Source organism: Pinus tabuliformis, chromosome J, assembly GCF_031772625.1.
Source record: "Pinus tabuliformis cultivar Carrire ecotype Pingquan chromosome J, CPIR1, whole genome shotgun sequence".
In the NCBI taxonomy this organism is placed as follows: domain Eukaryota; kingdom Viridiplantae; phylum Streptophyta; class Pinopsida; order Pinales; family Pinaceae; genus Pinus; species Pinus tabuliformis.
Window position 1 is genome coordinate 41,582,463 of NC_142295.1, and position 72,089 is coordinate 41,654,551.

At 36.4% G+C, this 72,089-nt stretch overlaps 1 protein-coding gene and 2 pseudogenes across 3 annotated transcripts; all 3 read right to left on the reverse strand.

Annotated features, from left to right (window-relative positions):
- Positions 1 to 6,556: 6,556 nt before the first annotated feature.
- On the reverse strand, positions 6,557 to 15,083 carry LOC149225380 (bark storage protein A-like; annotated as a pseudogene).
- A 1,347-nt stretch (positions 15,084 to 16,430) lies between these two features.
- LOC149225381 (glutathione S-transferase L3-like) lies at positions 16,431 to 27,661 on the reverse strand. 2 transcript variants are annotated; one of them, XM_089377074.1, is made up of 6 exons: positions 26,729 to 27,660; positions 26,561 to 26,626; positions 26,385 to 26,445; positions 26,174 to 26,257; positions 25,134 to 25,288; positions 16,431 to 18,944 (listed from the first exon to the last, which is right to left on the reverse strand). In XM_089377074.1, the coding sequence occupies exons 1-5, from the start codon at positions 26,737 to 26,739 to the stop codon at positions 25,136 to 25,138; spliced, it is 375 nt and encodes a 124-aa protein (XP_089233200.1). In that variant the 5' UTR covers positions 26,740 to 27,660; the 3' UTR covers positions 16,431 to 18,944; positions 25,134 to 25,135. The 2 variants fall into 2 exon arrangements, with proteins under 2 accessions (XP_089233200.1, XP_089233201.1); XM_089377075.1 differs by lacking the exon at positions 16,431 to 18,944 and having other exon boundaries at positions 25,066 to 25,288; positions 26,729 to 26,816; positions 27,128 to 27,661.
- A 13,826-nt stretch (positions 27,662 to 41,487) lies between these two features.
- LOC149225382 (bark storage protein A-like) lies at positions 41,488 to 47,398 on the reverse strand (annotated as a pseudogene). Its single transcript, XR_016246958.1, has 7 exons — positions 47,035 to 47,398; positions 46,880 to 46,947; positions 45,341 to 45,490; positions 44,947 to 45,146; positions 42,177 to 42,225; positions 41,903 to 42,079; positions 41,488 to 41,785 (listed from the first exon to the last, which is right to left on the reverse strand). The product of XR_016246958.1 is annotated as a bark storage protein A-like (transcript).
- Between the last annotated feature and the right edge of the window lie 24,691 nt (positions 47,399 to 72,089).

The following is a 72,089-nucleotide window of genomic DNA, read 5'->3' on the forward strand; positions in this document are numbered from 1 at the left end:
TTGGGAGACTCCTTAGTGTCCTAGATCAGCAAGAAACAAGCCTCCATTTCTTTATCAACTCCTAAAGCAGGGTATATTTCAGCTGTCACTTGTTACTTGCAAATTATATGGATGAAGCAAATCTTGAAGGAAATAAAATTAGAGTTGATTGATCCTATTCCAATCATGTGTGATAATACTAGTGCCATTGGGATCTCTAATAATCATGTCATGCATTCAAACACTAAGCACATCCCTATCAATTTCCATTTCTTAAGAGAACTGGTTGCAGCCAATGTTATTCGACTTAAATATGTGGCCACTATAGACCAACTTGCAGATATCTTTACTAAGCCATTGACTAGAGAACCTTTGAATATCTTAGCAGCAGATAGGAGTTGTGACTCTTCCTACCAAATGACTCAATTTTGGTGTGCATTGGAAGCTACCCAACATGTGGGATAAATGGAAGAGTAGGCTACAATGGTTTAGGGGGCTATTCGAGGGAATCCTTTGATATTGATGCCAAAGGGGGAGAATATTATTGGAGAAATTGAGAATAACAACAATAAATAAGACCATGCCTGGTTTCAGGGGGAGCTTATGTTTTTTCCATCAATGCCAAAGGGGGAGATTGTTGGCTAATTGACATTGTCTTATTATGGCATTCGGTTATATGCTGGTATTGATGTCAACCAGACTAGCATTGAGGAAGAGATATTTGCAGCCATGTTTCAAGTAACAAACGGGTTCAAAGCCTACATCAGACCTTCTCCACTGGAAAGTGGTTTGAAAGATATCTCCAATGGTATGTGGAAGTCCAGAAATGTCCAACGGGATCAAAATTTATTGATAGTCGAAATAAAGGAGCTTGGAGTCCTTTAAAGCAGGTCAAATATCAAGAGCTGAACTTCAGAAGGCCGAATATTGAAAATAGGGAGTAGCAAAATATCAAAGCCGAATTTTGGAGGTTTGGAATCTTAAGAGCCTAGAGATTTTGGAACCTGAAATATTGGAGCAGGCCAGATATTGGAGTTTGGAGTCCCTTATAGTTCTTTTAAGAAAAAATTCTTATCCAATATTAGAGGTTGGAGCACATCGAGACCCGATATCAGAACCTTGGAGTAGAGGGTATATCAGAATATCAAAAGTTCGAGGCCATCTAAACCTTTGAACCTCATAAGTCCTTATAAGTTGCAATTATGTGAAAGTGTCAAGGTTTGTGAAGGAGAAGAAATACAAAGGAAATCGTTAAAAAACCAAGGAACGATGGGCCTTTTCGCTCTCCTCTATTTGGACACATGGCAACAGGTGATTGGCTATGATGAGATGACATGGCAGATGACATCGACATAACATAGTTATATGGTGAACACATGGTGGTTTGATTCGGCATTTTCATTGGCCTAATGGGGAAAAATCCAGATGACATGTGTCACCACTAAGGAGGTTCCACATGTAGTGATGATGACATCATGATGTCATCTCGAAAGTTGGCATATCATTGTTTTCATAGCTCCTATCTAATTTTTTTATAAGAAAAGTTATGATCCAATAAAGGAGCTTCAATGTGGACTGGTTCTTGGATGCGGGAGACCCAAGGACCAGGGGCGCAGAGCAAGGTTAACACCTAAGTGTTATGTGATGCGACATGGGAAGCATTTTAGAGGTCAGAATTTCAAAACTCCTCCATAATTAAAATTTGAGAAAAGTTACGAAATGAGGAGCTTCTAATGTATTGGCGCTTGGTAGAGAAGCTAAAGGAAGCAAGAGTAGAAAAGAAAATACACAGGGGGAAAGACCCTTGGTAGGAGCCCGAAGATCTTAACACCTAAGTGTTATGCCCCCGGTCATAACACCCAGTCCTATGAGGAAATGTGATAAAGGGTGAATCATAAGGAGATAAACGCGAATTGGGATTTTACAATTTCGTAAGGGATTTTTAATAAAAGTTATGATATGCAAGGGGTTTGATATAACACTACAGTGCTATATGAGGCTTTCGGTCATAGCTCTCATTCCCATGGTGGAAGAACAAGAGGATCTAAGCATGTAGGGGCTAAAGGCATCAGAATGGTGTGATTTCGTAATGTTAGTTTTATATAAGTTGTGATGTTTTATAGCTCCGATACTGTAGTACATAAAGTTAAAGGATGAATGGGTCAATAACCAGAGAGTAAATGCAATCCAAAGGAGTTGGTTAATGGAGTTAATGGCATCTACAGAGATCACTAGGTCAAGGCAACGAGGACAACAATTCTTAGAGTAGAATTGTTGGGCTTGTTCCGATGTTGGAAAAAAGCCATCTCTAATCTCCCGTGCATGCATTATAAACTTAAATAAGGAACAAATAATCCATGTTGCGGCACAATCAAGCTCTGTGAATCATTAACAAGCACGAGGAATATATTTAGAGTGCGTAGGTGGATTGAGATTAAATTCTCAACATGGAGGATCACACAGAGAGTTGGCGAGGTGCTCAGGAGCTCAACCTCATGTTTAATACAATGGTAGAATTCCAACATCAAACGTAACAACATCATGGATAATCCATATAGAGGTACACTCGGGCAGTGTGGAAGCATGCAATAGAGTTTTCATTGTGCAGAGTGAAACAGAGGATCAAAACAAGTGATTTCCATTGAGAAAAGTGGGCGAAGAGAGTAGTGTTGCATGTCCTGAAGAGTGTAGAGTAGAGTGTGTGAGCGCCGCGCAACTGGCCCAAGTGTTGAACTGGAGAAGAGTGTTGCAGAGAGCCTGTGGAATAGAAGGAAAAGTGTAGAGGATAGGGTGTTGTTGTGTGAGGCCAAGAGAGCTTGTGGAACAGTAGAGAGCCGAGAGTAGAAGTTTATTCTGCAGTAAACCAGATTGATATTTTTTTGTATTTGTATTTGCCTCTTTTTTCAGTTTGAAAATTGTATAAAAGGTAGAACAATGGCTAGAGAAGGTGGTGGCCTACATTCATAAGAGGTTGGTGCCTCTTGGTAAGTAGGTGCTTGCTATCCTAAGGGTTTTGATGCCTCCTATAAGTGGGTTCTCACAAAAAAACTGATGTAATTAAGTAGGTGTTTAATTTACATCACAACAATAAACAAATTGGTGGTTTTCTCCCTTTGGGTTTCCATGTAAAAATGTTGGTGTCAATATGTGTATGCTTCTCATGTGATGGATTGCATGTACATGTGAATGTCTTATCTTACTGTTCATTTGTGTTATGTATGAATTCTCTCATAAGTAACAGAAAATAAAGGAATGAACTAAAGACATATTCATAAAATGTTTTAAGAACCTCACTATTACTGATTCACCACCTTCCCTCCCCCTCCCCCTTAGTAATTCCTTGTTTCAACAAGCCTTTTGTCTAGTGACATGGCTATAATGAAGGGCGTCTTGAGCTAGTCTGCTAGCCTCATGAATCTGTCTATTAGATAAAAACCAAAAATTTTCAGAGATATGACGAAAAAGAATATGCCTAAAGCAAAACGCAATTACTTTTTAGATGATCTTATAGATGAAATTTAAAAGGGAGATGGGTTGAAAATGATCAAAGGAGGCAAGATTATCTAATTTCGAAATAATAGCATAGAAAGTGGAGTTAAAGGGGGGAAACATCTGACCCGATGAGTGAGAATATTCAATAACAAAAAGAAGATCATCTCTTCTATTATCCATGCATTTGACGTATAATTTAATAAGTAGCACGAGAATATTCAATAATAGAAAGAAGATGATCTCTTATGAGACCCATGCATTTGATGTAGAATTTAACAAGTAGCCCATTAGGTTCAGCTTTATCCTTTTGAAAATTGTGAAGAACATTTTCTATTTTTTTCTTAGAGATCTCTTCCATAAGCATAAAATTAAAAAAAAAATTAAAAACTACTATATAATAAATTTATATTAAATTATATTATTATTAGTTATAAAAAAAATTAATATAAACATTAAACGTATATACATTTAATAAGAAGAAAAACATTGAACCCAGTACCATGGAGATTCTTAATCTATAAATAGTATTGGTTATTCTATTATGGGTCAATACCATGGCTTATCAATCACACATGCCAAAAAAGCCATAACCCTCTTCATATGACATTTGTTAATATGACACATTTTTTTAATTACTTAAATTAATGAAAAAAGACAAAAAAAACATAATTACTTTGGAGAAAAATCTCAATCTTTAACTTTTTTTATTCTAAAATATTCTATACATATTAAATTCCTACCATTCATCTAATAATTATTATTAATTAAATTAAAATTTTAAATTTATATTTAAATATATAGTAAAAATTCATTTTAAAAAAGAGCGAAACACCATTTAAAACGTCATTTTGAAATATTTTTACAATTGCAAAGCTATTCATGGCAATTACACCATTTTGACATATTTTTACAATTGGCAAGCAAGCTATATATATTGCAATTATTCCATGGGTAAAGTGTGTAAACATAGACATTAATTCAAAGTTGGAAAAATTTAGTGAAATGACCAACATTCATTTATTGATAAGACACCATTCAATATTTTGACAAACTATCCATTATATTTATTCAATGTGTAAACCATGTAAATATAGAAAATGTTGAAGCTATCCCTGACAATTATTTCAATGTGTAAACCTGTAAGATAGACAAAGTTGGAAAAATTTAGATAAAACCAACGTAGATCCATCTTAAATTCTGATCTATCAAGCGCCGAGAGGGATCAAATCTCTTGAGGTGCAAACCTCTCTTTTGAGTGCAAAACTTGAGGAAAGGTTTCCACCTCGAGAGATTTAATCCCTCTCGGCACTTGATAGATCCAGAGTTAATATGGATCTAGGTTAGTTTCAGTCCTGTGGGGCCAAAAAAAATCTAATGATTAGATGATTTATTTGATCAATAATATGTAAAATCATCTAATATTAAATATAATCATTTTAAATATGCTAAATATGTGTAAGATTAATCTAGTTATTTTAATTTTAAATTTTCTTAGTTACCTCAGTTTGTTGAGATGATAAATATTGTGAATAACTTTAATGATAAAAAATGATGAAATAAAAATTTTGAATGTAAAGTGACAATGTGTGTTGAATGGTAGAAAATGTGAACAATAAGAATATAGTAAATTACAAATAGTCATTTAATCTCAAACTATTTTCTTCTATTATTCTTATTGTCACCTTTGTTACTTTTGTCTTCTTTTCATATCGATTATATGAAAATGACAGGTTAAATCGTAAACCATTTAAATCTTTAGCTCGAGATATTGTAGTAAACATCATACCGTGTCTCTCTTTCTCTCCAATATTAATAGGTTGAATTATTGTAGCACAAAAATCAATGTACATTGTCAAAAAAAAATTATGCTTACACTGAACAATAACTTTAAAATTAATGTACCATCATACATCTAATTACATTAAATCAGAAATCCATATCTACACTAAAATCAATGCATCTAATGCAAGAAATCAAATAATATTAGAAAACAACATTTACGCTAAAAATCAACATTTACACTCAAATCAATGCATCTGGTGCAAGTAAAAAAATAGGTTTATAAACCAACATCTACATTGAAATCAATGCATCTAGTGCAAGTAAGAAAATAGGATTATAAACCAACATCTACATTGAAATCAATGCATCTAGTGCAAGTAAGCAAATAGGATTATAAACCAACATCTACACTAAAATCAATGCATCTAGTGCAAGCAATCAAATAGATTAGAAATCACCATCTACAGTGAAATCAATGCATTTAGTGAAAGCAATAAAATAGGATTAGAAATCATCTACATTGAAATCAATGCATCTAGTGCAAGCAACCACATATTATTAGAAATCAACATCTACATTGAAATCAATGCAACTAGTGCAAAAAATATTCTTCCCTCTCCCCCCTCCATATATATATATATATATATATATATATATCCCTCCGTCTCTCTATCTCAACCCCCCAAACACACATGCTCTCTCACTCCATATCTATCAATCTCTCTCTCCATCTCTCTCTTCTTCTCTCTCTTCACTTTCCATCTATATCTCTATCTCCTTTTGTCTCTCTATATCACCCCCAAAACATATACTCTCTTTCTCCAATCTATCTATCTTTCCCTCCCTCCTCCTCTCCATACTTCTCTCTCTCTTCCCCTTATCTCCCTCTCCCTCCCTCATTCTATCTTTCCTCTTGTTATCCTCTCTCCTCTCTCCATCTTTCTTATCACTCCCCCTCTCTCTCCACCATTCTCTCCATCTCTCCTTCTTTGTCTCTTTATCTTACCCCCAAACATACACACTCTCTCTCCATCTCTCCCTTATCACACCCTCTCAAAACTAAAAATATTAAAAATCATTATGCTTAATGATACACTGGAAATCATTTTAATTAATGCTAAAACGTTCAAGGCTCCATCTCTGCAAGTCTAACAAAACAGTAAATTCCATTGGATATCCAATCTGCAATTTATATCAAACAAAACATGGGAGTATCTAACCTACGAGCGAAATCTGTCTGTCAAGATAATTTCTCTCATAAAACCCTTTTTTAACAGATCATTTTAACCAATCATCACGATCATATAGAAAAAAAAAAATTATAACACGAGCTTTCATGTAAGTTCCCCTCTATTTATCATTTACTTTTTGCATAGAGACTAGTACTAAGCAGCAGCTGTTTAGTACACTTCTATAAAGCAGTTCGATACATTGAAACTACTAAACCCTATATTAAGAGGAGCTACAACCATGTAGGGTAGATATTTAAGCCCTATATTAAGAGAGGCTATGCCTTAGAGGGCGGAGAAAATGACTGATCTATTTAGATATGATTAACAGAGATTAATCATAATCATAGTAGATTAATAAATTGGGTAACGACTTTCATTGCGTTTTCAGCTGCTAAGTTAGTGAATATCACAGCTTCATTTTCTTCGGTGGACCCTCCTGCCAAATCAGACAGAGCTCTCATAATGATGAGTGGCTTCCTTTGGCTCTGGAAAACCTGCAAACATACAAACAAAAATCCCCAAAATATAAAGAGAAAACACTACAAAATAACATTTATATGATCAGATTAATGTCACCTTTCAAAAACGTAAAATCGAATTACTGGTATTACCAGTGCTATCCCTGCACTCTCCATATCCACGGGAGTTACATTGAATTTGGTGTGAATGAAGTTCCTGTAAGCGGCATTATCCACGTAAATGTTCGCACTGCATCCTCTCTCCACTCTCACAATCCTCGGCTTATGAGAAAGACAAGTGGAGTTCACGCACGCCTCTAGACTCACATTCGATTCAATCCAATGCTCTAATTAATCATTAATATACACGATAATGAACAGTGCATTGTCTTCATCTATTTATTCCATTAAACGACGATTGTTATACCTTTTCGATTTGCTCTGCAAGTTTATAGTAGGAGTCAGAGACATTGATCCAAAATGCATGTTCTCGGACTTCTGGGGTTCCGTTCACAGGAAAGATCTCGTCTCGCTGGTACCACAAGTTATTCAACAGATTGTCGGCGTCCTCCCCCTCCAGACTATTGTATGTGGAGAATTTTTGATAGCCAAGCTCATGAGAATAGTCACCATTTTCCTCTAGGGGAGTTCATCCTTCGCTCCTTTTTCATATCTCTGAATAATGAGCCATAGCATTGCAAATACATTTTATAGTATGTACTGAAAGGAAGGAATGATGGTATAAGATAGGAAATACATATTAATGGGATTGTAGGTTTTCAAATGTTTTCGAAACATTTTCAAAAATATTTCAAACTCTGAATAATGTTGGAATATTAATTCCAACTGCAGGCAACATGGACGCGGACGTGGACAGCGACGGCAGCCAGTCAGTTGCCGACTCAGCCAGCACGCAGCAACAAAACCGCTTCAGTAAAACCACCTGACACTCATCGGACCGCCTTTTGCTGTGAGGCAGTTTCCGTACGCTCTCCTCCGACGCAATCAATTTTGGACGCGTGGTCCTCTGTACGTTCGCAAAACCTGCCATATCGGAACGTAACCTTCGGCAATCAAAGGGCTTCCGATATTCTTGTCCACCGTCCGATTGTCTTCAACGATCTCCGCCGTCCATTCAATCAAAGTTGCATTCGAGCCTGCATTAAACAACATTGCGTGGAGTAAAATCAAACGTTTCAGTTTGACCGTCGGTTCTGTCAACAAGGCCGACTAAATTAATTAACCGCCATGCTGAGAATTAAATGGGTTCGTAAGTTGTTGGTAGAACTTTAGGTTTTTAATTACACGGAAGCATGGGCACAAAAATGTATTATTTTTTTATGTTATTTGTTTTGTGCGTTGACCATTTTTTTATAAATGTATTACAATGAAAAGAACGCACATAGAAAATGGAACAGGGGAAGCACATATGAATTGTGTAAAAATATGTGAAAGTTTTTTTTATTAATGTGTGCAATGCAATATGCACAGAAGTGCAGTGAGGAATTGTTACGCACAGCAGTGCTAATTGCAGAGGCGGCAGCAGAAAAATGAGAGGAGATGCACAACAGTGCATAAGAAGTTGAGGGCGTTGTTTATTGCAAATGTATGGGCAATGAAACGCACAGCAAGTGCGGATAAAAGAAAACCAGAACAGAGCAATGAAATGAGTGAGGGGGAGCACAACAGTGTGATGAAAATGAAACCAGAGCTAAGGTTAATTTTTCCAGAGAAGTGAGAATGAAAAAAATGTGTTTTTACACAGCAGTAAAAGTGCAATCATGAAGAGCAAGAGAGGTGCAGCAGCGCGACAGTGAAGGAGATTTTTTTTTGTAATGAAATGTAAGGAATTACATTTACAACAGTAAATGTAAGTAAATATTTTTTATTACAGCAGTATATGTAAAACTCTGTTTTTACAGCAGTTAATGTAAAAGGGATTTTTACACACCAGCAGTGTAAAATCTCAAGAAGAAAACAGATTAAATTCTTGTTGGTTGAAATGTATTTTTGGTGAATCCCTCTGTTAAAGAGGAAGGTGCTTTTCAACACGGTCTCCTGGTGAATCCCTCTGTCAAGAGGAAGGTGCTCTTCAGCACAGTCTCAGGTGAATCCCTCTGTTAAGAGGAAGACTCTTTTGATTGTTTGTGGAACTGCATCTGAAGCAGTGTTGGTGAATCCCTCTATGTGAGGAAGATGTTTTTGTAACAGCAGTTGGAGAATCCCTCTGTGTGAGGAAGATGTTTTTGTAAAAGCAGTGTTGGTGAATCCCTCTTGTGAGGAAGACCCATTTTGTAACAACAGGTGTTTCTTTTTATGAATACAAGTTTTTATGTGTGTGGGTGAAACTCTGTGTTTTGGAAAAATATTTTTTTTGTTCCGCTGTGTTCAAGATCCTGTGGCAGAAACAGAGCATTGTCTCTGTGTGCAGTTTATTTTTTTTTGGGATTTTACCAGAAAAATCCCCAACAGTGGAATCAGAGAATTGTTCTGCTCTGTTGAATTTTGTTCGGAATCATTAGAAATTCCCATCATGGTATCAAAGCTAGTCCAGGCTCTTTGATGATGACAGAGCTAGTCCAGGCTCCTTGAAGACGTCAAAGAAGCTGAAGGAAGGTTTCTGGCTGCAGCAGCTTCTCCAGCAGAGTGAAGACTCAGTCAAGGTATTTCTCAAAGATTTTTTTCTGTGTTCCTGTTGAAGAAACAATTAGTTATTTTAGATACACAGACAGTTGTTTTAAAAACACAGTCAGGTATTTGAAGCATAGTTAAGAATGGTGAGGTCAAAGAAGAAAGTCACCAATCCTGCTAAAAATGTTTCTCCCTCTATTACTAAAATAGAAAAAAATCCATTTGAAAACATTCTATTTGAGGCTCCAAGGTTCGATGGGAACTTTGATATATGGGAAATAAAAATGAGGACTTTCTTACAGTCTGAAGGGATTGAAATTTTGGAATCAGTGATTGATGATAGCAAGATGGATAGAGAATCCAAGGAGTACAATGCAAAGGCAGCAAAGACTATCTTGGATGGACTGTCTGATTCTGTAAAGAAGAATCTAGGAAAATATTCATCAGCAAAGGAGATATGGGACAGACTTCATGACCTTCATGCAAAGGGAGCATTGACCATGATCATCAGTCAAGAAGAAAATTCTAAACCCATCATAGAAGCTGAAAGTGAGAAGGTTGACCTCATCAAACTTCAAGTAAAAGAAAGGGATGAAGAGCTCGCCAAGCTTAAGAAGGAACTTGATCAAAGCAAAAGGAAGCATCATGAAGAAGTCATATCAATGAAAAATAAGTTGAATAAAGCAAAGAAGCAGGGAGATGCCTTGTCAAGACAACTTGAACAAAGGCACAAGAGAGTGAAAAAACTTGTAGACAAGATTGGACAATACAAGGTAGAGGTCTCCTCCCTTAAGTCTGAACTATAAGAAGCCAGGAAGCAGGCACAAGGAGCTGAAAAGAAAATGGAGAGCAGTCAAGCAGAAATCTCCAAAATGAAGTCAGATATTATCTCCCTTAAAATAGTAGTAGCTGAAGCTACTCATAGCAAAGAAGAAACTGAGGAACAACTTGCAAAGAAAAATAATGAGTGTGAAAGATTGGAAGAAGAGATAGTCCTCCTCAGGAAAAAGGTTGAAGGGATGAAAAAAATCATGAAGAGCTCTCAAGCCTTGGATGACATGCTCAGCTATCATAGATGTCGATTTGATAAATCAGGACTTGGGTATGTAGGTGAACCCTCAAACAAGAATGAAAATGCTTTAAGCAAACGAGATGTGAAGAAGGCAGAAAGAAATTGTGATGCTCCTAGTTCCAGCAAAGGCAAGGAGAAAAATCAAGGCTACAATAGAAGAAATCCTACTCCAAGTAGAAAACCAGCTCCAAGAAGAAATGTAGCTGATGTCAAAGAGGTAAGAGGCAATGGTTATCATCAAAGGATCTCAAGGCAGCAAGGCTTCAGAAGTACATCAAGGAAACCTCCATCTCCCAGGTACCAAAGTTCATTTTTTGGTTATTGTTATTCTTGCTCAAACTTTGGTCATATGGCAAAAGACTGTAGAGCATTTCATAGAGATAGATGTTGTAGTCTCCGACAATCTCCAAGAAACAATTTTGCAAGAAGAAATCATGAATTCTTATTCATGAACAATGTTGAATGCTTCAAGTGTCATAACATTGGGCATATGGCACGTGACTGTAACTTAATATGGGCCTTTACACAAGCTAGACCCATGCAAAAGAAGAAAGTTACACAAGTATGGAGAAGGAAGGAAATACAGTCTGAAAGTCCCTTGAGCTCTCCAGCTGATCTAAGTTTCTTTTGAGAAAACTTTGCTGAAAGAAGATGATGCATACAGTTAAGGGGAGCCTGTAATTTTTTATCATAATTGCTGAACTCTATTAACAGTCATTCTTTGATGAAGATTTTCTTATAGGGGAGAGATATGAAATTAAATCTGCCATAAAAGCAGAGAAGAAAAGGTTGCAGAATAGCTTGGAAATGCAAAGATTGGAAATATTGCCAGAGGCAGAAAGAAAGAGGATATTACATGATTGGAGTGCTTGAGCAAAGCAGTGAAAGCAATGAAGGGAACACTAATATGAATAGGCAGAAAAGCTTTGAATTTTTATGAAGTGTTTGGGTATGTTTGAACGCCCAGCAGTTGAAATTAAGGGGGAGTGTTGGAATATTAATTCCAACTGCAAGCAACATGGACACGGACGTGGACAGTGATGGTAGCCAGTCAATTGCCAACTCAGCCAGCACGCAGCAACAAAACCGCTTCAGTAAAACCACCTGACACTCATCGGACCGCCTTTTGCTGTGAGGCAGTTTCCGTACGCTCTCCTCCGACACAATCAATTTTGGACGCGTGGTCCTCTGTACGTTCACAAAACCTGCCATATCGGAACGTAACCTTCGGCAATCAAAGGGCTTCCGATATTCTTGTCCACCGTCCGATTGTCTTCAATGATCTCCGCCGTCCATTCAATCAAAGCTGCATTCGAGCCTGCATTAAACAACATTGCGTGGAGTAAAATCAAACGTTTCAGTTTGACCGTCGGTTCTGTCAACAAGGCTGACTAAATTAATTAACCGCCATGCTGAGAATTAAATGGGTTCGTAAGTTGTTGGTAGAACTTTAGGTTTTTAATTACACGGAAGCATGGGCACAAAAATGTATTATTTTTTTATGTTATTTGTTTTGTGCGTTGACCATTTTTTTATAAATGTATTACAATGAAAAGAACGCACATTGTAGTGCGTAGAAAATGGAACAGGGGAAGCACATATGAATTGTGTAAAAATATGTGAAAGTTTTTTTTATTAATGTGTGCAATGCAATATGCACAGAAGTGCAGTGAGGAATTGTTACGCACAGCAGTGCTAATTGCAGAGGCGGCAACAGAAAAATGAGAGGAGATGCACAACAGTGCATAAGAAGTTGAGGGCGTTGTTTATTGCAAATGTATGGGCAATGAAACACACAGCAAGTGCAGATAAAAGAAAACCAGAACAGAGCAATGAAATGAGTGAGGGGGAGCACAACAATGTGATGAAAATGAAACCAGAGCTAAGGTTAATTTTTCCAGAGAAGTGAGAATGAAAAAAATGTGTTTTTACACAACAGTAAAAGTGCAATCATGAAGAGCAAGAGAGGTGCAGCAGCGCGACAGTGAAGGAGATTTTTTTTGTAATGAAATGTAAGGAATTACATTTACAGCAGTAAATGTAAGTAAATATTTTTTATTACAACAGTATATGTAAAACTCTGTTTTTACAACAGTTAATGTAAAAGGGATTTTTACACACCAGCAGTGTAAAATCTCAGGAAGAAAACATAGTAAATTCTTGTTGGTTGAAATGTATTTTTGGTGAATCCCTCTGTTAAAGAGGAAGGTGCTTTTCAGCACAGTCTCCTGGTGAAACCCTCTATCAAGAGGAAGGTGCTCTTCAGCATAGTCTCAGGTGAATCCCTCTGTTAAGAGGAAGACTCTTTTGATTGTTTGTGGAACTGCATTTGAAGCAGTGTTGGTGAATCCCTCTATGTGAGGAAGATGTTTTTGTAACAACAGTTGGAGAATCCCTCTGTGTGAGGAAGATGTTTTTGTAAAAGCAGTGTTGGTGAATCCCTCTTGTGAGGAAGACCCATTTTGTAACAGCAGGTGTTTCTTTTTATGAATACAAGTTTTTATATGTGTGGGTGAAACTCTGTGTTCTGGAAACATATTTTTTTTTGTTCTGCTGTGTTCAAGATCCTGTGGCAGAAACAGAGCATTGTCTCTGTGTGCAGTTTATTTGTTTTTGGGGTTTTACCAGAAAAATCCCAACAGTGGAATCAGAGCATTGTTCTGCTCTGTTCAATTTTGTTCGGAATCATCAGAAATTCCCATCAAATAAAGGATGGCAGTAGGAAGTTGTGGTACCTGCCAACTCCATAGGCCTGTATGTGCCCATTGACGTGGAATGGTAACATCACCGATGTGAAAATCAGAGTTTGCATTTCTAGCTATTCCATAGTGTATAACTCCGCTCACTCGAAAGAAAGAAAGAAGCAACTCAGTGGTTATTCCTGCGTTGATTTGTAATGCACCCATACAATACCATAAACTGTAGAAATTTGCAGGGTAAGTTTCTCAGACAGAACACCAAAGGACACCGCTCACAAACACATAACAGATCAATACACCATTGTTGTTGACGTGGTTAAAACCAAGTTATACTTAACTATTTCCTATGTGTTGGAATATCCTAACATAAACTACTCATCTCATATTTGCAAAGAGAGAAAAGTGTACTCTGTGTTAAAGAATAATCTCTGCTATTAACGGAAGGAAGTTATGAAATATTATGAAGTATAGTTATGAGTTTCAATGATTTTTAAAAAGTTAAATTTAGCAATGGTAAATCATGTATTTGTGATTAATAATTAATAATGTAAATTATGTAATTTCAATCAATTGAATGAATGTGATTTACTGATCAGCTATTCATATCTAAATGTGTATTAAGTGTGTTTCCTTATTCTCTATCTCATTCTTAATATAAAAAAATCTTAATATATAAAACCCAGAAGTGAATATAAAACTAAATGTGAATGGATCATCAACACTGGATGAAGTTTATTTTTTCCTATGTGGTTCACTAATAGTTGACCCCAATATTTATATCAGGCAGATCCACCTGAAGAGATCCTAGAAATAAGTGACCCCAATATTTATACTAAGCAGATACCTGAAGGGAACCCAGAAGTGAATACAAAACTAAATGTGAATGGATCATCAACACTAAATGAAGTTCATTTTTTTCCTATGTGGTTCACTAATAGTTGACCCCAATATTTATATCAGGCAGATCCACCCGAAGAGATCCTAGAAATAAGTGACCCCAATATTTATACGAAGCAGATACCTGAAGGGATGGCTTCTTGCTGAGAACTTAACTTAGAAATTCTCAACTATAAAACTTGACCCTAGAGTGTAAGAAAAATGAACCCATGCCATCTAGATAGCAAAAATAATTTAATAACTAACTAGACTCTAGACTGATCTGTCTATTGACCGAACCCTCCAAACTTGCACTAAATGAAATTCATATTATAATAAAGGTAATATTAAAGAAAGATATCAAGATTACCATCCCCAATCCTGTCATCAACACAATGACACTGTGATTCATGACAGTACCCATGTGAAATCTCCTCCCTGCAGTGAACGAAGTAGATTAGATATAAACAGAGCTGAACAGACGAACAAAATCTACAGGGAAATATGTAATAAATATCGACAAACCAGAAATATCGATGTAAGGCCTGTGGCTGTCAGCTATAAAAGTAGGTTGGAGAAGGGGGGATCCATTTCGTAAACGTTGGGAATAACTAAGCCCAGATGCACCCGAGATTGGTTGATCTTTTGAACACGGCGGAGAAGCTTAGGGGAGGCGTATGCATCGGATAGAGGGGTAATTATGACCAACATTAGAACGGGGAAAACCATGACAGTGTAGCTATGTGGAGACATCGCTATGCTTGAAGCTGTGCACTGCAACTGTGGTTCTGAATGAGAATGAGATTCACGTTCATCAGTTTTTATAGGCGAGCGATGAGCACCTGGTTGGTTGGGCATATACCGCAACGTTTAATATATTGTATTTTCCAAGGAGGACAAGAGCCTTAGCGGCTCAGGGCTATGATAGAGGTGTTTTGTCCACCTTATCATAAACAAACACCTATATCTATGTGTTTAATTTTGGTCAAGTAAATATTAATAGTTATGTATTAAGTTAATGGGTGATTTAATGTTTTTCATTTTCTCTATTGTTTATTAGGTAAAAATAAATTAATATTTAATAAATAAATAAATAATTCAATACTTTTGTCCATAGGTTTTGGATTAAGGGTGAATGGGTGCACTGTTAATGCACTCCTTGTAATAGGTCACAGTTTCAAATCCCCCATAAATACTTAAATTAGTCTTAACTAGAAAATAAACTAGCATTTGCACCAGATGTTGCAAAGAAAACGCTGTAAGGCATAAAGTGCAGAAATCCATTATCCATGTAGTGTGTGCATTATTCAACAAGGTGGATCTCTCTAAATTCGTTGCAAACATTTATGTTGTTGCATTTCTAATTTATTTAGAATCTACTACCACCTCCTCTTCTTGGAATATTAAATTTCTTATCACCCCATGATGACAATCCCTCTAATTATTGGCATCTCAGTTTTTTCCACTTTAGTGGGTTTACCTTCAACCTAAAGAAACATGAATTTGAGTCACTCAATTAAAAAGAAATTGCTAAATTGCTATTTATCAGGTTTTGAGTAAAAACAATTAATAACTCATATTTACAACCCTTTAAATATTTATAACCTTTTAAGTCTTGTATTTATAACTCATATTTATAACCCTGTAAAATGAAACTGACTATCTATATTTTTATTAATAATAAAAAGAATCTTCTTTATAAAACCGACACTCACATGCTACTCCTATATATTTATGTTATATCTAATATTCAGTGTCCATCAATTGAATGACAAGATGAAAGCTGAACTTAATTGCACCTTTAAAACGTGACTTAAAAGTTTAATTGGTAATTATTTATTTAGTAATTTGTACATTGTTAATTGCAATTTCTCTTGAAAACCAATGTTTATATCAAAATTTTAAAAATTAACACTCACTTCTCCCGTAGTCCGGTGTTTCTTTATTTGATCGTGGTACTCAAGATTGCCTTTCTCCAAAGTATCCAATGTGAAGATGATATCTTATGTGTTTCCGTGTTTCTTTATTTAATCATGGTACTCAAGATTGCCTTTCTCCAAAGTATCCAATGTGAAGATGATACCTTATATGTCTAAATAATATATACATATTTGGTTATCAATAAGACATACATATATATATATATAGAGAGAGAGAGAGAGAGAAAGAGATTTTGTAACTTAAGGTTTTATATTAATCAAAGACCATATTTACATGGGTTTATAAGGATTTCTAGAGTGACCATGGAGGATACAACCTCTCATCGTTTGCTCCCTGAAAATATACCTTCAAGGTTCCTTAGGTGGATAGCAGAGCTACTATACTTGACATTGGCAGTGTCCAGTAGCTTTTCTAGCCCAAAACCTGCTATGTATGGCTCCATGTCAAAGCCTAGAAGGATGTTGCTTGGCTTAATATTTCCATGAACAAACTTCCTTTCATGTAAATAAGCCAGGCCTCTGGCTACTCCCTTTGCAATTTTAAATGATAAGTCTGTGTTTACAAAACATAATCTACTGCAAGGATGCTAAGCTGGAAATGGCTATCTACCTTTCAGCGAGCATTGTTGACCCTTCCTCAAAGATTTCCTGGACAATGTCTATATTTTGCTGCTTTTCAACTGACTTAGACGATGAATCAGTAGATTTCCTTCTGAAAAGAATTCTTAAATTTGCCTTCCTTCTTAACTGGAGCTGGTGGTGCGGATTTCTTAGGTGGGATCAAATCCACTACAATGCATGTAGTGTCGTCCCTAAGTCCTCTTATCCTCAAAGCCTCCTACAGTTAAAACGGTTAGGCTATGATAGAATATAAACTTAAAGATGGTGACATTGGTCGCTTATCCTTGTCAACAGTGTTTGTACCTTAACAATTTGTTTTGCAGCAAGTTATGCTGGCAAGCCTCGGCAGCAATTTGCAGCCTTCTCAGAGCTCAATGCATCCCAAACACCATCAGTTGCAATGATAAGCCTTCCTCCAGCATTTGATAGCTATTGAAACAAAAAATTACCAGTCTAAATCAAACAGACACATTGTGACCAGGTATTTTTTTCCTCCAGTAAATGGATAAAATCCATCCCCTGCCACTGCAACAATAATACACCATATATCACCTTCCCATTAAAACTGAGAATGAGCTGCAAGTAAACTGTGAGAATGTGGATGCCTCATAAGCATGGAGTTAAGTTTGATCCCTGAGCTTTGCTACAATTCTCAACTGTAGAAATATTGAAATTCTTAAGAAGACTTTGGCCATTTCATAAGCAGCTGAGTTGACAGCAGAGTTTGTCTGTTGCTGAGTCCCAATCATAGAGATGTCTATATGAGTTATGTCAATGTCTAAGTAGAGTTGTTGAATATGGAATGTGGGTGTAAGTCCTCATCTCTGTCCAACTTATGTCAAAGCAAGGATGCTACATAGGAAGAAAGAATTGGTTAATCGGTTGTGGATGATGGCATTTTTTCTAGAAAATGCAATACCTTCATCATTGATGGTCTCTTTTGAGGGGAAGCAGAAGCACAATTCAATGCAATCCCCACAGACACTGAGATTTCTTCCCTTCCTTCAACATCTGGTCGAAGAGTAGGATCTATGATGTGCAAAAGGCGATACTTGTCATCTACAAAGTTTTGACCCTATGCTGCAAAATCCTTATCTGAAGGCCAGCATGCACAGAAATGCCCTCAATAGGTGTGATGTCAGTTTGACAGACAAGAAGCTGCCTTTACTTTTATAATTTCGAAAAACAATGTGATAGAATGAATAAAATATCATAAAATATCATAGACTGAAATGAACAAAATTATAATAAAATATAATATAATAGACTGAAATGAATAAAATTAAAATAAAATATTGAACAAAGAAAGTAGTAATCTTTCCATACAAGTAAAATTTAGTAGCTAATATTGCAGAGGGAAATCCCATCATATTACAGAATTAAATCCCATCCTATTACAAGTAAAACTGAGAAATTTCATATACCACAATACAAGTAAAACTGAAACCAATCTTGTAGAGTGAAATCCCATCATATTACAGAATGAAATCTCATTCTATAGGATTTACTAGGGTCATTACAGAGAAAATAAACATAAGTGGAGAGCTGATTCACAAGGCATGACATGGACTCTGTAGAGTGAATCCCCTAATCTTGTAGAGTGAATCCCATCATATTACAGAATGAAATAGCATTCTAAAGGATTTACCAGAAACATTACAAAGATCGCTATCACAATGGAGAGCTGCTTCACAAGGCAGGACATGGATTCTACTTACAGGATGTAAGCCCTTCATTCACCACAGAAACTCTTGTTGTTGAAGATGAGAAGCAGCACAAAAGTTAGTCATTCCACATCTACTTCAAACTTACAACAATATTAACATCCTGCAAATATTCTCATCTATGAGGAGCTTTGGGGGCCTATAGATTACAAGAGAATAGCAGAAATTCTTCACCAAACATGTTAGTAGCGTACTGATCATCTTGGTTGTTGGAGACAGAACTGGTGTTGAAGCTCTCTTTCCTCACAAACCCGGCAGGGGCTTTCTTGTCATAATTCTGAGTAGAGAAAGGTTGGGTAACCGAGCTGTATGGCACGTATGGCCACAGTTGTGCATGCTTCCCAGTGCGTTTCACTTTCTTCAGTACATTGTTCAGCTTCACATATCCCATGACTGTCACTTTCTGCATCTTTCTATTTATATACACCATTTGAACTCCTGCACAAAATGTCCCACAGAAGAGAAACAAAAGTTATTACAATCATCAAAACCCCAGCTTATATTAACGTAGAAAAGAAAATGATGGGCCACTTTGGCCTGTGGCTTAGAGGTAGATCTCGGTAGTAACAGGTGACAAAAGTTAGCATCTCCTTACAGAAATCAGTAACAAAGCTAATGGATTGGTAATGAGCAAACATGGATCCTGAGGTGCAACTTTTCAAAAGCCCAAAGCTAAAAAAATTGGTAAAACAGAGCAAACATGAACTCTGAGCTGAAAAACTGAAGAAACTTTAAAGAATTAATCAGCACACAAGTAGTGAACGCTGAAAGCATTTGCAAGGCAGTGTATCATTCTTCCACTTTGATCCGCATTTCCACCATATGTGTCAGTTCTCCTTGTGGTTTAAATAACCAAGCAATGCCTCTTAGTTTTCCAGTATTGAACAACAAATTTCAATGACAGTTTCACCAGAGGCGAGGGAAAGATTTTAGTTAAGTAGTTTTTAAATACTAGGTTTCCCTAAGCTAGATACATTTGAAGAAACATCTTTGTTAAGCCATGGAGAATTAGTATGTAGATTTGCTTTTCAACTGAAAATACTTAGGGATCCATATGCACACAATAAAGATATCATAACCTACAGCTATAATTTACTGTATGTGCTTTTGTGAAGATGGACATTGCAGTTCATAAGATACTTTTGTTTGGAATTAAATAATCAAATAGCCATTTGGAAGATGGAAACAAGTATAAGAGTTTGACACAAGCTACATTGAGGATTTGAACAAGTATCTTTGAGATGGGTTGCTCTTCATTTGAAATTAGGTTTTATATCATAAACCACTTGTGAATTTGCTTAGCAACTTGGAAGGCTACTCAACATAGTTATTAAAGAAATTAAATTAATAAGATCTTCCACAAATGTTTTACATCATAAACCACTTGTGAATCTACTTAGCAACTTGGAAGGCTACTCAACATAGTTTTTAAAGAAATTAAAGTAATAACATCTCCCCATGACCTCTGTAACAACGACTATGGAAATATAGTGTCTCACCCCTATGCATGAGTGAAATTGGTCTGAAATTTGTTGCACATAATATGCCTATATAGAAGGTTCACATAAAGAAAGACAATATGGAAGGTTCCTTGTGGCTGCTAGACTCAATGTCTGTGATATTATAACCTTTCTTGATCACTGATATACCTAGTCTTTATTTTCATTTTTACAAAATTGAAAAACACAAAATCCCAATACCACACATAATTCTCACAAATTTAAATTTAATTCCTTTTGACAAAATTTAATAACATGGAAAACCCAAAACCACACAAAATTTTCACAACTTAAAACTCTAGCAACTTTGAACAATTCTCTTACAAAAAACCAATATTACACTAAATTCTCACAACTTAAATTCTAGCAATTTGAATTCTCGAAACTTAAAATTTAAGAACTTTAAATAGGTACTTGCTACTTTGTAGCTACCCTTGTTTAATAATAGCAGAGGACTCTATGAAAAAAGTGGTAGATAACCCTTTCTCACTAAATATTTTTCTTGGATGAAAGATTAAAAGTGTGTTTGAATTTTTTTTTATATGATAAAAAGGATTAAGTAATTTTTCCATTAGTCTATGACACGTAGTTGATATTTAGAGAAATTAGAAGAGAATGACTTAAGAATTTTATGCAGACCTTTAGAAAGTGAATACAAGTTGTATTTCTCAAGTGCACCATCTATATAAGGTGGTTAAATAGTGTGCAAGACAAGTTTGATTCCAAGCATCAAATGAAAAGGGAAGGAAATATTTAAGTATCACTCAACCTTCTTATATTTATGAACACACTATTTGACCACAAAAAGGTAATAAGAAAATATTTATTGAAATATTAGTGAGACAATCATATCAGCTGAAAAAAAGATAGTTCTGTGATGAGACTTATCCTACCAAAAAACATTGAATGAAAAGGAAAGGAAACATTTAAGTATCACTCACCCTTTTTATATTTAAGAAGACACCATTTTGACAATATATATATATATATATATATATATGAAAAATAAATTATTAAAATATTAGTGAGACAACCATATCACCTGAAAAAAATTCATAATTTCGTGGTGAGACTTATCCTATCAAAAAGCAATTATAGGATTAATACATCACATTAAAGTGATAACATTGACATTAAATTATATTTTGAAATGAAGATCTAAAAAAGATTTAAGAAACAAATGTAATGTTAATGAAAAGTATTGGCCACATAATCTAATAGTTTGGACAAGCCATCCTTAGATAGTGAAAGGTAAGGCATGGTTATATAGTGTAAATACGAGAGATTGATTATTGTTAAAATGGAGCTGCACACTATTTCCCAGTTGATGTGTGTAAGTTTGGAACTATGATCCTTTATTAATTAGTAATGCACTTGCAAAATAGACTTCAAACCTATGTTTATTTAACAATAAAAATTTATTGGGACAAAATATGATACACGACTTCTCCAAAATGCTTAAGATGTGCTCTTTAGAAAAACTTTACAGCTGAATTTTAAAAGGTCAGATTGTGAAGTGAAAGGATTTAATGTGCATGTCAAAACATTATTGCCAAAGTTATCAGAACCACACAGGTCAAGAACCAAAATTTCCAAAATCACAAAATAAACTGTACTTACCAAAAAAGTAGATTAAAACATTGGGCAACCGAAAAATACATAAATTCCCATGGATCAGCGTCATCCAGTAAAGTTGGAAAACACAGCTCCAAACCAGTTTAGGGGCAAAATTGGTCTGAATCAGAACTGAACAGTTTTCATAACTATGGTTCATGCAAGCTGGTAAGTGACGTACATCAGACGGTCATCGATTAAAGCTTGGTGGATTGGACCATCGAATTTCAGAAAGAGATAAAACGAGAATGACTGGAGCCGGTGGAGTCACCAGGAAGATTCTGGCCTTGAAAAGTATGGCAGTTTGGACAATGCAGCGCTAACCATGTGCACAACTATCTCAACGAGCTTGCAGACCAAGTAATAAGGATCACAAGACATAAGGACGAAGATGCTGAACAAGCATATGAGATAGTACACCAAAAAGTGAGTCAGTAGGAAGGATTTGCACCTTTTTTTCAATATCTTATTACAATATGCCAATGTGTAACCTTACAAGAAATATTGTAGTTTAAGACCCAAGTTCTTTTGAAGAAGCTGGATTATATGGGAAATTGTGCATTGACCCAATTTTTTCAATATAGGGAAACTTTAGCAAGAAACATGGTAATTTGAGCAAGGTAATGCATCTTAAAATATATCTATAAATCCCAGCCTAGTGTGCTATACCCAGTGATGGTTTAATACGGAGAGAAACATACTATATCCAGTGAATTAGAATCCATCGTAGAAACCTCATAAAACTCATCCTCAAATTCACAAGAAAAGAAAGACTAGTGAATAGTTGAAGAAAATCAAGAAAGGTATCCCAATTCCAATTTCAGGAAACTCTTAAAACACTCACAACTTAATGCTATGGAAAAAGATCTTAGAGTAAGGTGGCTGCTTTTCACTTCTAGCCCTAAGAATGAGAAAATGGTGAAAATTATTGATGGTCATCCTACTAACTAATAACCATCAAACTCTACCTTGCCATTGGGCTTACTTTGGTATCAGACATGGAAGCTCCTCAAAAAAGAGAGACGAATCCAAATTCGTGACCCCAACCATGCATCCTGCTTTCTATGTCCTCTATTGAGCCCCCGAGAGCAAGTCAGTATTTCCATACTCTTAATTTTCAGATTTGATAAGTTCAAAAGCTTGCCATCAAATATCTAATTCCACATCATCTAATGAAAAAGAAGTCAGTCCTTACAAAGTGAATAAAACGAAATTGGCACAAAGTGCTCAAGCAATTAAGGACCAGGAAATCATTAAAATAGCAAAGAACAAGAAAAACACAACAGGGTTATTGTGGCCTTAGCAATGTTCACATGTCAAGAAAATCAAATCATGACATAACTAGTCAGTGTCATTGGAAGATGTTTACACCATGATTGATAAGGATGATTCAATATTCATTCAGGTTATGAAAGAGACGTCATTAAATTGGAGAAAGATCACTTGCAAAACCGTGGGAAAAAGTTTAGGTCCTTCAAAATTGTTCTCGAGATACTCAAGTAAATCGGGCAAAGCTACAGAGGAAGAAGAAACAGAGAGCAATTGTCAGGACTCAAAACCGATTGATCAGTTCTCTGTTACAAGTATCAAATCGGCACAGGTAACTTAGATCTCTAAAGGAAATCTTCTCTGGCAGTAAATATTAAACACAACCGTGATTGATGTGTTTGTTTGGATTAATCGGTTTTATCTTGCACTTTATATATCTTTTTTTTTTATTAATAAGAATACGAATTTATAATAGAATATAAAAACTGGTCAGATTAGTTAGGTGTAGTGGACAGTTAGAAGAGGCTTGCTTGAGATCAACTCCCCTCTCTGCCTACCTGTCATCTTGTAAGCCACACGATTATATGTTAGACGTTGATTCTTGATTCAAAAGGGTTGCCCAAACGGTTTGGGCGTTTCATTTGGCATCGAATAGTTTCATCCGGGCAGCTGGGTTTGTGCCTAATTGTTCATCATTTTGTGCTGTTATTGCCGCCTATGGAAGATTGGGTTCCAGAAAGTACTTCAAAGTTCAAACTGTAGATGGTTTTAAAAACTTAAAAAGAGAACCTATCCAAATAGGAGATCAGATGATCAAGACATGGCAGTTTAAAAGCCATACCAAAAGCATGTTTCTACTACGGCCGTGACTATTATTTCAAAATTTTGGCTGTTTTTCATAAGAAAATTCTAGGTTTGAATTACCCATTGGAAGTCCATATTCTTAGCTTCGTATTGAATCTTGATAATATCATATGTTTTATTTGGGATGTATAATGAAAGAAGTTACTGATAATTTCAAATTGGATGAGCACATTTTTAATTTCAGGACATGAAATTTTTTATATATTGCATATCTCATAACTTTTGATAGACTATCGAAATTGAAGGCAATCCAACACGACTTGAAAGTTAAATTCTGCGACGACAATATGCTATATTATTTGTTATAATTCTGAGAGATGTTCAACGAGTTGCATTTTTTGAAGGCTGCCATTCTTTTTCAGCTTCAAGATCGCTGAGGAAATGGGAAAACCACCATAATTTCAATTTGGGGCAAGCAAATCAAGTGCCGTGTTTTACTGTTTCATGAAACAACTCAAATCAACTTGCATACACATTCTTAGTCTCACATTTGTATTATTAAGGGAGATTTAGTGAGTGCAACTGATCTTTTATTTTTTGTATGAAATCCTAGCTTGGAAAAAATGTTGAAAAAACGAACACATATTCAAGCAAGGCTAGGATGGAAATGTTGGAATAAAAGATGGATGCATGTGACAAGTTTATTATTTCAATTGGCATAGAAAGAGAAAATAAATGCATGGTCAGGTTTGGGACTGGCTTGTGAAGAATGATATGTAGACATCATCCAACCATGTGAACATAATTACTTTTAGCTTCTGGTTCTGGTTGAAAAAAAAATCACATTTTCAAGGAAGGCTATGATGGAAACCTTGGAAAAAATGATGGATGTATGTGACAGGTTTATTATTTCAATTGGCATAGAAAGAGAAAATAGATGCATGGTCGGATTTGGGAGTGTTTGTGAAGAATGATATGTAGACATCATCTATGTGAATATAATTACTTTTAGCTTCTAGTTCTGAATATAGTCCTCTGTATGATGAATCTCCATGTGAATAGGATTTAGAAGAGGTAACGAAGATCTCTTAACTTCTCTTTGATGGAATTCTCACCTTTTATCATAAATTTTCTGATCAGCATCATGTATTGTTTGAAAAAGAAACAAAAGTCATTGAAGGTGGTCATGGGCAAGTGGTGAAAGAGTGTTTTTAACTTTTTACCTTGAATCACCTCCATTGGTAATGTTGTCACCAGCAACACATTTGTCATTTTACACCTATGTGGATTGACAGTGTTGGTTACCCAATTCCAAATGTTTTGCTTGAGCCATACTTGGATCTTTGTGATCCTATTGATTGTTTTCAGCAGAGTAGAGTGAATATCCATTCATTAAAGTAGATTGTTTTATTAGATTACATGCATTTGGATGAGTGCATACCATCATGTCCAACCCTGAAGGGTTAGCTCAGTCAGTTGAACCATCACTTGCAAAACCGTGGGAAAAAGTTTAGGTCCTTCAAAATTGTTCTCGAGATACTCAAGTAAATCCAGACTCTCTCCTGTGGCCTTGCCATTGTGCTCAAGAGAAGGAACCTGAAAAATTGAAAATAGCGAGTTATTTGCAAGTTCCGCTCTATATCTTGCAGACATTTGGCCCTTTTGTAACATTTGACATTTGGCACTTCTATTTCTGCACATTCCTTGCTTGAAAGATTAGTGATGATCACACAAAAACACACAAGCAATAGGTCTTCCTAGCTGACTAGGAATGTTAAAAGCAATCCCAAATCTGTGTTGGTCTTTCTTATTCCGTGCCCAAATTGTAAAAGGATAAAACCGTGATGATCAAAAACTCATTGCAGCCTCTCAAGCAACAGTGAGAGGATGGCTCATAAACTTGGAGTAGCATTTGAACTCTAAGCTTCAAACCTATCAGGACACAGTGAGAAGTGTGTGGATCTTAAGCTTGGAGTTGCATCTGAACCCTAAGCAACAGTGTGTTATCTCATAAATCACTTATTAATTCAAGTTACATCTGACAACATACTAATTTGTAGCCAGCACAATGCACATATAATAAAAGATTTGGGTTTGTGGCAAGACAGACCCCAAATTTGGCAAGGTAATAACCTTATCCAGCTCATGCAATAACCCTATGATCCCCACCCCAATTTACTTGGTCATAGATCAAATCTACTGAGCCAAACAGAATACTCTATCAATTAACAAAAGGTTGCTAGACTGCTGGTTAATGTGCAAGCGTGTTCCCTTTTACCTGAGCTAAGGTAAAACGAGGACCAACCCATCTAATTTCTCTTTTGCATCTACTTGGATCAGGATAAGAAACTAATAGCAAAGTTTTTACACTACAGGCCCTAATTACATAGCAATTAAACCATGACCCAAATAGCGGATCCAACTGCCCTTGAGTAACTAAAAGTAAAATAAAATTAGATAAACATAGAAACAAGTGCCAACCTTGTTCGGAGGATAAACTTTCTCCTTGTACCATGCTGGCATGTCTTGCAAATCAATCGTAACTATCTGAATCTCACCAAGACCCTGCATTTTATTTTCAATCGTTTCAGACCCTGCATTTTCTTTTCAATCGTTTCAGTCATTGCATAATGGTATCTTATATCAGTAGAAGAACTACCCACACAAAATAGGGGATCAACATGATAAAAACCTTGATGTTCCTGGCACTCCAAACTCGCTGGGCATATGGGCATGTCACACTGATATACAATCTGCAAACCCCAGATCAATTTCAGTATTTAATCGCTAAACAGAGTATGATACTATACACATTCGAACAGAAAGTGATGATTTAGATACAGTAACGATAAAAATTTAGCTACCCACCTGGTCGTTCCATCAAACAATGGAGGAGGCTCCGATTTGGACGTGAGAGCGGGTGGAATTGCATAGCTGCAGTCAAGCAACACGATGCCACAGAAAATATTTTGGTAAATCGGGTACAAGTTTGGATATAATAAATTAAATATATAATCAAACAATGTATCGACTTACAGTGCTGCCATCTTAACCTGGTTGCAGTGTTCTGGTAATCATCATAGCCGTTTTCAAACCACCCCCTGCAGTGTTCTGAGAGACCTTACTGCATACATGATTGTTTCCTTTAGATCTCTATGCTTCCTATTACCATGGAATATTGACAAAGTTACAATAAACCCATTGAAAGACATCACTGTCAACATGAGCAAATATCCCAGCCCTGCATTCAGACCAAAAAGGGCGGATTCCATGACCCTAAATCCAAGTGCTCTAAGGTTTCTTCCAATCAGAGGAGCATTGAGGTCCAAGGCAGCTTTACCACTCAGAAAATCCCCTTGAAACGAGACCGCAGATTGACAATATAGTCATGAAATACAGAAAAAAGCAATACAGCAAGAAGGGTAAGCGAGTAACCAAGGCATGATTGAGTCTTCCAGCCGTTGAACAACAGCTCCTGCAGTAAAAAAACATTATGTGCATCATCTGGGAGGTCTGGAGTTCGAATCCGGATGAAACTCTTTTCCACAATTTCCCTGGAAATGCCCCTAACAGATCCAGGGCCTGGTCCTCCATATTGAAATAGATACAAAGCAGATCATTCCGATACGGTATATTCTTCTCCATCCAAGACTGCCCCCTCCAGCATGTATACAGAAACGCTCAAATGCAAGCTTGAAATCAGAAATATACGCCTTGATTTTCATCTTCAGAGGTTTTCTTTGCACATCAAAAACCGCTGCTGACCCATAAAATTTCGCTGTGTCGCTTGAGACCTCAGGCCGAACGACCCAATTTCGCTGTGTCGCTTGAGTACCCAATTTCGCTGTGTCGCTTGAGACCTCAGGGCGAACGACTCTGTTGCAGTGATCCGATGGCGGGAGATGATTTAATCGTCTAACAATCCATCTAACGGCCCACATCGAGACACGGTAGCATGGAGGGGAGTTCGCTTCAGAGGGAACGCCTTACGGCGTAAAAATAAAAAAATAAAAATTCAATACTTTTCGATCTTATCCATCAAATCAAATAAAACTAAAATAATATTTAACCAAAAAAAACCAATTATTCAATTTGTCCCCTTCTGATTTATCAAACAGGCATGTGTTCGATTCAATGATCTCTTGGGTTATTGTTTACCAAAAATTTACAAATGTGTTCAATTCCGGCCATTCAGTGATTTATGGAATTGCCTTTACATTTTTTGAAAACAAGCTTGTGCCAATCTTGCCATCCAATAATTTATGGGTTTATCTTTTTACAACAAATAATTAACCAATTATCACTAGTTTGTGGTCTTGGTTATATTTCATAATTAAAACATTTTAAATATTTTGTATTTAAATTCTTTTAATACTTAGCATAAAATATATATTCATTAACATAATTATATTAATTTTTTATTTATTAAAAAAATATATTAAAATTATTTATTTTTATTATTATAATAATAATTTAACCTTAAATTGAAAATTATAATTAAGTTAAATATCAGATTGTTGAGATGTTTTTTCATATACTTTTTTAAAAGATAAGAACCTCTCCATATTTAGATTTGATTTGATGGTTAAAGACATTGGAAGTGTATATATGTTACAACTTTTTGTTTAAATCTATAACATTTATAACATATTATATATATATATATATATATATATATATAATTATTAAACTTAAATTTATAATTATTTAATTTGTTTTACATATATATATATTGATCAAATTCATGTTGTTAAGTATTTCTTTTATTGGGAAATCATGGGTCAAATCTCCTCGATACTTTTAGTTTGGCCGACTTTAGGTTGAACTACCTGGACTTTCACATGGATATAGCCCTCTACCCTTAAAAAAAAAAGAAATTATATATGAAAAGTTTCAAGTAAAAATTTAAATATTAAAATTTAATTAATTTTTTTAATAAAAAATATAACATAATTTCTTAATTAAAAATTTAAAAAATATATAACAATGCAAATTATCCACTTCAAAATTTTAACCAAAACTTTCAAACAAAAATGATTTGCTCTCCACAATTTAGTTTAATTAACTAGTATAGAGGGATCAAATTTCTTTAAGTACAAATTTATTTTAGAGTGCAAAAAACAATGTATAATTTTTCATTGTTTAAATTGTACTTTTGGATGCTAAGGACATTACATAACTTAAGCTTGTAAGTACAAAAAATCTTTGATTTAGACCCAAAAAAACATATACCTAAAAAAATATTAAACCTTAAAAGACTAAGCCCACTTCAAACTTTTTAACCCCCACACACACATATATATTACAGAACATATACATTGAGTCATTTTATGAACCCATGTTAAAACAATTTTTTTGTTATTAATATATATTTTAAGTATACTTCAATATTAATTCATATTAAAATATTTTATTTAGAGAATAGTTTATTTTTGTTCTAGGATGGATATGTGTCAAGGATATGTGCCAAGTCTAAATTGAGCATTAACATACTTACACATGGCCTTCACATTGGCTAATGGTTTTTCTAAATATATTTTTATAAACAATTTTTTTCTAAATATGATAATTTAAAAAAATATAAAAAAATAATCTATCTATTTATACTTTTAAATTCATTTTAAATAACATTTTCCTCGAAAATTGTATCACTCAATTTTGAGAAAAAAAAAAAAAAAACAACAACAACAACTTATCTCTTAGTTAAACTACAGGGTTCTCTATTCTATACCTTAAATTCTTAGAATGATACATTATCAAACTTAAAATTATTTAAATTTCACCATACAAAATTAAACATATATACTTTAAATTCTTAAAATTATACATCATCAAACTTAAAATTATTTAAATTTGACAATGCACCACTAAACATACAAATCATTAAATACTTTATAATTTGATTAATTTTACAAACAAAATATATCTCCCTGACTTTACAAGAATATATACATTGAAATATATTCATATAACCTATATTGCCTGTTGATATTTCTAAATTCAATGGTTCAATGGACTCCCCCATTCCATGTATGTGTTTTTTTTTTTTTTTTCCTTCTCTGTTTATATAAATAATTTGGAGTTAAAATTAATTTTTGCTTTTGGTTTAATCTCTCACTATATACCCTCTTGATAGTTCTAAATTCAATACACTCCTCTGCCTTCTATGTATGTGTTTTTTTAAATTGTATGTTTTTTTAATATTTTGAAGTTAAAATTAAATTTTGTTTTTGGTTTACATTTAGGAGGTGTGATTAGAGGTTATCAAGATATCGAGGAAAGGAATTGAAAGTGAAAATTGATTACATTTACATTTATATGTTTAGGATTTTATGTGGTATCTACCAAAATGCAATGATCAACAATTTTGAAATTTTTTTACAATAAACAAGCAGAGACATTATTATTCAATACAGTGTAAATAAAAAGATTCACTTAAATAAAATGATCAACATTTACTTATTATATCTTCCAAACACAGAATAGTACTATCATATCTCTGCAATTCACTATCGGATCACATGTTCTAGTACTATCATATCTCTGTATTCATGCTCCTATCTCGTGGATTTATGCCCAACGCAATAAACTACTCTCATGACTAGCGGTCGGATAATATCAGCGGGTGTTTGAAGGAGTTGCGCAGTGGCCATTATTTTGTGGAATAAAGTCCGTATGCATTCGGAAAAAGACCACATTTCCTTGTCGCTGGCTAGCATTGTATTTTCAGGCACTACTTCATGATTGTGACTGGATTAATGGAGGCAGCAGTCTACACTTTTTTTTTCAGTAAGAAAAAAAGCTAAATTACTATCTTCCAAACACAGAATAGTACTATCATGTCTCTGCAATTCACTATCAGATCACATGCTCTAGTATTATCATATCTCTCCTATCTCGTGGATTTATGCCCAACGCAAAACTAGTCCTAACTATCGGTCGAATAATATCAGCGGATGTTTGAAGGAGTTGCGCAGTGGCCATATTTTGTGGAATAAAGTCCGTATGCATTCGGAAGAAGACCTGCACTCACCCACATTTCCTTGTCGCTGGCTAGCATTGTATTTTCAGGCACTACTTCATAATTGTGACTGGATTAATGGAGGCAGCAGTCTACATTTCTAATTGAATTTGTGATGGTTTTTTTTCCAGTTCGAAAAACGCTAGGTTACTATTCATTTCAAAAAGAGATAACAGTATATCATTTGGTGAATATGCTAACATATAGGTGCAGCCCTAATAGGCAACCAAGCCAATTCAGTGAGATACAAAAACTAAGCTTTATAACTCAAAACTTCATCAAAAAATATGCAGAATAATATGGAGACCAAACCAATTCAGTGAGATACAAAAACTAAGCCTTATAACTCAAAACCTCATCAAAAAATATGGAAAATAATATGGAGACCAAGCCAATTCACTGAGATACAAAAACTAAGCCTTGAAACTCAAAACCTCATCAAAAAATATGCGGAATAATACGGAGACCATTAAAGCATCCATGAAGCGTCCATGAAAGTATGCAAGACCAGAAAATCAAGAGCAACCAGAGGAGAAAAACAGGGGTATTTGATACATACCAGAATGGAAAAGAGATAAAAGAGATAAAAGAGGATTAAGTACCTGGGATTATGAAGTCCTGAATTTGGTGCATTTCATCCCCCACCATAATGCTCATCTTTTACTATTTGTTTTGTGAAGAAAGACCTTTTTTTTTTTTACAGTGAATCAGCGTCTTTGTTTTTTGTTCTGTCAATATGGCTGATAGAATAGTCCTTTAGAGATTTCTAGATAGAGTCAATTATGTTCCGCCCACCCGGAAAGATTGTGGTTTTTTATGGAGTGAATTGACTTTACATGGTCAATAATGACCTTGGAATCTCCGTGAATTTGTAAAACCTGAATGTTTAGATAGTCACAAAACATAAGGAGACCAGCTAATGCCATTGCCTCTGCGTTGTTGTTAGACACTTTCCCACAATTCCAAAAAATTCCAATATGTTGGTTCTCCATTATTATAATATAGACACCACAAGCACAAATACCATTTTGAGCAGCCACATCAAAATAAGCTCATTTTGCTAGTTCCATTCTCATTTAAATAACTCGATATGGCCATTTCAACTTGTAATTTTCATAATTGATAAAAAATTGTACCGAATTTTAAAGAAATCAGCGTGAAATATAGAATCCTTTGCAACATAAATTGTGTGTATAGCAAAATGCATTCCTATACCATCGTGCTTCGCATAAATGTTCCCCATGTACAGTGATTACATACAGTGATTTGCAGTGGAAAGGGACCTGTCTTTTTAAAGCAGAGTTGTTTTTAGTGTGATTTTTTTGAAGTTTTTTTAGTGGATTTTTCTGGTCTAATTTCTCTAAAATCGGACAAGAATTTATTGAAATCACAAATTTGATGGGTAACTTCTACAAAATATAAGTACCCTAGAGTTTTTGAGGTACCCTAGTTTTTGAGGGTATTGAATCCATCTATAAAAGCAAAAAATCAGTTTAAATAACACAAATCAAAATTTCACCTCACACTAAAAACAATTTCCTTTTTAAAAATATATATATTATGATGATTCAATTAACCCAATTATTACATAAAAACATTTAAAAAAAACCAACTCCATATAATATACCATAAATTTTTTTATTATTATGAATTACAATTATACATTAAATAAAATTCATTTATAAAAAAAATAAGAAAATTTATTAATATTTATTAGAATCAAATATACATAATATAATAAAGAAGACTAAAAACAAGGAAAGGTTATCCATGCTGGGTACCAAAACCTCAATGCTTTCTCGCTTTATGGGAATCTAAAACTTCTTTCCATTCAACCGTACAGTTTTCGTGAATTTGCCATTAAGTGCAGCTCCTCGCTGAATTAAGCGAAGCTTATGCTTCAATATACAGATCTACACATTAAATAAATATTCCACATTTTTGCATTAAAAAACCAAAACATAAAACGCTACACATTAAATATTCCAATTTTTGTAATACAAAAACAATACATAAAATGTTACAAAATAGAGTATATGTTATGGACTGCTTATGAATATGGGATTTCTTTGAGATCGTACCCATATTATCAAGAGGCTCCTTTGCTTGGTTGGAGCAAAGGTATCTAAAAGACTTTAGGTTCGCTTATCAAGAGGCTCCTTTGCTTGGTTGGAGCAAAGGTGTCTAAGAAGATTACATTTTTATATATAAATATTCAAAAAAAAATTAATACCCTAAGCTTTTATAACTTAGTGATTAAATGCTTTAAACTAAGTTTAAAAAGTATATTCTCATAAAGATGGTTAACCAAAATTTGTGGTTAAACCTATGTTTTACAATCTTCCATATCCTCTTAAAAATTGGTACTGCCTGGCCCCTTTTTAGATTGAATCTCAATTTTCACAATAACAATGTGCCTCGTTTCCTTATGTACTCTCACTACGGAAAAACGCTGTATATATTATATAATTTTGATGCAGAAAATTCTGGTACAGAAGAGTATGTTATAGTGAAAAGTAAAAGCAAAATTTTCGCTTCCGCCCTATAACATATGAAAACATGTCAACCACATGCGGAAAGAACATATACAATAGGAAAATAGAGTAGTAAACCCATAATCGGAGATGAGAAACAAAAAGTGTACCTGAGCATGTGACAATTGATAATTTGACAGGATCATGATACATACCAGGACTTTGTCGCTCCTATATACCCGGTGGTGAGAATTGTTGAACTTGATGCGAGATGGACCTCGCTGTGATGCTCAAATTCCATATTATGCATTGTGTAAACAGGATCTTCTTTGATAATACTTCAACGACTATGTTCTGGGATCGATTTACATGAGTGATGGAGTATTCCTTTGAAGGTTTCCAGATAGAGGAAATCCTATGCATCCATCCGGAAAGGTCAGCATTGTTAATGGAATGCTTGCCGATAACATGATCAATAATGATTTTTGAGTGCCCATAGATCCGAAGGCCGATAATGTTCAGGAAAGAGCAGAAAGCCAGAGGACCATATAATGCCATGGATTCAGCTTTATTGTTCGTCCCTGCACCTCCGTTCCAAAATATTTCATAGTGCTGGTCCTCCATAATATATATGACCACTCCACACGCGCAAATACCATCTTGTGCAGCACCATCGAAATGTGCCCTTGGATAAAACAGTAGAGGATTGAGACACATTTGGTTTTCCGTTCACTTGCTGGGAGATATTGGGAAGGAGAGTGAGATATAAGAAAATAATATGGTCAAATATGTGCATGAAAATTTCCTTATAATCTTGAAAAATAACCCTGTTCCTCCATTTCCAAATGAACCAGAGCACAATTAGAGAGATAGGCCTCCATATCACTTTCGGTTTATTCCACCAAACAAATGCATCTTTTATGGATGAATGAGTATTGTAATAGAACCCAAAATGTGTGGCTAGCTTCACCAAACAAATGCATCTTTTATGGATGAATGAGTATTGTAATAGAACCCAAAATGTGTGGCTAGCTTCTTCCATAGAACCTGTGTGTGGATGCATTGTAGAAAGATGTGAAAATTGTCCTCCGACTCAGAGAGGCAAATAGAGCAAATAGCAAACCCGTGCCAATTCCTCTTTTGAAGGTTTTCCCAAGTGAGATTTTTGTTGCAATATACAAGCCATGAGAATAATATAATTTTGTATGGGCATCCAGACTTCCAGAAAGTGAATGGATAAATGTTATTGGCACCTGTAAATTGTTCCTCTATAATGGAGAGGTATATATCTTTAACCAGAACATTAATCTTACCACCCTTACCCCGCCAGACTATGCCATCCTCTTCTTCTGTTCTGTAAATACCACAGAGCTTCATTTTCCAGATAATCATATTCCATTGAGATGTGGTTGTACCATTTAGGCCCAAATCATAAGCAGATTTCCAAATTGGAATAGAACCCTGCCATTCGTTAATAACCTGTGCCCAATAAAAGACACCTTTTTGTTGGAGCATGAGTAAGCGCTGATGAGGAATATGTGAAACTTCTTCTCCGCCTATGAAAGGGTCGAGACCAATAAGAATTCTATTCCCGGACTTAAATTTCCACATAAGGTTTTTGAAAAAGAAATTTTCTCATGTATTCTCACTTGTACTAAGCATCTCATCTACACACCTGTGCCTCGTTTCACTTGTACTAAGCATCTCATATGCACACCTCTTTTTTCATGGCTCGTAAGTTTCGTTATGTTAACTGTGTTACTTCATCAATTTTAAAAGAATATTATATTAGTTGAGCTGTGATCCAACAATAATTTTTTAGCATAGATTTATAATTTCCAGAAGTAATGGGATACATAAGCCAGTTGTAAGGTAATTAATTTAAAAAATTTTAATAAAAAATATTATAAATTAAATTATATAAATAATAAAAAATAAAAACAATCTTATATACAATCTCATCTACACACCTGTGCCTAGTTTCACTTGTACTAAGCATCTCATATGCATACCTCTTTTTTCATGGCTCGTAAGTTTCGTTATGTTAACTGTGTTACTTCATCAATTTTAAAAGAATATTATATTAGTTGAGCTGTGATCCAACAACAATTTTTTAGCATAGATTTATAATTTCCAGAAGTAATGGGATACATAAGCCAGTTGTAAAGTAATTAATTTAAAAAAATTTAATAAAAAATATTATAAATTAAATTATATAAACAATAAAAAATAAAAACAATCTTATTTTTAAAAATATATATATTATTATTTAGATAATAAATTAAAATTGAAAAATATAAATATTTTAAAATTTTACAATATTCAAAACAATATGATTTAATTAGTAATACTCTTTAAGTTTCTTTTAACATAAATTGATATTAAGTCACTAATTTAAAAAAAAAAAAATTTATTCGTTACAAATTATCATAACTCTTTCCTCCTTTATTAATTTAATAAATTTATAAATTTTTTTTAAATATTCAATTCACATAGTAATCTAAATTTTTTCCAGTTTACAGATGATTGAAAAACTCTCTCCTCCTTTATTAATTTAATACCTTTATGATTGTTCTTGAAATAAATTTTTCATCTCTTTTTACTCTTTATAAATATATTTAAAATAACTTATAATATTAATAATTACCACCCTTGATCAATAAGATGCAAGATAAAGTCAGAAAATGGACCATCAGATCTTTAAATATCGCTGGTAGATTAGTGCTAACAAAGGCGGTGCTCCAATCAATCCCAATTTTCATGCTATCAACACTCCCAACTCCAAAAGGAGTTTTGCAGCAATTCAGAAACATCCAAAGAGACTTTCTCTGGGGCAAGGAGGAGACAAGGAAGAAATGGGCCTTAGTCTCATGGGAAAAGATCTGTAAACCCAAGAACCAAGGGGGCCTAGGCTTGGATGATCAGGAGATTCTCAACAACGTTTTAGGGGCCAAACTATGGTGGCGTTGGGTTAAAGATCCAAAGGCTCAATGGGAAAGTATCTGGAAAGAAAAATATGCCAGCTCTTGGCAATCTACTGATCTCATAAGGATGTCTGGAAATATAAAGGGCTCATCCATCTGGAACAAGGCCTGGGAGAATAGAGGCTTAGTACAAAAAAACAGTTTTTGGGAAATCAGAGAGGGAGATCTAGCACTATTCTGGGAGGATAAATGGCAACAAGAACCAACACTGTTAAAAGAGGACTTTTTGGGCCTTAAGCACGAGACAGATACCTAAGGATTAATAAAGGTAAAAGATTTTTGGGATCATACTCACAATACAGGAAAATGGAGAACCTGGAGAAACATAGATTGCAGGGATGATAGACCCCTGAAAACAAAAGCAGAGGCTCTTATGAGAATATTGGAACAAAGGATGATTTTAGTAACTGGGGGGCAGGACCAACTAAGATGGGGCAACAACAAAGAAGGCACCTTTAATATTAAGGAAGCAAAAGGTATTCTCCTTGAGCTGGATTCCCATGCTCCGGATAGGATCTGGCAGAACCTATGGAGACACCAAGGTTGGATGAAGATCAAACTCTTCATGTGGCTGGTTCATCACAAGAAAATCTTGACTTGGGACAATATTAGGAAGAGGGGTGTGTTGGGGCCTTCTAGATGCCAACTTTGTGAAGCCCAAGAGGAGACAATGGAACATCTTCTCAATAGCTGCATTTTCACCTCCAGGTTATGGGATACATTTGCCACCATTTTCCAACAAACCGACAGGGACAAAGAGAGTATCACTAACACCCTAAGCAGTTGGAGAAGAAATTTTTCAGATAATGAAGTTCTTAACTCTGCTTGGGCTCTTATGCCAAGCTTCATTATATGGAATGTTTGGAAATAAAGGAACAAGAGAATCTTCAAAAATGAAAAGAATCTCTCTCTTCACCTGTTTGAGCAGATCTTAAAACAGCTTAAGGAGACGGTCGGCACCACAGTGAGGAATCACCCCAAAAATCCTCCCTTAGAGGCTGAAATGAGAATTCTCAGGCAGTTGGGTATGCAAGGACTCATTCCACAAGGCCTGGATAGGAAAGTAATCAAAATGGAAACTGAGAAGGATTTCTAGCATCCTCCCCCGAAAGGTTTTTTGAAATACAACATAGACGGAACTTTCAAAGGCAACCCGGGAACTGCAGGTTTTGGAGAGGTTCTTCGGGATGAAGAAGGAAGCATTCTCTTCCTCTTCCATTGTCTTTTAAGATGAGCCACCAACAACATGGTAGAATTAATGGCTTTGGAGCAATGCTTAGAATTTCTGAAGCAGGATAATTACCTAAATGTGATTATAGAAGCTGACTTTGAGTTAGTCATTAACTCAGTCAAGAGAATTAGTTGGGGAACAGGGCCGGAAAAAGTCTCAAAACACTAGAGGTTAATCCGGGTGTTCCAAAGAATTCAAGGTCATCTTCAGGGACTACGCACGGTAAGGTTCAACCATGTGCGTAGAAAGGCCAACAAACTAGCAGATATTCTGGCCAACCAAGGTGTGAGCTGTAATGAACGCAGAGTTTCGATGGGGTGGCAAGTATTGCCTCACGGCAACCTAAAAGTACTTTGTCACAACCAAGCGGAAGAGGATAGAGAAGTGTATCGAAACAAAGCTAAAGAGGCAAGGTCTCAATGATTATCTCTCTGTATGATTCACTAATTTTTGTCAGACAAGTGTTTAGTGGGAGGCAGGCCACGGTCGGCCTCAGCAGCACTGGTAATTTCAACTTCAGAAATCCCTAGTGTATGCTGGACGGATTTCTCAGTTTAGCGGGTGGTCACCCAAAGGGAAGGATCAGCACTAACCATGGTTTCGAGTTCAGGAGTAGTGGTGAGGAGGCGTAGGACGGGAATTCTGACTTTTCCGGCAGCCATTTTACCCATAATTTCCCTTTTTGGGAGGCAAAACTGCTTCCCGAGTGGTTTGTGGTTGATCACACCCCTCTCAAGCAGGAAGTGGTATTAGCAATTTGGAAGCGATTCCATACAGCTTCTGACACGTGGCTGGGGGCCGGGATCGTAAACCGCCCTCATCGCACACTAAAGTTCGGTGCCCTTGAACCGTGCGATATTTCTCTCATCCGTTGGATTTCGTGGTGCGGATCTACGATCAGGAATTATCGTGCAGTTTGGTGGGGCCGGGGCGTTAATCAACGAGCATCTTCACGGGGCGATATCCTCCTCCGCCGTCGGATTGAGAAAGTGGAATGGACGGTCACGATTAAAGAGGCAAGTCTGGCGAGCGATTGCGCGGGTAATTGCGTGGAATTTCACAAGTCCTGCTAACCATTTAGCACAAACATTGTTTGTATTCTAAAGGGTTCAGAGGTTACATGTGTTGGGTTGGGGGTTCATGCCTTAGGCGGTTAGCAATCTTTTTTTCTTTTTCTAAGTCCACAATGCTTTGGTGAACGGTTGTACACTATGTAAAATATTTTTGGCTTAATAAAATAGAAGGAACGACGCTTACTTAAGCAAAAAAACAATTACCACCTTTATTAATTTAATACATTTATAATTAGGAGACTCCAGAAACTGAGACTCTGAGGGCGACGGGAGGAGCTCTGCGGCTCGGTTGGATACGATGGCTAGGGTTCCTGCAAGCCACAACGCCGTCGACACAAAGAACTCCATCGAAGGGGCAGCGAAGGCAGGGAATCCCTGCATGAAAATGCGAGGTAGAACAAACGATCCGACTTCACCGTCAAGGATCTGGCTTGCCACTGAAAATGATCGGCCCTCGGTAACAGATCAAGCTTCCTCCAGGTCTCGGTCGAGCCCCCAACATTTGTTCCTGGGGTTCTCGCACAGTACGCCGATTTCTTATAATCCAACAGGGCAAGGCACGGTCGGAGCAGCCCACCACCGCCCAGATCTGCAATCAAAAACGCAGTATCAACCCGAATCTGAGCCATTAACTCAGCACAAGGATACGAAGGAAGCGATCTGTGTAACAGGTTACGGCCAGCAAGATTCACACCAAAAACGTTCAGATCTGCAAACAATAGCACAACCCTACCTCGATCCGCAGCCTCAGATTACAGTTAAGGGTAAGAACAGAGAGTTTTGGCCGGAGACAGATGCTCGAGCAGGAGTCACAAAGAATACTGGATCATTTCCATATGGAAGGAATAGGTGTGGCTCAGATCTGATATCAGAGAGCCCGGGGGAGGAAAGAACACGAACCACCAAGGCACGCCCAGAATCTAAGTATCTTGAAACTAAAAACCGGATGATAGGAGGTGGACGATCGCCAGATCTGGAGAATCAGGGCTCGATTAAGGCCGATCCATCAGATCTGAAACAAATATTTATCAGATCTGTAGACGGCAAACACTGTTGTGCCCAAATCAAGGAAGGGATGGACATCCAGGAGTTAAAGAAACAGATCCAGAACAAATTGGGAATTCCGGCAGCACTCCAAAGTCTCTTATTCTCAGGGATCTGTATGCAGGACCAACACACGCTCCAGCATTACGGAGTGGACAAAGATTCAACCATCATCCTCAACCTCAGGCTCCGAGGCGGATGCAAGGGAACCAGCTCAAAAAATCCAGGCTCCTTCCGCGATGCAGTTAAAGGAAAAGAACCAATGCAACACAGAACAACATCCACACCAGAGATTCCAGGACCCTACATTGTGGAACAGAAGGCAGAAGCACCTATTTTAACTATATCATTGCCAGAGGTAATAGATCTACACTCAGATCTAACTCATAATGCTGTTATATGCAGATTTAACGGTTATTGGCCCAAAGCTGATGCACTACACCATTGGATCTACACATCATGGACACCCAATTGTGAAATATATCTATGCCCTAAGGGATTCTTCATAGTCAGATTTAGCACAGAGCTGGAACGAGACAATGCCATTAACCAGGGGCCCTGGTTCTGGGGCAATGCAGGTCTCTTTCTCACACCCTGGTTCCCGGATTTCGACGCCAATACCATGGTAGTATCGACAATGCCAGTCTGGGTTAGGCTACACAACCTACCACTGCATTTCTGGCACCGAAAAGCTTTAACAGCCATTGGGAACTCCTTAGGGAAATATCTCAAAATAGATGAGGACAGAGCATGCCGAGGAATTTTCACATATGCTAGAATATGTGTAGAAGTGGATCTAAGCCAAGGACTCCCAGATCATATTACATTGAATTTCAATAATTCACTGTGGACGCAACAGCTTGATTACGAAAACACGACTTTCAGATGCCGCAGTTGCTTACAAACAGGGCACCTGCAATATGCATGTCCACAGACTTGTAAGGAGCCAAAGGGGAATAAGAAACAACAGAAAAAGCCAAAAGGCTGGCAGCACACTGAACCAGTGGAGGAGGAGGCACAAAACACAGAACCCACAGACATATACAGAAACCAGAAACAAATGGAGGAAGAGAACACCGAAGGGCACAAACTTGAACCAAACAGCATGGTGCGGCAGCAAGAACAACATCTGGAAATAAGTGGTGCCAAACGAGCACATAGCACCGAAGGATCAGATTCGGACAAAGAACAACCTGTGAACATAGAGGACACCCAACTAGCCATAATTGACCCCACTGCCAACACTGGAGGATGGCGAAAAGTGGAGAAGAAAAAAGGGAGGAAAATATAGGCCGGTAGACACAATTATCATAAATTTTGCTGCATTCCTTTCTAGTCTTATACTATTCTGTGTTCTTATTTCTGTTATGCTGCATGTTTATTACAGGAACAGCCATTTGCATATGCTTCAAGCATCTACAAAATGTAATTTTATCAACATGAATAAAATTACGATTTTTTCCTAGGGGAAAAAAAAAAAATACATTTATAATTATACTTTAAATAAATTTCATATAATTCTTTTTTACTATTTATAAATATATTTAAAATAACTTACAATATTGATAGTTGCAATTTAACTTTCATTCATTTATAATTTAATATTCCTGCCAATGCAATCTCTTTATTTCTTTTATTAAATTAAATAAAGTAATGAAACTATACCAAATTAACTGAAAATAAAATAAATGATATGGTACAAACCCAAAGAGCCCCAGCATTTATGATACTTTAAATTATTGTTTTTAACCTCTGGTCTGATCTGAGAATTCTCCAATCTCAAAACTAAAAATATTAAAAATCATTATGCTTAACGCTACACTGGAAATCATTTTAATTAATGCTAAAACGTTTAAGGCTCCATCCCACGAGCTTTCATATAAGTTCCCCTATATTTATCATATACTTTTTGCATAGAGACGAGTACTAAGCAGCAGCTGTTTAGTACACTTTTATAAAGCAGTTCGATACATTGAAACTACTAAACCCTATATTAAGAGGAGCTACAGCCATGTAGGGTAGATATTTAAGCCCTATATTAATAGAGGCTATGCCTTAGAGGGCGGAGAAAATGACTGATCTATTTAGATATGATTAACAGAGATTAATCATAATCATAGTAGATTAATAAATTGGGTAACGACTTTCACTGCGTTTCAGCTGCTAAGTTAGTGAATATCGCAGCTTTGTTTTCTTCGGTGGACCCTCCTACCAAATCAGACAGAGCTCTCATAATGATGAATGGCTTCCTCTAGCTCTGGCAAACCTGTAAACATACAAACAAAAATCCCCAAAATATAAAGAGAAAACACTACAAAATAACATTTATATCATCAGATTAATGTCACCTTTCAAAAATGTAAAATAGAATTACTGGTATTACCAGTGCTATCCCTGCACTATCCATATCCACGGGAGTTACATTGAATTTGGTGTGAATGAAGTTCCTGTAAGCGGTATTATCCACGTAAATGTTCGCACTGCATCCTCTCTCCACTCTCACAATCCTCGGCTTATGAGAAAGACAAGTGGAGTTCACGCATGCCTCTAGACTCGCATTCTGTTCAATCCAACGCTCTAATTAATCATTAATATACATGATAATGAACAGTGCATTGCTTTCATCTGTTTATTCCATTAAACGATGATTGTTATACCTTTTTGATCTGCTCTGCAAGTTGATAGTAGGAGTTGGAGACATTGATCTTGTTGGAAGAATCACCGCACTTCTATAGAATCCGTAATTTCCACCCTGGGGATCCTAGTTACTGGCTTGTAATGTTTAACAACACCTGCGGGTTTTGGTGTAACGACAAACCTCCACATGGTATCAGAGCACAGGGATTTGTAATTAGTGCACAAGCAATTTTATTTGCAGGTTCAGAAGATTGAAGCAACAACAAAGAATGGAGTCTAAATTGGAGTTTCCACAATCGGCAATTCTCACTCCATATAATTATTTCGAATGGAAGCCAAAGATTCAACTTCATCTCAGAAGTAGAGGCTTATTTCGAATAACCATGGAAACGGAAGTTGAACCAACATCGGCAATGGAGAAAACAAGATATTTCAATCGCATGGACGAGGCCTTCGGCATCCTATGTTTATCTATTTCTCCAGAACTGCTATTTCATGTTGAATCATGTTCAACTCCAAATGAAGTATGGAAAAAATTGGAAGGATTGTTTGGAAAACAGGATGAAATGCAAGGTCACATTCTCGAAAATGAGTTAAACTCATTAGATCTGAGAAACTTTGAGAACATTCAAGATTTTTTCACAAGGTATAAAGCCTTGTTGGTTCAGCTGAAAGGATGCGGGATCGACAAATCCAAGCAAGAAAATCAGTTGATTCTTTCCATTTTATCAAAACTTGGTCCAGAGTATGCAGTATTCGTCTCTACATTCCACACAGTCAGATCTGCAACTGGTGCAGATTGGAAGATGCCTTCACTGGATTCTTTTATTCAGTCTTTGATGCATGAGCAAGATAAGCTCATCAAAATGGGCACACTTAAAAATTCCAAAGCACATGCACTTACTGTGCATGCAAAAGGAAAGGCAAATTCCAAAGACCATCAGAAAGGAAAAGGGAAGAAGGATCCTGATCCAAGAAAGGGAGGACATCCCAAACCCCCTGATGGATTATCTGGCTCAAAGGAAAGGAAAGGAACGAAAGGGCAATCAATGTGCAATTATTGCCACCGTGGTTTTCATCCTGAATCTGCATGCATGAAGAAGACTATAGATCTTATGGCACAGACACTCCAGCAACACAATCTTGGAGACCACATTCCTGAGAATGCTAAGAAGAAGTCTCGAGAAAAAGCACCAGATCCAAGAGGTAACAGATGCTTTGATTGCTCTTCATTCAACACCACAAGAATGGATCATCGATTTAGGAGCTTCACATCATATGGCTTCTTCAAAGGAATCCTTTTCTTCTCTACATGCATACTCAGGTCCTCCCATTCTCATGGGGGATAATTCTGCAGTTGCAGCAACTGGACAAGGAAGAGTGCAATTCGAAGATGGAAGTTTTGAAAATGTCTTGCATATTCCAAGGCTTTCTGTGAATCTTCTCTCAGTGTATCAGATGACACACACAGGCAGCGGAAGGAAAGTGGAATTTACCCCAGATTCCGTGAGCATTTATGACATGCAAACCAATTTGAAGATTGCATCTGGCAAGGTAAATGATCAATCTCATCTGTATACATTTTCTGATTTTGTTCCTCAATCAGATTCCTGTGATGGAAATCGAGGTCAACAAGCAGTGAAGGGTTCTCTAGTTGTACCCTTCCCCCCAAATCCAATGAGGGTGAATGCCAAGGCTGCTCCACCTCTAAAGCCTTCCCATGATTGGAAAATATTTGGCCAAGAACTCAGCAAATCTACCGAAGCTGTTGTCACCAAAGTGGAAGACAGAGATCGTCATTATCAGCCCGTTTTCCGTCCACCTTACGCCCATGCTGCTTCCTATGTAACAAACGAACAGAGGATACCTTATTCAACTGTCAATCAGAATGGGTTGCAATCACCGAACTGGAGCCATATCAGTAATGGTGAGGCTGGGGAGATTTATAATACGCGTGATCTAATAAAACCTAGCAGAATTTCGCCACTTGGTGTTGCCGGCCCTTCGCTTAATGCAGTAACTGCTCAACCGTCCATTATGGAATCTGAGGAACACTCGGATGTGGAAGCCAGTAACTAGGATCCCCAGGGTGGAAATTACGGATTCTATAGAGGTGCGGTGATTCTTCCAACACCCCCCCTCAAACGCAACTTGGGGGAATCGAACCTGGGTCCAAGCTCTGATACCATGTGAGATTTTTGAGATACACAGATCTAGATCTGCAAAACAATAAACAAGCTTGCAAGAGAAGGAAGAAAGCGAGCAAGAATTGAGAAAAGAATGAATTGATTCTACAATATTAGTTTTAGAATAAATACATAAAAGCAACTAAGTTAAGCTTAGTTGTACATGCAATAGCTAAAGCTAAGTGTGCTTTATCTTATGTTATGTGCATGTACACATTAACATAAGATAAAACACACTTAGCTTTAGTTAGCTTTAGTTATTGCATGTACAACTAAGCTTAACTTAGTTGCTTTTATGTATTTATTCTAAAACTAATATTGTAGAATCAATTCATTCTTTTCTCAATTCTTGGTCGCTTTCTTCCTTCTCTTGCAAGCTTGTTTATTGTTTTGCAGATCTAGATCTGTGTATCTCAAAAATCTCACATGGTATCAGAGCTTGGACCCAGGTTCGATTCTCCCAAGTTGCGTTTGAGGGGGGGTGTTGGAAGAATCACCGCACCTCTATAGAATCCGTAATTTCCACCCTGGGGATCCTAGTTACTGGCTTATAATGTTTACCAACACCTGCGGGTTTTGGTGTAACGGAAAACCTCCACAGATCCAAAATGCATGTTCTCGGACTTCTGGGGTTCCGTTCACAGGAAAGATCTCGTCTCGCTGGTACCACAAGTTATTCAACAGATTGTCGACGTCCTCCCCCTCCGGACTATTGTATGTGGAGAATTTTAGATAGCCAAGCTCACGAGAATAGTCACCATTTTCCTCTAGGGGGAGTTCATCCTTCGCTCCTTTTCCATATCTCTGAATAATGAGCCATAGCATTGCAAAAACATTTTATAGTATGTACCGAAAGGAAGGAATGATGGTATAAGATAGGAAATACATATTAATGGGATTGTAGGTTTTCAAATATTTTCGAAACATTTTCAAAAATATTTCAAAATCTGAATAAAGGTAGAAATGGGAAATATTATGGCAGTAAGAAGTTGTGGTACCTGCCAACTCCATAGGTCTGTATGTGCCCATTGACGTGGAATGGTAACATCACCGATGTGAAAATCAGAGTTTGCATTTCCAGCTATTCCATAGTGTATAACTCCGCTCACTCGAAAGAAATAAAGAAGCAACTCACTGACTCAGTTGATCTGTAATGCACCCATACAATACAATAAACTGTAGGAATTTGCAGGGTAAGTTTTTGGGACAGAATACTAAAGGACACAGCTCACAAACAGATCACGCAGCTCACAAACAGATCACAGATCAATACACCAGTGTTGTTGATGTGATTAAAACCAAGTTATACTTAACTATTTCCTATGTATCGGAATATCCTGACATAAACTACTCATCTCATGTTTGCAAAGAGAGAAAAGTGTACTCTGTGTTAAAGAATAATGTCTGCCATTAACAGAAGGAAGTTATGAAATATTATGAAGTATAGTTATGAGTTTCAATGATTTTTAAAAAGTTAAATTTAGCAATGGTAAATTATGTATTTGTGATTAATAACTAATAATGTAAATTATGTAATTTCAAGCAATTGAATGAATGATATTTACTGATCAGCTATTCATATCTAAATGTGTATTAAGTGTGTTTCCTTATTCTCTATCTCTGTACGGGTCATTTAAATATAAAAAGATCTTAATATATAAAACCCAGAAGTGAATACAAAACTAAATGTAAATGGATCATCAACACTGGATAAAGTTTATTTTTTCCTATGTGGTTCACTAATAGTTGACCCCAATATTTATATCAGGCAGATCCACCTGGAGATCCTAAAAATAAATGACCCCAATATTTATACTACACAGAAAAAACTAAAGGGAACCCAGAAGTGAATACAAAACTAAATGTGAATGGGGAAACACTGAGCTGGAACAGGGCAAGGTGGTTATACATGCTGTAGTACTCCCCACTTATCCATATCTCGACGGTGCAGTTTCGTATCCGGATCTTTACTAGGGGTTAGTTCTTTCCGGGCGTAGTGGCCGCTGGTCTGTGTGTCGACTGTCGGTGCACTTTATATTATAACAACGCTCTCTTTGTGCAAACACTTCATCTCTTTCTGTATAGGCCCTCTCTCGCACACCCACTATGGACTTATCATGTGCGCCTGCTCTCCTCTATCTCCTCCTCTATCAGATTTGTATGACCGAATGGATCATCAACACTGGATGAAGTTTGTTTTTTTCCTATGTGGTTCACTAATAGTTGACCCCAATATTTATATCAGGTAGATCTACCTAAAGAGTTCCTAGAAATAAGTAACCCCAATATATATACTAAGCAGATACGTGAAAGGATGGCTTCTTACTGAGAGCTTAACTTAGAAATGCTCAACTATAAAACTTGACCCTAGAGTGTAAGAAAAAAATGAACCCATGCCATCTATATAACAAAAATACTTCAATAAATAACTCACTAGACTCTAGACTGATCTGTCTATTGACCTAACCCTCCAAACTTGCACTAAATGAAATTCATATTATAATAAAGGTAATATTAAAGAAAGATATCAAGATTACCATCCCCAATCCTGTCATCACCACAATGACACTGTGATTCATGACAGTACCCATGTGAAATCTCCTCCCTGCAGTGGACGAAGTAGATTAGATATAAACAGAGCTGAAGAGACGAACAAAATCTACAGGGAAATATGTAATAGATATCGACAAACCAGAAATATCGATGTAAGGCCTGTGGCTGTCAGCTATAAAAGTAGGAGGTTGGAGAAGGGGATCCATTTCGTAAGCGTTGGGAATAACTAAGCCCAGATGCACCCGAGATTGGTTGATCTTTTGAAGACGGCGGAGAAGCTTCAGGGAGGCGTATGCATCGGATAGAGGGGTAATTATGACCAACATCAGAAAGGGGAAAACCATGACAGTGTAGCTATGTGGAGACATCGCTATGCTTGAAGCTGTGCACTGCAACTGTGGTTCTGAATGAATGAGAATGAGATTCACGTTCATCAGTTTTTATAGGCGAGCGATGAGCATTTACCGCAACGTTTAAGATATTGTATTTCCCAAGGAGGACAAGAGCCTTAGCGGCTCAGGGCTATGCTAGAGGTGTTTTGTCCATCTTATCATAAACAAACACATATATCTATATGTTTAATTTTGGTCAAGTAAATATTAACAATTATGTGTTAAGTTAATGGTTGATTTAATGTTTTTCATTCTCTCTATTGTTTATTAGATAAAAATAATTTAATATTTAATAAATAATTAATTAATTCAATATTTTTCATCTTATCCATCAAATTAAATAAAAATAAAATAATATTCAATAAACAAAATAAAAAAAAAACATAACCAATTATTAGCGTTTAACTTTGCAAACAAATAAACATGTATTCAATTTATTCCCTTCAATCATTTATCTTTAAAAAAACAAGCATGTGTTCAATTTGGTTCATTCAATGATCTCTTGGGTTATTGTTTACCAAAAATTTACAAATGTGTTGAATTGAGGCTTCTGTGATCCATAACAGTTATAAGAAGGGTTTCAGCATAAATCACATGTAGAAAACATTTGTCTACGCCTTTCAACCAGTGTGGTTCATCATTAGGACAAGTTGAAGAGTCAAATCATGGCTGCATATTAAATAGAGAGAGCAGATCTTCCAAACGGCTAGGTGGCTAGGTGAGACCATCAACGGCTATATAAAAACGGCTAGATTTGTAATATTACATTAAAATATTCTTATAATGTTAATCATGACGTAATAAGTCAAAAGTTAATAACTAATAGTAATAATAAATAATATAATATTATAATCATAGTAAATAATTTTCTTCTTAATAAATTAATTTAATAATATATATATTTGTATTTTATTCTATTTTATTTTAATTATATATTTCTATTTAGTTATTAAATTAATTAATTTAATTCTTTTTAATTTATTTATTCATGTAATATCCAATAAGGATAAGATATACTCAATCTAGGTAAATAAGTCTAGAAATCTTAATTCCTATACATATTATCAGTACTAGGTTATACAGGTAAGACATGTAAAGGGGGTGTTTTATAATAATATTGATTTAATATAACTAATAATCGAATGGAATTAATAAATTATTATTGAATATTAGTTAAAAAAAATTGGAATTATTAAGGTAAGGGTAAAAGCTTAATATCAAAATTATTAGTAAAGTCATCTAATGGATCTAGGGATGTTAGTACAAGCCAGGATTGATAATATTAAGATATTAATGTTATGGTATTAGTAATAAAAATATTAGAAAGAGAGACAAATTCTAAATTCAAGAAGGTCAAGAACAAGACAATTAATAAAATAAATTAACCACAGGAGAAACCCTAGGAGGATAGAAAAGTCATGGCTCAATGGAGAAGGATACAGGATAATACGGGGAAACCTAGAAAGCTAGAAAAGGTCAAAAAAGGGGGGGGGGGGGGGGAAGGCATGACTAGGAAGAAAGGGCAGGGATCCAACAACTACTGATCTTCCAGTCGTCATCTCTATTGAGATTGTTTGGCCTTCTTTCAATTTCAATAGCTTCCCTGAATTTACGGTGATGGAAGTGCGCAACCTTGGCAATAACCTTGGCCTCTTCAATACAAACATGATGCTTGGTCTTTTCCACATGCTCTGCTAATGTTGAAGACTTGGTTTTCCCATGCCTTACGTCAGCTGCATGTTTGTTGATCCTTTGATTGATAGAGCGCCCTAAATGTATTTAATTCCTGCGATTTAGTGATTTATGGAATTGTCTTTACATTTTTTTAAAACAAGCATGTGCCAATCTTGCCATGCAATAATTTATGGGTTATCTTTTTGCAACAAATAATTAACCATATCACTAGTTTGTGGTCTTGGTTTTATTTCATAATTAAAATATTTTGTATTTAAATTCTTTTAATACTTAGCATAAAATATATATTTATTAAAATAATTATATTTATTTTTTATTTTTTTAAAAATTAAAAAATTATTTATTTTTATTATTATAATAATAATTTAACTTTAAATTGAAAATTATAATTAAGTTAAATATCAGATTGTTGAGACTTTTTTTCATATACTTTTTTTTTTAAAAGATAAGACCGTCTCCATATTTAGATTTGATTGGATGGTTAAAGACAATGGAAGTGTATATATGCTACAACTTTTTGTTGAAATCTATAACATTTAATATATATATATATATATATATATATATATATATATATATATATATATATATTTTTAATTATTAAACTCATATTTATAATTATTTTATTTAATATTTAAATTTTTTTTTACTATTATTATTGATTAAATTCATGTTGCTAAGTATTTCTTTTATTGGGAAATCATGAAGTCAAATCTTCTCGATGTTTTTAGTTTGGCCAACTTTAGGTTGAACTACTTAGGGCTTTCACATGGATGTAGCCCTCTACCCTTTAAAAAAAAAAAAAATTATGCATAAAAAGTTTCAAGTAAAAATTTAAATATTAAAATTTAATTAATTTTTTAATAAAAAAATATAACATAATTTCCTAATTAAAGATTTTAAAAATATATAACAATGCAAATTATCCACTTCAAAATTTTAATCGAAACTTTCAAACAAAAATGATTTGCTCTCCACAATTTAGTTTAATTAACTAGTATAGAGGGATCAAATTTCTTTAGGTGCAACTTTATTTTACAATGCAAAAAACAATGTATAATTTTTCATTGTTTAAATTGTAATTTTGAATGCTAAGGACATTACATAACTTAAGCTTATAAGTACAAAAAAATCTTTGATTTAGACAAAAAAAACATATACCTAAAAAAATATTAAACCTTAAAATACTAAGCCCACTTCAAACTTTTTAACCATTAAAACATATATATATATATATATATATAGTCATTTTATGAACCCATATTAAAACAACTTTTTTGTTATTAATATATATTTTAAGTATACTTCAATATTAATTCATATTAAAATATTTTATTTAGAAGATGTTTATTTTTGTTCTATGACGGATATGTGTCAAAGATATGTGCCAAGTCTAAATTGAGCATGAACATACTTACACATGACCTTCACACTGACTATAAAATAAATCTTTCAGCTTGAGCCTCTCAACTCAATAAATTTAATGGTTTTTTCTAAATATATTTTTATGAACAATTTTATTCTAAATATAATAATTTAAAATATATATATATATATATATATATATATATATATATATATATATATATAATATTTTATTTTTTAATAATATATTTATTTATACTTTTAAATTCATTTTAAATTTCCTCAAAAATTGTATCACTCAATTTTGAAAAAAAAACCACCTCATCTCTTAGTTAAACTACAAGCTTCTCTATTCTATACCTTAAATTCTTAGAATGATACATTATCAAACTTAAAATTATTTAAATTTGACCACGCAAAATTAAACATATATACTTTAAATTCTTAAAATTATGCATTATCAAACTTAAAATTATTTGAATTTGACAATGCATAACTAAACATATAAATTATTAAATACTTTATAATTTGATTAATTTTACCAATAAAATATATCTTCTAACTTTACAAGATCATATACATTGAAATATATTCCTATAACCTATATTACCTCTTGATATTTCTAAATTCAATGGACATTCCATGTATGTTTTTTTTTTTTTAATAATTTGGAGTTAAAATTAATTTTTGTTTTTGGTTTAATCTCTCACATATATACCATCTTGATAGTTCTAAATTCAATACACTCCTCTGCCCTATATGTATGTGTTTTTTTAAATTGTATATTTTATTTTAATATTTTGAAGTTAAAATTAAATTTTGTTTTTGGATTACATTGAGGAGGTGTGATTAAATATGTATAAATGATATAGAGGTTATTAAGATATCGATAATTTTTTATGAAAGGAATTGAAAGTGAAAATTGATTATGTAAAATAAAAATTATTTTTAAATTTTATTTATATTTTGATAATTTATTTTAAAAATATAAAAATAATAATATTTTATTTTTAAAGGCCTATTTAAGATATATATTAAATTGATGTATGATATTATTTTGGTTATGAGATAAGAGACTTGTTTTTTTATAATTATTTGACTCTTAAAGTTTATAAAAGTGTATATATTCTAGTCTTTTTTGATTCTCAACATATGATTTTTTAGGAGGAAACACATGCTCTAAGTAACCATTAGTTTGGTCAAATTGTACTATCTCAACTAAAAATAATGAAAGTTTATTTTCATTATTTACTATGTTTCATGACTTTTAATATGATATATTAAAAAAATAAAAAAATATATTTTAAATTAATATTGTTTGAGTCTGCTTGGGGTCGCTCAATTGCCAATGGCCATGGAAATGAAGACTCACCGAACCAGAAGTCTTGGGTTCAAATCTTGTGTTATCCCTCCAATCGGGGTGAGAATTTGAACATGATGAACATGTCCTACCAACCTTACAAAAAAAAATTATTGTTTCAAATACCCCAATGGGGGCGATGAACGTGGAAAATGTTGAGCCCCGAAGGGCATTCAATACTCCAGGAGGGATGAAGCGTGTTAGATAAGTTTGTATGTGCACCTTGGAAGAGAAGGCTCCAAAAGAAACTCTATTAATTAAGTTTGAGATGACACCAGAGGTCATTACTTTAAGGTTCTTTGTTATGGGAGGAGACTTGTTGCGGTCGGAATTCAGTGATCTTGCTGAGAAGGGTGGTTGCTAGTGCAAGTTTATCCATGGAGTCCCTACTGCCAAGATATTGCATTGTAGTTTTTCCATCATCTATTGGAACAACCGGAGGAGTGAAGTGAGGGGAGAATTTAGTGTTTGGGATTTGGGATTGATGCTAGAGTTGTGGCTCAAGGGATCTCCCTTGAGCTAGTGGAGAGGACGAGGCTCGCTTCAAAACAAAGAAACCACACAAGGAGTCAAGAGACCACTGCATCTTCAACTAAGGTAATAATTATGTTCATTGTGTGTTTTTTTACACAAGAGTTCCACATCTCTAGTCTGAGTGTGTTTGGTAGAAGTTGATTGCGGTTGGAAGGGGATTCCCCAACCATAAACAATTTGTATTAGAAGGCCTGGTGCCTAACACCTCTAGACCCCCTATATTGGAAATGTAGATGTTCGAAGGTGTGAACACTTTCTAATTTCAGTACGGGGTTGTTTTTTGGAAATGGATCGAAGTCTATAGTGGAATTTTTTGTTTAAGTCAGGTGGTTTTTGGCACTCTGGAATTTAGTAGAGGCATTGGATGTTGGGGATGCAAAGCTCGGTGGCTGGGTGAAGATTTCCTTGGGAAAATGGAATAGGAGTGATAAGGAGAGATACATGGATTATTTAACATAACAAATAAATGAACAAAGACAACTGACTATGTACATGAGATAGGGCACAACCCTAGACTATCATTGAAAATATCATTTCAAATCTTGGCCATTTACAGGAAGAGAGTCAATCTTCTTGTCCAAAGATTGGAGACGATAAGTGTGATGGCCAAGCTTCTCATGAACAAAACAAGGTCCATTCCATAGGGAATGGAACTTGGTGTGTTTCCCCTTCTCTTTGTGGGATTTGTCCCACTTCAATACCAGGTCACCCACACTGAATTCTTTCTTCCATGCAAAATTATTATCAAACCATTTCCTGATGCAATTATCGTGAAGAGCATATTTTTCTTTTTATTTCCTCCTTTCTTCCTGTAACTTCAAGAGCATGTCTATCCTACTCTGAACCAAAAGACGAGGTTTACCTGAGACACTCGTGACAGTTGAAGGGAAAGAAGGTAAATGTTTGGATGTAGGATTACTTCTTTTCCATACACCAAAAGGTAAGGGGAGGTGTTTATAGAAGGTTTAGGCGTGACATGGTTAGCCCAAAGAGCATTCATGATTAGGTGCTCAAAAAAATAGCTCAAAATTCAAAGTTGTCGGATTGGTGTGCAACCCAGACGACTGCATAATGCTCGTAAACCTGAATCTGACGCAAGCCATTTTGTGCGAAACGGACTCTGTATGCTCCCAGAAACAAGTTTTTTTCATTTCCCAAATAGGCGAATGTTTCAAAAAAATTGGCAACCCAATCAGCAGTCCATACTGCTGATGTGGTGCTGATTAGGTAGTTGTATGTGGTAGTTTGACTTGGTCAACATATTTTCTCTGGCGAATGGAATTGTACCAAGTGGCACATTCTCATTAGATCGTTTTCGGCAGTTTTGATTGGTTGGAGTGATGGCCAACCACAGGCTGACACGTGACCCAGCCGGAGGTCGCCATATGGCAGCTTAGGAGGCCACCAAAATTTTGGTTCATAGTTTGGGCAGAGGCAGCGAGGGTCAAACCCGCAACCTCCCAACACAACACCAAATTCGTTTTCCAATACACCATGTAGTTGTTTCTTAACCATAAAGATCGCGGGTTCTATTTGAATTATGTTGGCACACTGTTTGGGGGTAGGGCCAACCCATGGTGGGCTAGCCCTTGGTCACACCAACGCATATGTCCATTGGTGGAGAATAGTGTGGGGGCCGACCGTTGGTCTTAGCCCCAAGCACGTGGCCACATTTTTCGGAAAATAGGGTTTAGCGGATATTTAAAGTGTCGGACAATTTCACCCGATTTTCAATGAAATTTTCCCTCTGTTAGCATGTTTTTTGGGCGAAATTGTAGGATGATGTTGGATTTTGGGGAATTTGCGGTGCAGTTAAATGAATATTGGGAAAGGCCATAACTTCTTCAGTTTTTGACCAAAACAGGAGTAGAAAGAGGCTACACAGGCATTTTTGGGCATTCTTGAGCCATTGGAACACGTTTCAGAGCTTTCTAAGCATTGTAAACTGATTTATTCACACTTTTGAGCATAATAGAGAGGGTCAAGCCATTGGAAGTTGGACCAAGGAGGCGAAGCCCAAGTGGGGTGAACTCCTTCATCATGTGTTGTTGTGATATTATTAATTGTGATGTTTATGTCTATTATATGTTGTTGTTCAGTCATTTGTTTATGTTAATTTGCACATAAATATTACATAAAAACACTCAAAACTCATGTTTTAAACTTGCAAACAATTTCATGAATCCTCAAGCATATTTAATATAATCTGAAAAGTAATTTTAGCACAAAAAAACTAATTTTCTCAATCAGATCAAGTTTTGTATCATAACCATTGGTTTTATTTGTGCAAGAAGGATTTAACTGTTTGCAAGTGAATTTCATGCTTACAACGTTAAAACTCAAGAGAGGAGAAGGGAAGTTGGTTGAAGGCCCTGAAGTTGGGTCAAGGGGAAGGAGGGAAAGGTTGCCTCAATCTCCACCAACAGTTCTTCCTCAAGTTGCAGTTGAGACTCCAGTGAGCATGTCTCATGAAGGAGAGCCTACAAAGATGACAGAGGATGAGAAGGTCTTCAAGTGACAAGAAGGCTTTCTTTGATATGAGAGAGATGGTGAAGGTTCTCTATGAAGAGAGGAATACCATAATGCAGCGTGAAAGCTCCAAACCTCCCAAAGGAGGAGTTTTTTCGAGAGGAGGTAATGGAAATGGAGGTAAACCTCCACCCTCTCCACCATCTTCTTCATTTTCTTCTTCACATTCATCTTCACCTCTTCCGCTAACACAACTCTTACTCATACTCATCAACATACCTCAAAAGGAAGTGGTAAAAAACCCTTATTAAAACTTGATGTTAAATTTAAACTACCCATGTATAATGGTGAAGTGAATGCAGAGAAGCTTAATAATTGGGTTCGTTGGTTGGAGGTCTTTTGCTGAATTCAAAACCTTCAAGAGGATGGGTTGATGGTTCTAGACCCACCAACATGTCAGAGGATCTCCCTGGTAAGAAGTCCCAACTAGACCTCAGACTGTTTAGTGTAGGAGTCCCAGCGTTGGGGTACTATAATATCTCCTTGACCGCGGTTGCATGCAAAGGTGAGTAAGATGTCCCTGTTGGTAGCAAGAGTGTGATATGCGCAACAAGTCAAGGAAGGTGCATGAATGGGTCTAACACATGTAATGGGGGTGTGAGTGTCCCATTAGAAACCTATGATAACACACAACTTGACATGGAACACATGAGAGAGATACATCACAAGCTGGAAAGAAGGTTAGCCAACGATCCAAAGTGATGGTTAAACCAACAGCACATATCGATAAGATTCATACAAGCATATATATAAAATTCCATACATACATGTGTAAACAACAAATACATATATCATTAGAGTAACCAAGATAGCTGAAAACAATAACAACATATGCCTGAAATGTGTTGGCTCTGTTATATTAAGAAAGTGAAAGCTCCAATCATACATACAACTATGACCAACCACTAGTCCCAACAACAGAATGTTACAGTCACTACCGCCTGCTCCTCCAAAGAGATATATTAGCTCTACACTATGGAGAAGCCGAGGCTCATTACAATACACTCTAAGTTTTCTCTAAGATACACCTATAAGAAGCTTAGCTCCCAAAATCATGTACAATGAGTTACGAGGTTATATAAATAAAAAAGGGTGGGGTGACCCTTGACATTCCCCTTTGTGACTCTTCACCGACCCTCATGACTCTTCAACTACTACATGACTGTTACATTCTATCCTCAACACTTGGTCTTTCACTTTTACATGATGTTACATTACAATCTGCAGATGTACCCATGTGAGACAAAATAGGCTTGAGCAAACACTGCAAGCCATCACTAAGACTCAGACAGCTATGGGAAGACCAACTCTTCGACATCCTTGGGATGATTGAAGGTGGTGAAATGATGCCAAGCTTGGTATTCTGTGATGTTGTCTACGTGCTCAACGGTGACATCCCGCTAAAAGCGAACTCTTGCCTCCGTTGCATCCGGGTACACTAGTTTGGCACATATGTCCAAATCATCTTATAACATACACATCACAGTCTTGAGTGCAGTCGAACTAGCAACATACTGATGAATAATGTCTACGCTGATCTCCAAGTCTGTTCTGGTGGCTACATGCATCAACTGATCAAAGTACATGTCAAGCTCCAGTCATTATTTGTTCTTTGTCTTCGCCTCAATGAATGTGTCAATGGATGGCATCACGTGTGTGTGCATAATGACATCCATGCTTCTGGACACTCATGCATGTGAAGCCTGCAAACTGGTGATGAGTTGCAGGAGTTCCTCATAGTTCCGGATCTGACTTTGGATGTGTGTCTTCAACTATACCACCTTGGGCTTCATCATCTTTGGCGAGTGTATTGGGGCTCCTTTGTATCTCATTGTCCATGTCTTCATAAGATCGACAACAGTGTGCAGATTTGACAAGATGTGTGCTCTCCTAGCACAATGCTATTGTCAACCATTGAGATGGACAACAAACTTATGAACGGTGACGAATCTAGAATACAACATCTGCATGACTACCTCGAGGGAAGATACTTCATCTAGTATCTCTTTCTTTAATTCTGCTCTAGTGGATGATGTAACATGTTCTCCTCCTTGCTTGGCCGCTTATAACTCCTTAGCTAGGTGCTCGTTCTCAGCTATCAATAATCAAACACTCGAGCTAGTGCCTTAGGAATATGCTCTTATAACATCAGCCAATGTTGCTGGATGCTTACGCACATCAGATATGATCAGTCATTATTCAAACTATGTAGGAGATATGTGAACATCTGAAGTGGGCACTTTTCGTGATTGCACAACTCTGTGTTGTGACTCGTCGAAAGATATGTTGTGCGTCTCCAACTATGGATTATCTTCAAGGATATCTGTGTCTCTTTGATCACTTGGGACTTGCTCTACTTCCAGATGTGGTTAGGTCGGTGGGGTGAGCTCTTGGTTTTGAGGCATGAGGTAAATATTCTAATTTGACTTTGGATGGACCATATTTGTGTCCATCTTCTCTAGCATCTGTTCAATCTCTTGAGTGAAGTCTTGCTCCTGCGACTGATCACCCTATCTACTTTGTGCCAGCTACTCGAATGAGTCTATAACCTATATGGGAGCTTTTTCATCAATTTTTGCATGTTGCACCTCCTTCTATACCTGTCTCGGTTACATTTGCTTCTCTCTTCTGTGCAACTCATGTTCTTCCCTGAGCTTCCGCTTAAACTCCTGCAACTCCTTTTCTATTTCCTCCATCTTCTGTTTCTCTCTTTGCCTCAGCGCGATCCTCTTGTCATGTTGTCACCTCTTAGCCTCAATCTCCAAAGATGCTTTCAACACAAGTCGATCTTCTTTGAACTTGCAGGTTTGCTCTACCTCTGCACCTTCAACAACCTTCCTCTTGCTTTTGTCATGCGCGGGTCTACTACTCTCTACTACTACTGATGGTGCTACTCTCTTTCATCTTGATATCCTTGTCTATGAACGACTTGGTGTATCCATAGATAGGCAAGCTCATAGGCACTTGCTCAACTGCATCTCTAGTTGCACTCTCAATGGTGTCCTTTCACCCTGCTCTTCTGGAGGCCATTGTACTTGTATTGCTGAGAGCCCGACGAAAACTTGTGATACTCAGAGATTGAGCAACAATCATGGAAAGAATTATGTCAGTTGAAAACCAAAACAACTTTGAGGACTGATTTGCTGAAAGAATTGAACAATTTTCTAGGTGAGCACCTCAGCGAGAAAATGATTAAGTCCAGAATGTTAGCATGTGGGTGGGAGGCAAACAAGTTGACCAACACAGGCTGGTAAGCCCCTGAAATTCAGCTTAAGCCTATGCACTTGGACAGTGCAAGACATGCTGCTAAGGATGGTTGGTAAAGAGGCTCCAAAATGAAGCTAAGGAAAATTTTTGGAGGGTGGTTTTAGTCGCTACAACACTTGGCGACACACTAGTAGAACTCTAGCTCTCCGAATGGACCTTGTTTCATGAAAAGAAAGTCTAACTCCTTCGGCAATAAATGCTCTATTCTTAGATCATCTTGATTTCCGCACTATCTTGATTGAAATATGTAGCACCTTCCATGCTCTTGGCCGGTCAACACACATTTCAAACCAAGTGAACACATTTGTTTGGATTTGGGATGAGGGGTATATTGGTACACAAGAAATAATACAGTCAGAGTTTAAGTTTCATCTCTAGTGTTGCTCCACTGCCAGCAGGCTTGGATAGTACCCCAGCAGAGTCACGCAGGAACAGAAGCATGCTCCACTGCCAGTGAGCCTGGTCAGTACCTCGGTGGAGTTAATTTCATCACCTCTCTACACAGGAAAGCTTCCTCTTCTTTCACATTATTCATTTTTCATTTAAAAAAAAATCACATTTTCAATTTTTTATTTTTCGTAACTGTGCATAGCACTTATTCATTTCAAAGGTGGAAGAAGGATCCCAACTTATTGAGAGCATAAGACGTTGTTCCTTCAGAGAATTATATTGTATATACCTCTGACATACTTGTTAAGGTTTTCCCCCTCACCTTACTCTACTTAACTAAGTTGACTAGGGTTAACTCAAAAACGACCGACTAGAGTAGGTGATACTAGTTAGCACGCAATCGTTGTATTTTCACCAAGGTTCACTTCGAACAAAACATATTTTCCATTTATGTATCATGGTTTGAAGACAACAAGTTCTACATAAAGAGATAGGACAATAGATAACCAAGTATTGATAAATGTACAAGTCCTCTTGTATTTCACCTTGCTTGTTTCAAGAGTCGCGCACGGTTTCATGTGAAACTAACTTATGAACATGAAAAAGCAAACAAACAACAAAACAAAAAGTAGAAGCAAATGTGAAAGCAAGGTGGGTAAGCAAAGAAAAAAAGCAAGCAAACAAACACACAAAGAAAGAATAAAACATGCATGCACGAAAACAAGTCATAAAGAAAACACTACTCCTACTCCTAAGCTAACGGTGCATGGGTCTACTCACGTGAAGTGATATTTCCAATGTAGCCACCGGCGCATTGGTCGACCCATGTTGGTGAAGGCATGGTTCGTGAACAACAGAGTCGTGCAAAACAACAAACATGAAATATATAATAGTGAAGACAAACACACTTTGAGTTTAAATGCGTCCACAGAAAAGAAATGAGTGAAAGAGCATGACATGAAATCCATGGACTTACCATGGTGTTGTCATACACTGCGTGCAGACGTTAACCATATGAACTCCCTTAACTGTGACATGCAAGCAAATGAGAGAAACATAGACAACTTTCATCGCACACATGTGCTTGCTGTGTAAGATTCCTCCAATGCATGAGTGATGGGATCATGTAGTTTGAGAGGAGGAAGCGAAATCTATGCGTGGGATTGATCTTCAATGCATACAGACGAGTGATTAGGAGCCTTGGGTGTTTCAAAAATTTCCTGATCAGAAGTGAAACCAACCTCAAGATAGGGAGGGCCTGCTATAACCATTAGCTCGAGCTGAAGTGCCTCGACAGTCTACGGGGTTTCGACTTTGTCAACAGGTAGATCATCATAAAAAGGTGGCTTAGATAGATCAATAATGATAGAATCAACATCTTGATCGAATACGGGAGCAAATAGATCACGACAGCTATGATCAGAAAAATCAACGATTTCATCGGCATCCTCATGATTAGATAAATCAAACAAAGGGGTAAATGAGAAGAAAGAATGTTCAACCTCTATGTTTCTAGAAAACGCAGATGAAAAATAAAGTGGATATTCAATGAATAATTTTTCCTCTCCACTATTAAATGATGGACTAACATCCAATGTGTTCTGTGAATGATCAACAATGAGCGTATCTGTGGATGGATTTACACAAGGGAAATCAGAGGTAGCAGAATCACCAAAGATGTCAGGAAAAAATAGAGGAGGCGCGGACAGAAAGAGATCATCCTTTGTCACAGGTGGATGTTCAGGTTCCAAGACATACTCACCATGAATGACAACGCAGGTTGGTTGTGGAACACCAACTCCATCAATGGCTTGATACTCGTTCACAACAAGTGTAGAGTCTGGAACGAAAGAACACAAGACAATGCAATCTGAAGTATCAACATAACACAAAGATAGAGGTTGAGGTAACAAATGCACATGACAACCCACAGGCTTCGCAAACAAATATGCACGAAAATGGAGAGAGGTGATGCTGGGAGGATATGACAGTTGAATAGACATGCGTGCATGTTCTCCCACATCACTCTGCGGTGGTGAAGCTGTTTGATGAGGGGGAGGTAGACATTCACCTATGGTAGTGACTGTGTACACTTTTGATTGCGCAGCTCCATCACCAAAGTATGCTGAGCGGGGTTTGAACTTTAGCTTCATCTTGGGATCGAATTATTTGTGAAGACAATATTCGAATTTGTCCCATAGATATTGGAATTTCATCTGGTTTTTAGGAGCTTCAAACTGAAGTACAAAGAGGCACTGCCAAAAATCCATAGGAGATTCATGCAGATCCTTCCGTTGTTTTAATAGTTTTTTCTGAAGAGGTTTAGGATCAAAATTATGGAAAGTAGATTCAATTAGATCACAAAACTTCTCAAGTGAGTGCACGCAACAGTGAGGTAGGTTGTTGCACCATCATTGTGGGGATTCACGAAGTGTGTGTGAAAGCAACAAGATAACTTCATCTTCATAAAACTCATTGACATCCTCAATGAATGCAAAGAATTCTTGTAAGTACTCAGGCCAGGCCACTTCGCCTTCACCACCATACGTGAATTTTGATAAGAGATAAAAAAAAATCCCTAATTTTGTCGAGAGGTTCAAAATTAGATAGACATCATGTCTCCATGACAAATATGCGAAGATTGAAAACAGGATGTGAGGAATCAACTTGTCATCTCGCCCTCTTTCTAGCACTAGAAATGTTAACATTGCTAGACCTACCAACATGTCAAGGGATCTCCCCAGTAAGAAGTCCCAACTAGACCTCAGACCATTTGGTGTAGAAGTCCCAGCAGTGGGGTAGTATCATATCGCCTTGACCGTGGTTGTGCGTAGAGGTGAGTAAGGGTGTAACATGTCCAACAATGTCATCATTACCTCCACCATGGATGTTTTGCAGCCTTTGGCCTTGGTAAAATCATGCAATTGGACACATGGAAGGGTTAGGGTGGACATTTGCATCCACGTTATTGATATGATGTTCTTCCCGATTGCAAGATGTTTCCCCAATGTTATGAACATTTTCAGGAGAGCATCGAACAACAAAATTATGTTAACGAGGAGCATATTCTGATAATGAACTATCAATAGGAAATGTTCTTTCCATTATATCATCCATAGTATGATACTTACGAGGAATCATAAAATCATTTTCAAGAGTGGATTCACTCGTTCTAATATGATATGTAGCTCTCCTATGCACATTTATGGCATCCTTATTTTGTTGATACCATAAATGACGACTTTCATTAGGCCTATCATGTATTGCCATAAAGACCCAAAGTATGTATAGAGCCAAAAATGGAAATATTTTCCACAACCATAGAGAGTATATAAAATGAAAATATTTATAGGAACTCCTAAGAATACTAATATCCTAAGAATCCATATCCATATTCAATGGTGGAATCTCATCAACAGAATCCATACGAGGAGCAATTGCAAAAAAAATTCCATACTCAATCAAATCATTCCAATCCTCCAGCGTTGGATAACAAAACCTAGACATTGGTTCATTAGTTGAATTATCAATATTTGTTGGAAAACAGATGCCAATCATCATGTCATATAATAGGAGAGGAACTTCACTGCAGTTGCACATAAGAACCACACCATGGATTGTTCTAAATGGAATATAACCAGGACATTTGCTATTTATATTTGTAGAAATTTCTTCCAACAACTTCCATATGAAACCCAAATCTTCCTCAAAGTAGTCAATTCTTTGTTCGACGCGCAGTTGACCAAATTGGAAATGATATAATTCTTCAATTAACCATACAGAAGTGGAGTCATCATTGACAAGGCATATCAACTGATCCATGTATATTGCTAATGACATACATCGTACTCCAGTGATTGGAACAAATGAAAACCCCCATTCATATTTTATTACATCAAACCAGTAGATTGTATACCCATACCAAGGATAATCTTCATACTCCTTGTCCAAATAGAGGCAGAACAATTCACTTTTATAAAACACTTCATTCTTAGGAGGTGAAGTGCCACCAAATGGAAGATCAGCCCTTTGCCATACCCTATCAAGACTACTGCAAACATAAAATTTAGATTGCATTCTGTCATACATATGTTTTAGAACAACCCAATCATATTTTATGTTGCTTACATTTTCCAATAATGAAAAGAATCCCCGGTCTCCAATTCCTATTGGTCCTATGTTTTTAAAGGCCTTTGTAAATGGATTCGTTACAAAATAGTTGTGTGTATGGGAGCATTTTGTTGGTAAGGATAAAACCACCATTGGTCCAACAATAGACTCTACTCTGTATCTTGAATCTATGAATCACAAATGAAAATGAGATATGCGCCCATTCTGATTAAGGTTTTCGCAGCAAAATAATTATCTTCACCATTGAGGAAAGGAACCATAAACCCAAATTCGTTCGTAGAGACATACTAGCAACGCAATGATAAAGAAGGGTTTTTCAAAACATTCTTCCATTTCTTACAAATAGTACTAAACTTTATCACAACTGATAAAGGGAGCTAGAGGAAGATAATTTCAAGAATTTTGAATGGAATACAACTCCAAATAGGTGGATCCATGATCAAACAATGAAATCACCTAACATAAAAAAGAAAAAAGAAAAAAGACACATTTGATATCAACAAAACAATTTAATGTTGAAAAAAATTAAAAGTAGCATACATACATAATTTATCATCTAGACATACAAAAAAGCTTCACATATGCACATTGTATAAAATCAAATGAGCGATCATAACATTATTACAACACCGAACAAAATTTTACTATTTTTTAAACCTAATCTTTATAATCCAAGATTATTAATGTTAGTAAACCCATAATTATGTTTATATTAAGGTCTATGTTTAATATTGATGTTATAATGTTTCTGCTAATATATTTATAATATCAATATCAATATTTCATTTTCAATATAAATATTAACATTAAACCAATTTTTTAATGTTAAAAATCCTAAATTTCAAAACCTAATGTTATTAGTCAACACAATGTTACATGAACCAAATGATATAAAATTACCAAATATTTTAATTCTAACATCAATGAACCTAAATAAACTTAAAATTATTAAGTGAAATGTTTAATAAAAATATTTACATAAAAAAATATTCACATCAATGTATAGATGCAAAATATATTTTACATAAATTTATATGTTTAACATTAATAATATTAATAATTATAATTATAATTATAATTAGAATGTGTAAATAACAATAATAATAATAATTATAATTAACATTAAAAGATATATTGATGTTTAATATAAATATAAAATAGATATTAATATATTGATGTTTACTACAGTTTAGAGATTTTGTATTGAATACAATAAATTGAATTAATAAGAAATTAATATAATTTACTATTAATATAGATTTTATATGGATTTTCAATTTATTTATTTAAATCTAAATTTACATGAACAAAATTTTAATATATAAATATTTTATATCAAATCAAAATGAACTAAATGTACAAAAAATGATGAGGGATTCTTGGAGCTCTGCAACCCTAATGACCTTGCGGCCATGAGGTAGGTGGTGCGGAACACCTCGAAAACAAGCGGATCGGTATAGACAGAAGTGGACAAGTGGCTCAGAAATGGCAGAGGAGACTAGGAGGGAAGAGATCCCCTCCTACAGAGATGCAATAGCGAGAGAAGGAACGAGCAAAAGCAAAGCGGAGGCTGAAGAAAGGACACCGGGACCAGTCATGGGAACCCGCTGGCAAGCAAGAAGTAAAGGAAAATGTCTACCTTGCGCAGCAGAGAAACCGAGGTTTGTTATTCCAATGAACAAATTGAAAAGGTACAAAAGTTATATGAAATACCATGCAATGATCTGCAAGTTCATTGGAGTCTAGCCCTCAGAGAAAGAACTGACAAGATGGATCTAGCAGAAATGGTAGCCACGTAGCCACATTGAACTGAAGCTAGGCGCACGAGGGTTCTTTATGGAAATCTTCTCAAACCTGCAAGACAAAGAAAAAGTTTTTGAAAATGGCCCATATTTCCATAACAATGTAGGTTTATTTATGAGGTATTGGGAGGAATGCTATAATTTGGATAAAGAAAAAATCTTAGCAGCACCTGTATGGGTTAAACTGTTTGGACTACCTATGGATTTATGGGACCCAGAGATACTTGAAGGAATAGGGAATACCATAGGTAGCTTTGTAAAGATAGCAGAATCAACTAAAAAAGGAAGATATACCTCGTATGCAAGAATATGTGTTTATATGAACATTGCAAACCCTATACCAGGTGCAGTTGAACTAGAATATCACGAGGAGGTCTGGCAGCAGGCATTGGACTACGAACACATACCTTTTAGATGCAGAAAATGTCATGAATATGGACACCTTTTCAAGGAATGCCCCTTAAATGCAGAGGAAGAGGAAAGAAAGACTAAGCTACAAAGGAAAACCACCGAAGACAATGAGGGGTTTCAAGAAATAAAAACCAAGAAATGACCTACCAAAAAAACCTGGAAGGATGGAAGAAAAGAACAAAAAACTAAGTAAAAGAGACAAATAGGTTCGAAATATTGCAAACAGAAGAAGGAGAAGAAGAAACTCGAGGTATGGACTACCAAGAGGAACCAGATCAGGAAGATAGAACAAATTAGGATGTCAAAAGCAATAAGTAGAAAACTAAAGGAGAAACAGAGGCAAAGGGGAGAAAAGAAAAGGAAGAACACCAGGAGAATGAAGTAATGGAAGTAGATATAAATAAAGGGGACAACCCAACAACAGAAGAGGAAATTATGAGAAACCTATTGGATAAATGGTGAAACCTAGATGAGCGGTTTATACCAGAAGAAGATAAAAAACTATATAAAGAAATATTCCAAAAATACAAAGAAAAACGGGAGCACGAAACTACAGGGATGAATGATCAGTTAGGAACACCACATGACAATAGCCAAGAACATCAAAACAAAGGGAAAGGAGGAAATAAACAAGGAAGAAAGAACCTACAAGAATCAATTCAAGTAATGGGAGAAATGCTAGTCAATACAGGAAGAGTAGTGCCGCTTTCAATGGTCTTCCACCAAACAACCCAACCTTCCCAATGATTATTACATCATGGAATATAAGAGGGTTTAACAGCAAGGGTAAGCAAAGGTACCTGGCAGAGAGGATAAAAAGAGAAAAACCTCAAATTATGCTGCTTCAAGAAACAAAAATAATGGGGGTGAAAATGGAGGAAATTCTAAAAAAAATAAAGCCCTCTTATGAAAGTATGACATTAGATTCAAAAGGGAGTGCAGGGGGTATTGCAATCTTGTGGAATCCAGCAGAAGTAATGGTTGACCTATGGATAGGAATGAGAAGGATTCTCTCAGGGAGATTCAGGATGATAGGGCACGAAGACTGGTTCCTTGTATCAGCAGTGTATGGACCTCACATACCGACAGAGAAGAGGCCTTCTTAACATAGATGCTTCAACTGAGCAACTTGCACATAGAAAAACTGTGGGTGATAGCAGGAGATTTTAATATGATCACAACCACGACGGAAAAGAAAGGAGGACTGCAATGGGAGGATGCAAATATGGAGAGATTTGCGGAAACCCAGACAACCCTTCAATTGATTGATATAAACACTATCAATGGAAAATCCACCTGGAAAAATAGAAGAGGAGGCAGCAGGCAGATAGCCTCCACATTGGACTGGTTCTTAGCAACAGAACACTTCCTTGGGAAAGATATATTCTATGAAGCAACAATCTTACCATGCCAAGGATCAGACCACTGGCTAATAAAACTTGAAATTGCCATGCACAATCAAAACCAGCACAAACCTTTCAAGTTTGAAGCCTTCTGGCTAAGAGACCCAACACTCATAGAAAATATGCAAAAATGGTGGCAGAGCAGTGAAGAGGAAATACAAGGAAAAAAAAGATGCACACGCTCCAACTGAGACTTAAGGAGTTGAAAAGAAAACTTAAGACTTGGAACAAAGAAGAATTTGGCAACATACATAAATACAAGGAAAAACTCCAAATAGCAATGAAAAGGATACAACAAAAAATAATAGAAGGGAGAACAGAGGAGTGCGTGCAGGAAGAAGGAGGGGTGCTAATTAGATTGGAGGAAAGAAGAAAACAGGAGGAAATCCTATGGCATCAAAAGTCAAGGGTACAATGATTAAAAAAGGGAGAACGGAACACAAAATTCTTCGATAGAGCGATGAAGCAACATAGGCAGCATAATAGAATTTTCTCCCTAAAAAACAAACAAGGTAACAGGGTAATCTAGAAAGAGGAAATGGAAAATCTCCTAACCCAAAATTTCAAGGGCATACTAGCAGAGCCGCAAAGTAACATATAAGAGAAGATAGCAAAGATAAGTCAATACATCCCAAAAAAGGTAAGCAAGGAACAAAACCTAGCTCTCCTAAGAGTAATTATCAAGAAAGGGGTAGAGGAAGTCGTAAAGACAATGGCTAAAAATAAAGCCCTTGGCCCGGATGGATTTACAATAGAGTTCTTTCAAGCAACATGGAGTTTTATGAAAAAAATATATTGTTAGCGTAGTAGAGGAATCAAGAAGCAATAAAAGAATGCATCCAACATGGAATGTCACCTTTCTGGCATTATACCAAAAGTAGAACAGGTTGAAGAACCTCATAGCTTCAGACCAATAGCTCTTTGTAATGTAATCTATAAAATTCTAGCGATAATAATGGTAAAAATATTACAACCTCTTCTCCCAGAATTGATAGCAAAAGAACAAACAGGGTTTGTGAAAGGGAGACAGATCGTGGATGGGATTATTATCGCGTAAGAGGTGATTCATTCCTTAAAGAAGACTGGAAATAAAGGAATGATGGTTAAACTTGACTTAGCAAAAGCCTATGATAAACTTAGCTGGCAATATCTTCAAAAAATTCTACAAGCCTATGGATTTAACGATAGATGGATAGCATGGATAATGTCCATGATATCCACACCAAGCATGCCAATCCTGCTCAATGGGACCCCTACAGACACCTTTAAACCTTCCCGTGGCCTAAGACAGGGAGATCCACTTTCACCGTTTCTGTTCATTTTAGCAGCGGATGGGTTAGGCCGATTAATCAATGCAAGAGTAAGCAGAGGGGAGTTCAAAGGGCTGAGATTGTGGTAGGATGACTTAACCATTACACATCAACAATTCGTGGATGATGTAATGATGTGTAGCCAAGCAAATCTCAAGGAAGCAAAAAACTCAAGGAGATCCTTACAGAATTCACAAAAGCTTCAGGAACAGAGGTGAATAAGGAGAAAACTGAAATATTCTTCTTTAATACTCCAAGGGTGAGCCAAGCCTTCCTAGCAAGAACAATGGGGTTCAAAATTGGACAGTTTCCAACTAAATACTTAGGAGTACAACTGAGTGATCAGCAGAACATAATAGTGAATTGGAAAGGATTGCTAAGGAAAATCCAAAAAAGAATGGACAATTTGAAATTTAGAACGCTCAACACCCCGAGTCGCCTTATACTCTTGAAGTCTGTTCTTCAAGCTATGCCAGTCTATCAGATGGAGAGTCAAGAAATCCTTAAAAGCATATGCCAGAAAATGGTGCAACTTTTCAAAAATTTACTGTGGCAAGGGTCAAATAAATAAAAAAAGTGGGCTTTGCTTTCCTAGACATGGTTAAGCAAGTCCGTCATAGAGGGAGGCCTAGGACTAAGAGACCCCTACATATTAAACCAAGTCATGGGGGAAAAATGTTATAGACATTTTTGTGCCTTACAACTCTAAGCATGAAATGTCCATAAACCAAGGGATCCTAAGTCCCTAAAAGTGTTGTTCCGGCCCCTAAAGGAACAAGGTCAACAAATTACAGCTTCTCCCAGAAGTTCTTCACCAGAAACTGCTCAGAATCAGTCAAATCAGGATCATTTCAGCTGCTCCACTAGCTAGCTGCGTTGCATAGCACCCAAGTACACTAGCTAGGTGCGTTGCAACGCACCTAAATGCACTACCAGGGTGCGCTGAGCGGGAAATGACAAATGGCAGTGTCATTCCGCGAGGTGGACAGACAATGGAAGCTTCCAGAATCTTCCCCAATGACACTTACCTCACTGAGTTCGACCAAGGACGAGTAAGAGGCTCTCAGTCTCCAAGTGGAAGCAAGAACTGACAGAGAGAAGCCACTAGTCAAATCATAAGCTGACTCATCCTCTTTGCATACATCTATATATGGATCCCTCATCCTAGAGATCCAGAGGCTGGAATTTTGTACATTGCAGAGAATTGCTGTTGGTTTTGAGATAGAGATCAGAGTATTGGGTGATTTATGCTTTGTTGGAGGTGAAGAGGGGATTCCTTTGCTGGGGGGTTGATGCTGGATCAGGAATCATCGGTTGTAACTCCTCCTGGACCTTCTTGTTATATCAATAAAACTATTTGAGTTTTTCCTACATGGTTGTGTATCAATGATGTTTGTTATATTTGCATGTTTAGCTTAAATCTGATCCTAAGCTATTTATGAATATAAATCCATGTCTTTGTGTAGTTTTCTTCTTCTGTGATCTTGCAGGAACTTGAAGAAGCTGGGCAAGTAAGGGAGTAGGTAGTTGGAAGCTGTCAAAGAGGAGAGAGATTGGATCAAAGGACTAGCGCAAGACATAGGTTGGTTCATCCTATTCCTCTTCGTTTATAGTTCATAAAGAAGAATACGAAAGTAATTTTCTCTGTTTGTTTCTAAGGTACTGTCACGCCTTAGTGGGATAGGGGCGTTCTGAGTAGACACATTTCCCGTTAACAAAATGGCGACTCCGCTGGGGATCGTGTCTAGTTAGTTTGTTTGTGTTTCTCTTGTTGTTTGTTTCATAAACACAGAAGTAGCAATCGAACTGCATTTGCCATTATCAAATGCAAAGTAGACACCTGCTACTTCAATCCATTCACTGGATTTGTTTATGATTTGAACAGCTGATTCATAAATGATCTGATTACCCTTTGTGATAGCTCTTAGACCTCCTTTAAATCCACCCTCTGATTGTGCATTACTGATTGCTTTTACTCGGCCAAAAACCATAGATTAAACCACAAACCGTGACCCAGAACCCGGACAAAATTCTCGTTTCTCCCCTAGCGCAGGCTCTGTGAAGAGATTATGCATTTCAACGCAGTTCCCGAGAGGGCTACCTGCGCTGCAATCCAGTTTCTCTGTGTAACAGGTGCGCTGATCAGCTTAGCCCTGTGCAGCTGAGGTTCTTTGCTTCATTTTTTTCAGTTTTGTCTCTGATTTTTGCAGCCTATGATCAGTGTGTGTCTGTTTAAAAACCCCTTTTCTTTGCCTTAATTCTGCCTCCTTTGTACAAAAAGACTGTAGATGTTCTTTTTGTGTTTGTTACATCGTTTATAGTTTTCCATTGAAAAAGTAGAATGGTCATACTGTCGTCCTTGGATTTAGATATGTTGTAAGTGTCGATTTTGATCTTAGGAGAAAGTTTATTTGCTGTTGACAGTCGATTATGCTTTTACTTTTGCCTTTGGTTTGAATTTGAGACTTTCTAGTGTCGAAACGAGTGTTTATTTCAAAATCATAAAGTGTCGTAATCATCTCTACCTTTTGATTTCAAAAAGAAGCTTGTTTGTGTTTGTCACTTGAAAGAAAATTCAGATTTGTACATCAACTTTATTTTTAGGCATCAATATTAAGAAAGTGAAAACAAATACATGCATATGTGCATTTGCATATTGATATTCTGTTTGGCTTGATTTAGGAAAAGTGCATCTACAGTGTGCTCTTTGCTCTTTGAGAAAAGATTGTGTCTTTCTTTTCCCCTTGTAGCTAGGATTTTCATTGCTGAAAAGAGATAAAAGTTTGCTTATCATCTTTAGATTGCATTCTAGGAATTACATCTACATCTCGTGGTGATCCCAAAAGGCAAACTTCTAAGAAAGATCAACTTAAAATAAATTGAATGAATCTAACAACGCTTTGGAACTTAACGCACAACATTTAGAGGTCTAGGCTAGAGACGTATTCCGGCGTCGTAAAGCCTGGTAACTGTTGTCCTCACTGATGGTTGGGTGATTCCTCCACTTTGAGACGATAAGTGCCAGTACGGGCTTGTGCTCCCACGTACCGTCGAGTATATATTGGGAGACCCCTATAGGCTTAAAACCTTTTATCCATAGGAAGCCGTGTCGACCGCCCTACTGATCGCAATGCACCAAACACAGCATTCGGGAAGATTGACTGTCGTACCGTAAAAAGTATTATGCAGTTTTGCGATTGGTTTGGTACTCCCTCTACCTAGATCTCCAGAGCAGTCCCTTTCGTTCCTTTTCAGACTCCTTAACGGAAAAGGTCCATCTGAGCACTTGTCACTTCAGGCTCATTAAAAATTGAAGGAGACTAGAGTCATCTTTTGTTTTTTCTCGACTCTTAAAAATTGAAAAAACAAGTTGTGTCAAAGCATCTAAAAATTTATTTTAAACGGAATATTCATTACCCTTTTCCCACGTTGATCTTAGGTTGAGAAAATGGAGTCTACCAACCAAGGAATTCCCCTTGGTGGAAATCCTAGTCCCTTCTCCTCTTGGGGAGATGTTGGTGCACCCCATATGGCCACATTGTCGCTTCCAGGACTGACAATTGGCTTTCCAGTATGGCTCTTCTCAACCAATGTCGTTCAGAACACCACTATTCCTGAACAATCGAATCAGCAATTAGACGAGTCCAGAGTTGCCCACCAACCTTCTACTTCCTCTAATTCTTCCTCTCCTCCTTCCTCTTCGCTTGATGGGGCTGGCAAAGCCAAAAGTCAAGTTCTTAAGGAGAAGAAGGAGAAGAAGAAGAAAGAGAAGAAGAAGAAGGAGCCAAAGGCGAATGGGGGAAAACGAGTGTCGTCTAACGAAAATCCACACACTGCACCGACCAGGCCTAAATCGCCATGTGCCATTTGCAAAGGAGACCACTTTCACAGAAATTGTCCTTGCATCCCTGGGATACTAAGGGACTGGTCTCCTCGTTTGCACAATCCGGTGTCATCAACCTCTGATGATCATGTTGAAAGCACACCGTCAACTAGCGAAAGTGAAGCCCCAGGACAAAAAGGGAAAGCTAGATTTCCCTGTAAACTTTGCGAAGGCAATCATGCCGTCCACTGTTGTCCCTTCTTAGACGAAGCGAAAAGAGTTTTGGATGATCGTCCGGTTTCACCGTTACGACTTCCTCCTGGATATAAAAAACTCTTGCCGAGTCCGTCGCTAGTTGAGAATCTAGCTGGCCCGCTCAAGTGGTCGGTTGAAGCGCTTATCATCAAAGATAAACCATCTGAATCCATACCAGACGAAAGTCAAAAGGTCGAGGCGGCAGTTGACCCGATCTTGCCTTCAGAGGTTTTATCTTCGGATGATACAGTCACTGAAGAGAACAAAGATGACACCATCCAAATTCTCTTCATCAACACAGACTCCGACGAACATGGGGGCAATCTACCCATTCCCTTACCGCAGGAGGGAAGTTCGTCAGAGCCATACTCGGCCGTCTACTCGATCCCACCTCCAAGCAACCTAGTTATCTCCTTCAACTAGAATCAACTAGGCTGACCTCGTTTACCAGCAAGCATACCATTCCGAATTATCGTTCAAATATATAGAATGGTCATGGCTGGTACCATCATAGATGAAGGGGCTTC

Excerpts from the sequence above, each read along its gene's own strand:
- LOC149225381 (XM_089377074.1), bottom strand. Across the intron at positions 26,258-26,384 it reads GGAGTGCCAGGAACATCAAG|GGTCTTGGTGAGATTCAGAT; the intron begins GTTTTTATCATG and ends AATAAAATGCAG. Across the intron at positions 25,289-26,173 it reads AAGTTTATCCTCCGAACAAG|GTTCCTTCTCTTGAGCACAA; the intron begins GTTGGCACTTGT and ends TCAATTTTTCAG.